This window comes from Lagenorhynchus albirostris, chromosome 8 (assembly GCF_949774975.1).
Source record: "Lagenorhynchus albirostris chromosome 8, mLagAlb1.1, whole genome shotgun sequence".
NCBI lineage: Eukaryota > Metazoa > Chordata > Mammalia > Artiodactyla > Delphinidae > Lagenorhynchus > Lagenorhynchus albirostris.
Genome location: NC_083102.1, coordinates 59,508,006 through 59,580,094, shown reverse-complemented (window position 1 = coordinate 59,580,094; position 72,089 = coordinate 59,508,006). Strand labels below are relative to the sequence as shown.

Below are 72,089 nucleotides of genomic sequence, written 5' to 3'. Positions count from 1 at the left end.
TCAAAAAGAGTCATGTAACACAATGTTCAGTGCAGCTCTATTTACAATAGCCAGGACATGGAAGCATCCTAAGTGTCCATCAACAAATGAATGCATAAAGAAGATGTGGCACATATATACAATGGAATATTACTCAGCCATAAAAAGAAACAAAATTGAGTTATTTGTAGTGAGGTGGATGGACCTAGAGACTGTCATACAGAGTGAAGTAAGTCAGAAAGAGAAAAACAAATACCATATGCTAACACATGTATATGGAATCTAAAAAAAAAAAAATGTTTCTGAAGAACCTAGGTACAGGACAGGAATAAAGATGCAGATGTAGAGAATGGACTTGAGGACACGGGGAGGAGAAAGGTAAGCTGGGACAAAGTGAGAGAGTGGCATGGACATATATACACCACAAAATTTTAAATAGATAGCTAGGGGAAAGCAGATGCATAGCGCAAGGAGATCAGCTCAGTGCTTTGTGTCCACCTACAGGGTTGGGAGAGGGAGGGTGGGAGGGTGATGCAAGAGGGAGGAGATATGGGAATATATGTATATGTATAGCTGATTGACTTTGTTATAAAGCAGAAACTAACACAACATTGTAAAGCAATTATACTCCAATGAAGTTTTTAAAAATAAATAAAACTAAAAAATAAAAGTTCTCTTTGTATATCAAAAAAAAAAAGGAATACATGCACCCCAATGTTCATTGCAGCGCTGTTTACCATAGACAAGACATGGAAGCAACCTAAATGTCCATTGACAAATGAATGGATAAAGAAGATGTGGTATATATATCCAATGGAATATTACTCAGCCATTAAAAAGAATGAAATAATGCAATTTGTGGCAACATGGATGGACTTGGAGATTATCATGCTAAGTGAAGCAAGTCAGACAGAGAAAGATAAATATCACATGGTATTTCTTATATGCAGAATCTATTTAAAAATGATACAAATGAACTTATTTACAAAGAGAAACAGACTCACAGACTTAGAGAAGCAATTTATGGTTACCAGGGAGGAAGGGTGGGGGGGGATAGACTGGGAGTTTTGATTGACATGTACACACTGCTATATTTAAAATAGATAACCAACAAGGACCTACTGTATAGCACAGGGAACTCTGCTCAATATTCTGTAATAACCTAAATGGGAAAAGAATTTAAAAAGAATAGATACATGTATGTATATGTATAACTGAATCACTTTGCTGTACACTTGAAACTAACACAGCATTGTTAATCAACTATGCTCCACAATAAAATTTTTAAACAAGACCTTACTAACCAATAAATGTCTAATCTGAATAGCTAAAAAAAGGGAAAAAAAGACAATTCAATTTAAAATTGGGCAAAGGATTTGAATTTATCCAAGGAAGATATTCAAATGGCTCATAAGCAGTTGAAAAATGAACAATATTATTAGTCATTAGGGAAATGCAAATCAAAAGCACAATGAGATACTACATCAAAACCATTAGAATGGCTATAATCAAAATGACAGAAGATGACAAGTGCTGCCAAGATTGTGAAGAAACTGGAACCCTCAAACATTGCTGATGGGAATGTAAAATGGTACCATGCCTTGGAAACAGTCTGATAGCTCCTCAAAAAGTTAAACATAGAGCTACTATATGAGTCAGCAATTCCACTCCTACCGAATCCACTCCTAGTTACATCCTAAGAGAAATGGAAACAAATCCACATAAATTTATAATACCCAAAAAGTAAAAAACCCAAATGGGCATCAACCAATGAATGGATAAACACAACGTATTGTGCCCACACAATTTTATATTTTTTGACCATAAAACAGTAAGAAATACTGATACATGCTATAACATGGATGAACCTTGAAAACATTATACTAAGGGAAAGAAGTCACACCAAAGACCATATATTATATGACTCCACTTGTATGAAATGTCTAAATTAGGCAAATCCATAGAGAAAGTAGATTAGTGGGTGCCAGGGCCTGGTGGAAGGGGAAATGGAGAGTGAATGCTAATGGGTATTGGGTTTCTTTTTGGAGTGATGTAAATGTTCTGGAATTAGTGATGATAGTTGCAAAACTGTGACTATACTAAAAACCTGTGAGTTGTACACTTTAAAATGGTAAATTTTATGGTATGTGAGGTAGGTATATGAAATCTCCACATTTATGGTAAAGAAACTATGGTTCAAAAAGGCTGAGAACTTTAAGACTGATTAAACCCGTAGGTCTCAAAATGTGGTTTGCAAATCACCAGCATCAACATCACCTGGAAATTTGTTAGAGACACACATTCTTAGGTTACACCCCAGATCAAAGGAGCAGACCTCTGGAGGTCAGGCTCAGGATTTTGTTTTAACAAGCCCTGAAGGTGATTCTGATAAACACTCAGGTTTGAAAGCCACTGGGTTAGTTACAACTTTAAAGCCTCATTGCTCTTCCACTCACTAGACTTGTAGTCTTTGGCAAGTTTCTTGACCTTTCTGTGCCTCAAATTATTCATCTGGAGAAATGATTCCTTACAAGGTTATTATAAGGATTAAATATTTAAATACAAGTAATGTGCTTGGAAGACAGCTTGCCACTTAATGAGTTGAGTATTCAATAAGAATCAGCTATTATTCTATCAATCAAATGCAGATCCCCTCATCTGGTGGAATTAAGCCACATATATGTTTAAATTTTCTAGCAGCCACATAAAAAAGTAAAAAGAAACAAAATTAACTAATAATAATATAATTTATTTAACACAGTGTATTAAAAATATTAGCATTTCAACATGCAATCAATATAAGAACTTTAAGATAGTTTACATTCTCTTTTCCAAACTGAGTCATCAAAATCCAGTGTACTTTATACTTAGAGCACATCTCAATTCGGACTAGTCACATTTCAACTGCTCAATAGTCACCTGTGGCTGGCGGCTATGATATTAGAGAACACAACTCTTACTCAAATGCTGTGCTCTTTTCCCTCTCTAAAGTTCCTGTGCCTTCAGCACGTAGTAATCTCTGCCTAAGGATTTTCAAAGAGTGGAGGGCCAAATGAAGAGAAGTCAAGAAGCATCCTTTCCTGACCATGTCCCATCTTAACAGGTGATGCTGGGTTGCAGATAGGCCTCCAACCCACATTCTCAACTACATACTGTTATACAAGAATGATCTGGTAAACTGCCTGAGGAGAATTTTAATGGAGTAACAGATCCCAGGCTTTCGTGTATTGTTCGCTCTGGTATCCACAGGGTCTAGAAAACTTGCCTGGCACAGAGCAGGCACTCAACACATTTTTTTCCAGTTAATGAATGAATATTAACAGTGCTTTTCTAACTTAACCTCTAATTTTATTACCATTTTTTCAAATATCTGAAAACATCTAATAATTCCTTTAATATTGCCTTTATTTCTTATAAGCAGATCCATTTTTGTCTTCCAAACTGATTTTTAAGCTCCTCCTTATCTTTATTTATCAAGCCCCTAGTAAAGATCAAGTTTCATAGAGCATGAGCCCATAATAGAATTGCTATTAGGGGTTTATTTTCTGTGACAGAATACATATTTCATATATGTACAAACATCATATAAAAGTCACAGATAAAATTTTGTTTGGATTTTTCTATTGCTGGTCTAAGAATAAATGGAAGCAAATATCTAGAGTTCCAATATTGATGAGCATTCCTCATTCTTAGTAAAACTCTAGGACATATTTATACATTAAGGGCCCACAATGCTGCATAATGCTGACATGATTAAAACTTATAGACTGAAGGAGCATGCAGAAACAGTGCTGATGTGTGGGTGGAGTGGTTTCCCAGGGAGGCTGACACCTGGTATGAATTAGTTTCTTCACTGAGTTCCTAGGATTCTTGAAGCAAGATAGCGTGTGTAGTTTACTCAGAGTAAGAGATGAGGTCCTAATAACAACCTCCAAGGCCTCCCAGACCTCACTGTAGTAGTCTTCCTTAAGCTTACTCCCCTCCAGCCACACTGGCCTCCTTCCTGCTACTCAGACACACGAAGTTTGCTCCAACCTTCCAGCTGTGCTTTAGGTTCTCTTGGACTAGAACGCTCTTCCCCCAATATCCACTTGGCTACCTCCTTTTACTTCCTTCAAGTCTTGCTCCGACGTGTTTCCTCCCTGAGTTCTACCCGGATTGCACATTAAATACAGTAAGCTTCCTGGATTCCATCCTTGCCCCTCATTTTCCTTACCCTGCTTTTTATCCTCCTTAGCACCTACCACCCTTTAATTTATATCATCCTATGTTGTTTATCGTTCCTCACACTAGAACGTAAAAGCCACAAGAGCAGAGATCTTGTCTGTTTTGTTCACTGATGTACCCTATCCTAGAGCACTGGCTGGCCTATAGTAGGCACTCATATCCTTGTACGATGAATAAATGAATTAGTTCACTCATAGACTAGGCACTTTTATAGATTTCTTTCCCTTTTCAATTTTTTAAAAATAAATTTATTTATTTTTGGCTGTGTTGGGTCCTTGCTGCTGCGCATGGGCTTTCTCTAGTTGTGGGGAGCAGGGGCTACTCTTCACTGCGTTATGCAGGCTTCATCATTGCAGTGGCTTCTCTTGTTGTGGAGCACGGGCTCTAGGCACGCAGGCTTCAGTAGTTGTGGCTCATGGGCTCTAGAGCGCAGGCTCAGTAGTTGTGGTACACGGGTTTTGTTACTCCGTGGCATGTGGGATCTTCCCAGCCCAGGGCTCAAACCCAGGTCCCCTGCACTGGCAGGCGGAGTCTTAACCACTGCACCACCAGGAAGCCCTCCCTTTTCAATTTACTAAATTTTTTCTAGTATTAAGGTCACCTGGGAGGTTTTGCAAGTCTGTCTGAGAAGTTGAACTCTCCCAACCTGTTGGTTGGTCTTGCTCACTGAAGGGTCCTGTCTCTGGAACTTATTCTGCTGGGCAAGTTGCCAAAGCCTAAATTTGTCCACCTTGGGGCATGATGCAAGATTTAGGTTCTTTTTTTTTGTCTCTTTGGAAGGGTGTGTTTCAATTTTGGCTGACTTCACTGTTTTGTCTGGGGCTTTATTCTTGTGTTGAGTTTTATTTTTTCCTGGGTTAATCAAGCAATTTAGCAACTATTCTTCCCAGAGCTATGGAATAGTAGAAATTAGAGCTGGAAAAGACCTCACAGTTGATCCAGTCCATCCCCCTTGCCATTGAAGTCTTGCTCTACACAATACAGTGTCCACGGCTTTGTTCAATGAGGTTTTAAATGTCCTCAGAGATTCCTTTGGGAGCCTACTCAACTAACCTAATACTCTTAACAATTAACAAAAATTCTCACTGTTTGTCTAAACTTTCCCTTTCATATTTTCATTTTATTTTCCCTATTGGTAGTCCAAGGTAGCAAGCCCTTTCTCTTTGGGGATTTTATACCTTTCAGAGAAGTGTGGACTTACATTTCTGCTCTGTCTGTTCCTAGCCAAACTATACATGTGTTCCTCCCTTAATCTTTCTATATTCTCTGTTTAATTTTATTTTTGCTTATTGAATTCCTTCAAACTCTTCATCTTGATTATTAGTATGTGTACTTTCACTAACCATCCATTGAACCACTGTAACATAATGCTTTTCCTTCTGAAACCTGAAGACAAAGCACTGCCGTCTACCATGTGACATTGCAAATATATCCGATTCACTGTCATAAACAACTAGAGTATTTTTATTCACCAGAATATTAAATAAGTTCTGTGCAATGCTCTTCACTTGAGTTTAAAATTTTGATGATAATTGTGTAATGTTGGATATCTCATTTAAGCCCTTTGCCCTTTTCTTTTTATATCTGCAAAAGGAGAGAATATCCGCTTCAGCCTCCTTTACTGTAATCTTAATGAAAGTAAATATATGGTTATAGGGCTAGAAAGAAATCTTTCAGGGATAAAAACCTTTCATTTCCCAGCTGTTTTTCAAACAGAATCACACAGGTTAAATTGTTTTCAATACTATGAAGTTCAAATGGCATTCTTTTTGTTTGTTTGTTTACAGTAATTTATGCTAGATCAATGCATCTCAAACTAATTGTAGTAAAGCGAAAATTTTTTAAATCACCAAATGCCATGGACTGAGTTTTGTAAAATACAAAATCACAGGGTTGGGTGAAGTAGTAATGTCAACTGCTCTAAGATTTTCAAATTTACACTCATTTTCTGTATTTATCTTGTCTCAGATGGGCACTGGTCCATGGACCTCATTTTGAGTAGCCTTGATGGACAATCATATTCCTTACCTTCAGATTCAGATACTTTTCAAGATAAATATTCTCTTCTGATGATTAACTTTTCAGCTTGTTTTCTGCTCCCCTTCAAAGTCAACTTTTAAAAAATATTGATAGAAGAGCCAATCAATTAATCATTTCCCCAAAACATCTAGTTATATGTTTCCCATTTATTTGTCTTCACTCTTTCAACATGTAGTAATCCTTAATTTATTTCATAAAATTAAATCTGAATGAAAAATACTTTTAAGAAAGAAAACAACAACTTCTTGGAGTTTATACCAAGTCAGTGAGTTATATGATGGTTTCCTGGTCACACATGCTGGTAGCTTCACTTCTGGAACTCTCACTAGTCTCTAGCAATCCTGACCAAGGCCACACTGATAGCAAGCAGAAATCCACCAATCCAGGAAAGATTAAAAAACACTCTCACTGGGGCTTCCCTGGTGGCACAGTGGGTGAGAGTCTGCCTGCCGATGCAGAGGACACGGGTTCGTGCCCCGGTCCGGGAAGATCTCACATGCCGCGGAGCGGCTGGGCCCGTGAGCCATGGCCGCTGAGCCTGCGCGTCCGGAGCCTGCGCGTCCGGAGCCTGTGCTCCACAACGGGAGAGGCCACAACAGTGAGAGGCCCGCGTACCGCAAAAAAAACCCAAAAAACAAAAAAACACTCTCACTTATTTCACCCTGTCTGGCATTCTGCCATCAACTTGTACTTTTGGATTCAAGACACAGATTATATGTCAACAATAACCAGAGTAGCTATTACATAAGCTGGTTATGGGATGCCATGTGCTTTCAACTGGTATCTTTTACAGTTTGGGTATAACAAAAATTTAGTTTTAGCACTCTCTTCTGAAATAAGCTTCTCTTATTTTTAGTGGCTTTTAATTACTTTGAGAGGGATTTAAATAAAAATATACTGAACTATCATTTCTCCAGGGAATTAAAAAAATAAAGTTTATGGGAAAACATGAAATGTGGGGAAATATTAAACACAGTAAACTGCACAAATGTAATACATAAGTTAGACATCGAGCTTTTTATGATCTAAGAATCTATTCCAAGAAAAAGAAAAATTGAAATTCGAAGACTTATGAGCTTGTTTCAAAAAATAGTAAAAATAAGTTCCAGCTGGTGTAAGAGCATAGTAAAGGTACAACACAGTACGAGGGTAGATAATAGCAGAGGATGGGTGAGGCATTGGTAATGGGAAACTTTAAACATAGAACATTTTACACTGCTTTTTAAAGGGATTTTTTCAAAGATAAGGAAAAAATATATACACACACATAATACACAGAAATAACAGAGAAAATGTATTACAACAATATATCAGATGAAGTTTTCTTTACACAATTTTCCAAGAGCAAGCATAAGGCTAATATGGATTAATCACTAATGAATTTAATAACGTGAACAGATTATTAGCTCCTAAAGCTAGTTATTTTGTTTTCAAATGTTTCAACGTGCCAGATGTTTCATAAAAACAGTTTTTATTATTTAAAATGATTTATGAAGCTAAATGCCCAACTTTTATTTCTGTGTTAAAATTTAAGAGTTAAAAACCATTTAACAGGTAAACAGAATTTGCAGTTCAGTTAGCAGTCACTGAATGTGAAAAGAGTTCTTAAAATGCTCCTCTTTAGAGCCATTCTCGTTCCCATAGAAACCAATGTGAGATCCAGGAAAACAAGGTAAGTTCTAAAATAATCACCATTATAAATACCCATTATATAAATGTAAATACAGGCAATTGAAATGATTTAGATGATTTTGAAATTGCATATCATTTCCCAAACCATAATAATTCCTTCAGAGTGGTTCTTGTCTGTCACATAAATACAGCATTTACTAAATTTTAAAAATTCTTATGATTTACTTGTGAGACCATAATTGCCTTCTCAAACAAGTCTTGGGCATGCAAATATTGATTTTTGAACATGTATTCTGGTGCAAGATGGGTCTTTTTTTTGGCTGGGCTTTTACTTTATGGTAGATTAAGTACTTATCATTATTAGCATTTGAATTTTACGTAACCATTTCTCTATTAATTATTAATTGCTTTACAATGCGATCTAGAGATTTTAGTTATTTTACAATTACAATTTTTCTCATTTTTATTTGTCCAAGCATTTTGTCATGATAAAAGATCCAAGAAATCTTTTATTGGGATTGTAATTCCTCTCAAAGTCCAGAACCAATCATTGAGTATACAGTACTCAGAATATTAATGAAGATGTGAATGTGAGTTGTTATAAATCCCTCTAAGAAAAGCTAAGCCTCCTAATGATTAAGGAGCAAGAACATTTCAGAGGAAAAGTTCCAACAATGAGAAGCAAACATTTGAATTTAGTATGGCTGTTGAAGGAGTTCTGGACATGCCACCCCAAAATATGCCGCTTTGTTATATTATTGTGAGCTGAACACATGAAAAATGGCAAGAGCTTTCTCCGAACTTCCCTTTACCTGCCTAAAGACAGATCCTCCAAAAGGAATTCAATTGTCATAAACCCCCTCCCAAGGATTGACTCTTATCACCTGGGAAGACACTAGATGTCAACTCCAAACCCAGATAAACTTTGTCACAGACTATCATCATATCTCCCATCTATTCTTCTAAGAGCCCATTTATCATTCTAAAAACTCATTTACTCTCCCCTAGGTTGCCTATGTCTCCCACCTTCCCCTATTAAGACAGTATATAAGCTCTCAGATCTCACTGCTGTTTGGGGTGTTCACTTTTTTTTTCTGTGATGCCCCAGTGTGTTATAATAAAAATTAATAAATTTGTTTACCTTTAATGCTATTAATCTGCCTGTCATAAATTTATTTTATAGACCTAGCTATTGAACCTAGGAGAGCAGACGGAAAGTTTTTTCTCTCCTACAATGTTAAAAGAACCACAACAAGTTATGGACTAGTCACACAGTTTTGTTGGCTGGATGAATTTTCAGAAACTCAGATATTTTCCCTTACATTTCACTGAAACCCTCGATTCTTAAAATGTGGTCTCCAGACCAGCAATGTTGATATCACCCAGGAGCTTGTTAAAAAAGTAGAATCTCAGGTCCTAGGCAGGCCAAATGAATAAGAATCTGCATTTCAACAAGCTTAACATAGATTTGAACGCACATTAAAGTCTGGAAACACAGTCAGTCCCAAATATTTGCTCCAGAAAAATTTAGAAGTTTTATTCTGGTGGACTGATGGAAACTAAAGAAGCTACCACCTAGGATGTAAATTCTAAATGGGGAAAGACCATGTCTGCAAGCAATTTTCCAGGACCCCTCAACTGGTAAGTAGCAGAGCCTGAGTTTGAACTCAGGTAGAGCCAAAGCTTTTTACATACCTTGAAAAGACATCATAGAGACTTCAGGTGTAGGTCGGCCTCCTCAGTTCTTCATGGCCGGCCAATTAGCTGTTCCTTCCTAAAGTCAAAAGGAAAGTGCCTTTGAAATCGGTCCTTCAGATATCAGCCATTTAACAATCCCTCACCTGGACATAGATATAGAAAGGTCAGTCTTATTGATCCATTCTGCCTAGTTACTGAATGGTCAACTCCACAGCAAACTTAAGGATTCAGGTATTTGTGATTTAACTTATAGCATGTGGATCCCGAATGGAACTTTTAGGTTTCATTTGCTTGAGGCAAATGGAATCACATACTATAAAATCTGCTTCTAACTTGATTTCCTGTGAAGCCAAATGTAATCAACTAATTATAGATATGACCTGATATGTAGGTAAAGGCATAGTTTTAACTACAATGCTTCTCACTAGAGTTGTGGAGGGTTTCCCCTCCAGAGAGCTAAGTCAATCCTAAGGTTGTTTTCTTCTTCATTCTATGGCTTTGCCCTCTGCATGTCTATCTACATTTATGTGTTTTTGCCATTTTCCTAGATGTGTGTATGTTTAGTAGTGTTAGAAAGAAATGATTCCAGGCGTTCTTGTGTCAACTGTCTGCCTCTTCACACGTTGATATGGTTTGTTTCTTATCCTTTAAGAGAGCCCTTAGGATCTAATAGCTCCACCACTTCTTAGCACTGTGATTCTGGCCACATCACAACTTCTCTGTGCCTCAATACCCATAAGTATAAAATGGATTTTTTGGTTCTCACTTAATAGGGCTGTTGTGAGGAAGATTCAATAAGTAAATACACAGAAAGGGCTTGGCACAGTACCTCATACAAAGTAAACACTAAATACATGTTACCTATTATTACTTTATTATTATTATCATTGTTGTTATTATTATCATTATTATTAACTTGTGGAGGGCCTGACTTCCTTGCAAAGTATCACCAAGATACCATCTAAGAAACAAAACCCACGTTTAGAGACTTTTAGGAGGGTTGGTATGCAGGATCTGAGATATTTAAAATGTACTTCAGAGAAATTAAGTGATTTGCCTAAACCCCTGTTTAGTAGGGATCTGGATTGAGTTTGGATTTATATGCTGGTCCATCAAATACATATTCTTATGTGCTTAATTTAACTAAGTAATAATGCTGCTTACACTTTAATAGCTACCATTTTCCAAAGTTTTTCCATGTGCCATGACCATTAAAATGAGAAGTTGTTCATTGTGCCATGTGTCATGATGATTAAAATGAGAAGTTATTTCAGTGGTTCCAGCTTTCTGGATTTAACGAATCAGTAAAATTTTTTAAATTGGGGATTTAACCTAAGGTTGTTTTTTAACAATTTATTGCCCAAAGACATATTAGTACGTATTTTGTTACCCGAATGTTACTGACCAGAGACGTATCAATACGTTTTCAGAGAGCGATACAATTAACATGACCCTGTGAAGTTGTTAGAGCTTAAAATTGGTCATGGGTTCATTATACAACTTATGTTGTTATCATTCATATTTTGCTCCGTTAGGTTTTTGTTCCAACCTTGTGTATATTATAAACACAAATTTATTACCATAAAATTTTCAAAAATGACCATCATAAAATTTTGAGTGAAGAATTTTTCAGTGTATTTTATGCAGATACTTTCTCTGATTGTCCGAGCGACATATATACTAGTGTCTCAGAAGATGACAGTTTTTCAGAATATAGTCCTGATTCAGATGATGTGAATATTAGACCCACAAAAAGACAAAATACCTCAGTGATTGATTTTGATATGGCAAGTGAAAATGAAACTCACAGTGCTGGAGAATACTCCTTTGCTTCTACAGAAGAGTGGATTGAAGACAACATTTCATGAAAATTAGAAGATCTTACAGGTGTGTCAGGTGTAACTACTGAATGTAATAACTCACAAGGTGTTAGTGAAATAACAGAATTAATTTTTGGTAATGACTTTTTCGAGTTGGTCACTTCTCAAACAAACTTGTGTCACCAACAGAATAAAAACATAATATAAAAAGTATGATAAGACTTTAAAATGGACTGATGTAACCAATAGTGACATGAAGAAGTTTCTTGGATTAATAATTTTGATGGGATAAATAAGAAAGTCACACTGGAAAGAATATTGGTCGACTGATCCCTTACTTTAAACACTTATCTTTCCAAAGATTATGATGAGGCGAAGGTTCAAATAAATAATGACATTGCTTCACTTTAACGATAACTCAGAAACTCCACTTCCTACAGACAGAATTTCAAATGTTAAACCTCTTCTGGATTATTTTCTACCAAAGTTTCAATCAATCTATATACCCAAACAAGAGCTATCACTTGAGGAGGCAATGATAAAGTGGAGAAGACGACTCAGATTCAAAACCTATAATCCTGGAAAACTTGAAAAATACGGAATTTTGGTCAGGATGGTTAGCGAAACTGCAAATATATATGCAACCTTGAGATTTACATGGGTGAAGGAAAGAAACTGCAAGAAACAGTATTATCAGTCCTACAACCTAATCTTGGTTCATGGCACCATATTAACCAGACAATCTTTACAACAGTGTGTCCACATCTGAAATATTGTTGAAAAATAAAACCAGAGTTTGTGGGACTATAAGAGAGAATTGTGGTCTACCAAACCAATTAAAGGAGAAATCTAAAAATCTACAGAGGGGAGAAATGACATTCTTACGGAAGGGAGAAGTGATTCTCATAAGGAAAGACAAGAGGCTAGTCTGCATGGTGACAACTATTCATGATGCCTCCATAGCATCTACAGGAAAGGAAGACAGGAGGACTGGCCATCAGATAACTAAGCCCACTTGCATATTAGAGTAAAATAAATTTATGAAAGGAGTTAATCGATCCAATCAATATCTGGCAAACTTCAATATCCTCCGGAAAACTCGAAAATGGTATAAGAAAGTGGTTTTCTATTTGAGTAATTGCAGTTTATTCAATGCATTTAAAATTTATTGTAGCCTTATTGCACAGAATAAAATGACTTACAAGCAATTTTTGTTAGCAATAAGCTAGAGAATGGGTAACTGACCATTCTGGTGAATGTAGTGATACTCCCGCACCTGGTCCTTCTTGTGGCATTTCTAAGAGTCCCCTGAAAAGATCCACCTTGTCGACTATCAAATAAAATAAAAGAACATATTCTAGAGGAAATAACACCCACAGGAGTAAAAAAAAAAAAAAAAATGCCACCAGAAAGTGTAGAGTCTGCTCTTCCAGGGGAAAGCGCAGTGAAACACAGTATATTTGTAATAGATATTCTGTTCCCCTGCACAGAGGTGCCTGCTATACTGCCTATGGCACTCTAACAAAATATTAGAATGCTTTAGTAAGACATGTTTAAAGTTTCAAATTAATACATTAAGTGCAAAAAAAGTTGTTGATATTTACTCAAACACGGGTGTTTCAATATTCACTTACATAACAAATTGCTGGCCACAGGCATTAGTCTCTACAAAAATCCCCGGGTCAGTAATATGTTAAAATTATTCCTTTAATTGAATATATTCAGTTTTAGGGGAAAATCATTATACTGCCACTGATTTTGTTCTTTTGCTAAGAGTTAATACAAACGTCATCACATATCAGATTATATAATAGGCCCAGAAACTAGAATTTGAAATTCTTGACGTCTTGGTCAAAAATTTTATAGCACTTCAAAAATTGAGATATACGTACTTCATGTAACATAAAATTAACCATTCTGAAGTGTACACTTCAGTGGTTTTTAGTATATTCACTATGTTTTGCAACCATCATCACTATCCAGTTCCAGAGGGTTTTTATCACTCCACAAAGAAATCTTCCACCTACTAGCAGTTAGCAAATCACCCCTTATCCATCTCCTAGTAGTCATTAATGTTTCTGTTTCTTCAGATATGTCCTTGGGAAAATCTTTTATCTCTGCACAAAATGGCTGTCTCAGATCTGTGATTTGTTTTTCATTCTTTGCTGCCTAATCAAACTGCCCAAAACTTTACCTTGGTGTGTGGGTTGTCAGCGGCATATGTAATATGTACAATAGAGGGCATAATAGAGAGTATGAAACTCTAAGAGATCTCACTGTCTACATTTACTTCCAGTTTTAGATCTTCCTCATCTTTTCTTTCATTAATTTGGTATTTACTTATATAACATGCCAAATTACACATACTTTGAACTTAATTTGAAGACAGCTAATGTTTTCAGTAATCAATACAAGTCAAAATAGTATTATAAGAACCATCTTATTTTTTAAAATTTACATCTAATTATAGGTTCCCAAATTCTGGTCCAAATTTGTGCTCTTATTTAGTTGCTCCATTCTCTGTATGCCCATACACTCTGTTCATTTCTCAGATAATTTTATTTTAAAATAGAGATTCAAATGTGTTACTATGTTTCATTGTGATTTATCCGTTTACATGTCTCTGAGTGGAATATGAACTCCTTGAAGGAAGGTCTTTGTCTCCATATGTTTGATTTTCAGCACAGTGCCTAGTACATGATATAAGTTAATGTTGTTGAATGAAGGAATGGGATTTAAATATACAAACATATGTATCAAAATTTACAATAATACCCAATTATGTATCTATATATTACACACTATTCCTCTATTATACTACATATACATATACCATGTCAAGTTTTATGTAGTTCACAGCTATATTCAAAATGACTTATTTTGAACACCATAAAATGTTACATATATCGAGTTTTACACAGTATTATAATAACCTCTAAACTAGTTATTACACACACACACACACACACACACGCAGCACAATGTTTAACAGGTTATTTACCACAGCTTAACCACAAGACAGAAGAACACTGAACAATGGAAAAGCTTGGAGATTAAAGTCAGGCAAACAAATCTGCTTTTGGGTTGTCTAGCAGTACCTCAGTGACGTAGGCTATTTCTTTCTGAGTGATGTGGAGACATTTAATACCATGTTTAGGGAACTGGTTTAAGGGTGGAGTTAATCTAATTTAAGGGCCTGGCACTTGGCAGGCTTTTAACGAACTTTAGCCGGTACTTCATCCCTCAGCCTAAACCAAGTAAAGGTGGGGTTTTTTTCCACACATTATGAGTCTTTTCCAGTCACGGAAACCTACCCTGTTCTCAGTTTGTCAAGTCAGAGGGTCCGCGTAAGACGGTAAACGCACAAAATAATCCACCTTGCTAACTGTGAAGGGCTGCTAAACCCGCGGGAAGCGCTGGGCGGACCTCCAGTATCCCAGCATCCCTCGCGCGCTCCGGTTGCTCTTCTCCCGCGTCTCTATGATAGAGCCGGCCTGGGAGGCTGCAACGGCGGTGGGGGCTGTGGTAAGGCGAAGTGAGAGGTCCAACTTTCTTACTGGACTGAGAGGTTTTGGCCGCGGAGGGTCGCGATGTCAGAGAAAAAACAGCCGGTAGACTTGGGTCTGCTGGAGGAGGACGACGAGTTCGAGGAGTTCCCTGCAGAAGGTAACCGGCTCGCCCGCGGCCTCTGGGCCGCGCGGACAGTGACTAAGGCCTCCGAGTGGAGGCGGCGCGGGTGGAAGGGCTCGGCCGGGAGGCACCCGCGGGAAGTCTGGACCCCCTCTACTGGCTCTCAAGGCTCTGCACGCGCGACCCTCCACGACCGACTTCGGGTCGAGGTGTCACGGTGGGACTCACCTCAGCGGTGAGGCTAAATGCCTTCTGCTTCCTCACTGGGAGGAGCCACGGGGACCCTGGTTGCCTACCCCGGTGTCCGGGATGGTGGGGCCTTTTCCTCTTCAGCCCGGTTACCGCCACCTCGTTCATGTCTACATAATCCCTTTTCCCATTATTTGTTATTGTTGTTATTATTATTATTTGTTTTAGCAGTCTTCCTTTGCCTTGAACCCTTCCAGAATTAAATTGTTGTTCCTAGTTAGGCCGATGCTGCCTACATTTAGGACTTAACATATGAAGCCTGTTAAGTAGAACGGGAGGATCAGGTGTTAGTGCTTAATTCCCGTTATTGCCTTCCTCTTGTTCCTCATTAATTTTTGATCACTTAACTTCAAACTAACATAAGTTTAAGGATTTATAAGACCCTAAAACGTCTACATTTTTATCAGCTTCATGGTTACCAAGAGGAACTTTAATTTTCTCATTGTAGGTAACAGCAAATAGCTAACATTGTTTGGGTGGTTGCTTGTCTGAGTATTTTGCTTCTATTAACTTAATTCATTTTCACAAGCCTAGTAAGTAGGAGCTGGTATTTACATTTTTCAGATAAAGAAACTGAAGCTTGAACAGTTAAGAAACTTGCCCAGTGTCACGTAACTGGCTAGAAATGATGGACACCTGGCCCAGTTGACACTAGCACTCTTAAACTCTTTAGCTGTACTGCTTCTGTTTGTTAGATCATTGTTGCCAATCAGGGTTTCAAAATTGTTGGTTTTATCAACTAATTGCTATGCGTAAGGTAAACATTTATCTTATAAGAAAAGGAGGTTACTATTGGGTGACCTTTCTGAAGGTGTAGGAAGAGAACTGTGGTTAATGGTTACAAATCTGTTACATTAGTTACTGCTTCACCAAAATGGTCCTGAGTTGTACTCCCTCATGATCCTACTGTGCAAAAAGCCACAAAGCTGTAACATTTGTTATTTTTATTTATAGTGTACTGGGTTGTTTAGTGGAAGAAGACCTTGGAGCACATACTACACAAACTCGTAAACTAACCCAAAGCACATCTATTTTCAGTTCTGGGATTCATTACGTATTGTGGGGATTGTTTTTTGTTTTGGTAGTGGATTTATCTGTGCAGACGTGTTTTCTTGATCTCACTTTCAAGTTGGTTCATAATCCTCCAACAGTGAGCTATGTAGTAAAAAACTGGCTTGAGATCAGGATCTGCTTCTAACGCAAACTTCATATTTGATATTGTTAGCGTTTATTGTTTATCATATACAAGATACCACGTTAGGCACTTTATCTACATTATATAGTCTAATTATCACATCTCTGAAGAAACTGAGGCTCAGAGATTTTAAAAGCTTGCCATTAAGTGGTCGTCAGGATCTGATAGGTCTTTCTGAGTCCCCAACCCAAGCAAACTTTAACCTGAATCCCTAACGTTTAGCAAAGTGCCTGGCACATGGTAGATGGTCAGTAAATGCTTGTCGAATGAGTGAACCTGTGTTTAAAATAAGTAGTAGAGAATTGACTGCTTCAAAAGGACCTAAAGATAACTGGGCCTGATGATACATATGATGTTTCAGCAACTTTCATTTCATCAGCTTTTGCAGAATATGTAATTCTTGTACTAAGTTTATGTTGGGAGCATCAATTTGTTCAAAATGTTGGTAGTTACTTAGTAAAAAAAAAAAATCTCATTAAAGTTAAAAGGAAAAGCAAAGAATATTTTTTCTGAAGACAGGCCTCCCACAACAGCCTGGTTTATTATCATAAGTAACTCACCATTTATTGGTCACCTTACAAAAAATCTGTCATCTTCAGGTTTGAATATGTAGAACCTCATTCATTCAGGAGATTTTCTATTTAGAATGAGCAGTAACATTTGAAATGCTTTTGCTTGTTTAGGTTTTTGTGTGTTTCTTCTCTGGTTTTTAATTCAGACAGGTAAAGTTGGAGAAGCAGTACTTTGAAACTGGCCTGTTTTGAATCTTTCAGTATTTGAGTTTTCAGATCAGTTATTAGTGCCCTGAATTACCAAGTCCTTTGCCTTCTTTGGAGATTCTTTTTCTTGTGATTGTCTTTATGGTGAATATGCCATTGACAAACTCACAAGTAGATACAACTTAAAATTGCCTATAATCATCTAATCCATCTAGAGGAGGTCTTACTTTCAGTGGCCCATTGGGTCTCTGTGTTTCAGAAAGTGAATGATGTCCATTGTCTAGGGTAGCTTGCAGTTAAGAGCCTGTTACATGAAAGCATTACTGAAATTATGTATCCCTGGTTTGACTACAGAATTGTATATTTTTTGAGAGTGTTGTTGCTACATCTTATTCCTGATAAGAACTTGTTTGGTAAGATGTCAATTCAGTCATTATAAGGAAGGGGAATTTCTGTTTTGAAAAGGAAACTAAGATAATGTGTTTTCATGGAGACTTCATTGTTTCTTCTGAATAGCTCTTCTTCAGTGTGAGGTGTGACGTGTGGGGTGATTTTCTGAGGGTGCAAAGAAACAAATGCTCCTTTTTTATCATTTGGACTGTGGATCTGTGTTACATTGGCAGTTCCTCACAATTCTAATTGGTGGGTGTGTGATCTGGTCATTAAGTAGGAACTGTTAAAAATCATGTTTAGGATCTTTGTGAATTCTGCAACTTCTTGACTGTTTAAACTCATTGACTATCAGATTTGTTGGAAGACATTCAACGTTTTGGGAATGGTTTAATATAATTTTGGAGGCTTGGCATGGTTAGAATTTTAGAACTGGAAAGCAACTTAAAAGTCTTGAGAAGCTAGAACTTGTCAAGATCATACAGCTAGGTTAATAGTAGTAAGGTGGGGCCTAAAACTGAAATACTCTATAATTTATTTGAAACTTCAAACAATTTTTCAAATCAGACATATATTGAAAAGGTATTAAAATATTTTCATTAATCTCATTTCTCTTACAATTAGAAGTGGATGAGAGTGAAAATGGGAAGAACAAGTGGGCCTTTAATTTCTTTTATTCTGTTCTTCCTATGCCAGAATTGAGAGATTTCTTTCCTTTTTTTGAGGGAAAGAATATTTAAAATGAACCTGAGTTTGCCTTCAGAAGCAATGGTGTTTACAAGAGAATACTATTACCAAGTAGTTTATAATTTTTCTATAATCACTGGAACTGCTGTGTTATCTGAAGCAGGCTGGTGGTTCCCTAATGCTGCTAGCATTCTGGAATAACTGAGGCACTCTCGCCTGTGCCTATCAAAGTAGGACATCTTATAGTGGTTCTTAACCAAGGAAGTATTTTGGGATATCACATTCACTTGTCAAGTAAGAAAGTAAAATAACTGCCAGCATATAGTGGGTAAAGGTCAAGGATTTTAAATACTTGCTATGCATAGACCAGTCCTGCACAAGGAAGAATTGTCCTGTGAAAAATGCCACTGAGAGATATTTATGTGCACATTGGATACCAACTGGACTAAATCCTCAACAAAAGAGTTCCTTAGAATCTTAAATGTAAAAGGTAGATACAGTTAATACTGACTATGTCAGATACTGTACTAGTCAGTTTACCTAGAGCCAAAAGGACTTTGGTATTTTCAGTTATTAAATGTAATATAGTGGACACATAAATAAATAATCATGTCACATATTTAAATTATGTGGTGGTAGCAAGAAATGAAGAATTCATGTTACTAAAATCTTTTAAGAAAAAAGATAAATATAATGAATGGTAAAGTGCCTATTTGATGTCCATTCATGGTAATCATATCCAAGAAGAAAATTTTTGAGCTCCAGGATGGAATAAGCATGATGAATCTAGGATCAGACCTAGGTTCAAAATCCACCATCCATCAACTTTGTTTTCCCTCAAAATTCACAATTTTATATGTTGTAGAGTATGAATACAACAGAGAAGTCATTACCACCAAAAAGGTAACAAACATATCCATCACCCCCAAAAGTTCACTGGTGTCCCTTTATAATAATCTCTCCCTGTCAGTCCTCTCCACATCCCTTCCCATCCCCAGAAAGTCACTGATCTCCTTTTGACATGATAGATTAATTTGCGTTTTCCAGAATTTTATATAAATGGAATCAGACAGTATCTTTTTCCTCAGGCATCTTACACCCAGAATCATTATTTGGAGATTTATCCATGTTGTTGCGTTTATCAATAGCTTGTTCCTTTCTCTTGCTGAGAAATATTCCACTACATGGATATACCACAATTTGTTTATTCTTTCACTTTCTGATGAACATTTAGGTCATTTCCTGTTTTTTTTCCAATTACCCTTTTTTTTTCCCTTACAAATAAAACTACTATGAATATTCATGTAGAAGTCTTTGTGTGAACATATGCTTTCATTTCTCTTGATTTAGCACCTTGTAGTGAAATGACTGAGCGGTACAGTAGGTTTATGTTCAACTTTAAGAAACTGCCAAGCTGTTTCCAGTGTAGTTACACATTTTACATTCCCACAAGCAGTGTATGAGGGTCTAGTTACTCTACGTCTTTGTCAACACATGGTCATTTTAATTTTAGACATTCTGATAGTAGTGGTATCTCATTGTGCATCAGTTTTTAACTTGTCGACTGGTACTAGTTACTTAAATCCTTTAAAATATTTTTGCAGCAAAATATGTAGGATAATTGTACAAGTAACTGCTTATTTAAAATTTAAACCTATGAAAAGTTATAAATTAAAAAGTGAAAGCACTGTTTCTCGCCAACTTTCCCCAAAAACATTTCTTATGCTCCAGTATAATCACTGTTAAACAGTTCTTTCAGTGTCCTTCCTGAATTTATATATATGTATACATATATATATTTATTTGTGTGTGTTTGTATATATCCTCACAAAGGACCATATTACATATACAGTTTTTCTTCTTTTTACATTATATATCTTAGATGTGTGTTCACATTAATATAAACATCTACCTCATGCTTTTTAATAGTTGTGTTCTACTAGTCTACTGTATACACAATAAATAATCTATAAATATCTATTGATATCTAGGTGGTTTTAGGTTTTTTGCTTATTTTTATGGTTTTTTTTCTGTTACAGAATATGTTGCAGCAAATATTCTTACGTCTTACATCTTTGTTTTTGTTCTTATTTATAAGATAAATTCTTAGGAAATTGCCAGATCAAATTGGCAGGTTCATTTTAATTTTTTTAATATAATTTTTATTTTGAAATAATTACAGACTTACAGAATAATTGAAAGTACAATACAAACAACCTTTTTTTCCATGAGCCAGCCTGATGTTCATCACCCCTAGATATTTTAATGTGTATTTCCTACAAAGACATAACCTCAGTACAACCATCAAAATTGGAAATTAACACACAGATATATTACTGTCATTTAATCCATAGGTCCTTTTCAGGTTTCTTAGTTGTCTTAATATGTCTTGATTAAGAATCATGGATTACATTCAGTTGTCATATCTCTAGTCTTCTTTAGTCTAGAGCAGGTCTCTGTTTTTGACTTTTGTGATTTTGACACTTTTGAAGATTACAGGCCAGTTATAGAATGTTTCTCAACTTGGATTTGGCTCACGTTTATATATGATTCGATTTAGGTTCTGCACCTTGGCGGGAATATCATAGTAGTGATGCTGTATTCCCATTGCATCCTGTCAGGTGGAACATGATTCTCATTTATTCCATTGCTGCTGATGGTAACTCTATTAAGGTAGTGTCTGTGAGACTTTTCCATTGTTAGATTACTGATTTTCCCTTTGTAATTAATAGATATTTTACTAGGAAGGACTTTGAAACTGTGTAACCACAGTTTTCCATTCATTATCAAACTTTCAGTTTATTCATTTGTGTATTTATATCAATATAGACTCATGAATTCTCATTTGATGGGTTATAATTTGTTGCTGTTATTTATTTTGATATTCAGATTGTCCCAATTTGTACATGGGGAGTCCCATCAAGCTGTCTTCCGTGACCTTTTGACAAGTCACCATTCTTTGTGCATTTCCTAGCATTCTGACACAAGTAGGTATTCCAAGCTAATCTTATACTTTTCCTGTTCCAGTCCTGGAATCAGCCATTCCTTTAAGGTGCATAGCTTTCAGTGGAGAATGATATTTGGAAAGTAAGATCTTACCTCCAGTTGTGCTGATGGCTTTTGGGATGCTGTCAATGGAAGGATCTAGGAAATAGACAAATGTATGTACATATATACATCTATTTATGTATGTGTTTGTATAAAACCATGAGTTCACATAGGTATCTCTAATTTACAGTTCAACACCACAGGGCTCATTCTAGTTTTTTCCCTTTCCACATTTATAACTTTCTTCCCCAGCAGTGAGAAGCCTGGCTCCCATTATTGTAAATATTGGGTCATTGTCTATTAGGTCATCCTCCTCCCTAACCAATGTTTGTTGTCCCCTACACCCACAGATCCCCTCCTTATCTCACTTTGGCTTCAACATTCTATGCTAGGCCACTGTCACTTCTCCTTACTCCAGCATTGGATGGTTTCTTGACTCTGTCCTGGCTATGACACACCAACCACACAACACTGCCCCTCCACAGGAATGCCTTCCTGGCTCTGCTTGGGCTCTGACACCTCATTCAGGACCAGGTGCATTTTGAATTTTGACATATTCTCAAATTACCTTTTACAAGGGTTACACAAATTTCCATCTACAGGTCACCTTTTACCTGTACTCCATATTAAACATTTTAGTCATTACAAACCTGAGGGATGAAAATGGAATCGCATCATTTTGATTTGGATTGATTTCTTTGAGCAAGATTGACCATTGCGTTTTTCCTTTAATTGTTACCTTCTTAATCCTCAGTTCCTTTATGTAATTTGTGGATAATAATCAGAGTCATGTAACAATTGTATGATTGTATTAGTCTGTTTGAGCTGCCATAACAAAATACCATAGACTGAGTGGCTTAAACAACAGAAATTTATTTTCTCACAATTTGTAGTTTGGGAAGTCTGAGATGAAGATGTTAGCCTGTTCAGTACCTGGTGAGGGTTCTCTTCCTGGCTTGCAGACTGTTGCCTCTCACCATGTCCTCACAAGGTAGAGAAAGAGAGCTCTCTGGATTCCCTTCCTATAACAACACTAATCTCATGAGGACTCTACCCTCATGACTTCATGCAACACTAATTGCCTTCCAAAGGCCCCATCTCCAAATACTATAACATTGAGGGTGGTTAGGACTTCCTCATATGAATTTCAGGATTGGGAGACACAAACATTCAGTCCATAAGAATGATATATGTGTAAAATGTGTAGCATAGAGTTTGGCACAAAGTTGGTATTCTGTGAACATTAGGCTCCTTTTTTTCTCCCTCCTAATCTACTTAGGGATTTGGATTTTGCATGATGTTTGGTATTTATTTAATTTGAACCATTTTCAACAAATATTTTGTAATTTTAGATGTATCCAAAATTAAGCTTGTTGAGCTTGAGGGTTATTTGATTATTTTTTTAATATTAAAAACTTATAAATTAAAAAATATTGTCAAAAGTTTTTCCAAAAGTACTTTAAAAAATAGTTTGATTATTCATATAAAATATAAAGATACATAACACAGTAGTATGTATTGTTTAAGGATGCATACAAATGTACAAGAGGTATAAAGAGACACAGTGGAATGAACCCCCCCCCAAATCAAGATATTAGTGCTTGCCAGGGGATTGTGAGTGGTGTGACTCAGGATATTAAACAGTAAAAACTACTTTGAAAAGCTATTTGATTAGTTATTTAACTGGTTCAATGGAATGAAGAAGCATTAAGCAATTGTGACTGGTGTTCATTGTTACGTAGTAATGTTGTTTTTAAGCATAACTCATTGAAAGACATGAACAGTGAAAACAATGAGGGGAAAATAAAAGTTTCCAAAACTATACTTACACTCTTCTGAAGTGTAAGTGTAAGTGTAAGTTCTGAAGTGTAAAAATTTACCAGATATCTTTTTTTCCAGTTTTGTGCTCTGTTATTGATGTAATGCTTGGTAGAAATGGTATCTTTATTCTGCAACCTGTTTCTCTTTTTACCTCCATCACCCCTTAAGTTTCCTTGGAGTGATTAGCCCATAATAAATGATTTATTCTTTCGATATATGTTTGTAGAGTGCTTCCTATACACCTGGCACTGAAAGGTGCAGAGCGAGAATGATTCTAGCTGCCGTTTATCGGTACAAAGTGCTTTAGGTACATTGTTTTATGTAATCCTCATAGCAGCCTTATGACAGCTTTATACTTGGGGCTCAGCAAAATAACTTACCAAGGACAAAGTTAACTAGAGGCTGCACAGAGGCAAATTTGACTCTTTAGATAGGTATTTGTCTTTGGACTTAGTGATATAAATGTCAATGGAGATTAGTAAGTTTTCATGCCAGACTTGAGCTTTTTAGTATTTTGCAAGTGCTTATGCTAGGAGGGGGCACTTCAAGCCTTTCTCTCCCCACACCCAAGTAAACCAGAACACCTTTGCTTTTGACTGTCTTTTTCTGTTGGGTTTCTGGGTAAGATTTCACTTGGTTTCCTTCCAGTGGAAGCAGGTGGTGGTGGTGGTGGTGGTGGTGTGGGGATTAAACCACTGATAGTAAAGTGCAACAGCAGCTGAAAAGAAGGGGAAATTATTTCCAGTCGTGTACCGCATGAGGCCGCAACATTTGAACAGAGCTTTCAAAAGGTAGAAGTGTAGGAAAGGGGTTTCCAGAAAAAGGGAAGAGGAGTAGATGCTTGGAGGTGGAAGATCAATGTGTATGTGTATTTTATTTGGCTGTGAAATAGTAGTTGTAATTACACAGGTAGTTTGGAGCCTAATCATGGAAAGCTTTAAGCCAGATGACCACTTTGGACTTGATCCTTAGGTAGATGAGACGTGGGGGGGGAGGTTGTTTGTTTGTTTGATATGTGTATGTTTCCTTTAGGCAGTAGGCAGTTTAGGAAAAATTAACCCAGCAGAATTTGAAAGGATAGAAAGTCAGGGAAGCTAATTAGCAAATTGTTGAAATAGCTTAGGTGAGGGCTAAGGGCCTGAAATAGGTTGTTATTAGGGAAGAGTGATGCAAGAATTACAAGGGAGCTTTGGCAGCTATTTTGATAGTAAGAAATCAGGGATTGTGATTTTGCACTTGCATAATTAATGGAAGACCGATGGTTGAGTTCACATTGGATACTTTTTTTTTTAAATTAATTTATTTTTGGCTGCGTTGGGTCTTGGTTGCTGTGCGCGGCCTTTCACTAGTTGCGGCAAGCGTGGGCTACTTTTCATTGCAGTGCGCGGGCTTCTCATTGCAGTGGCTTCTCTTGTTGCGGAGCACGGGCTCTAGGCACGCTGGCTTCGGTAGTTGTGGCACGCGGGCTTAATAGTTGTGGCTCGTGGGCTCTAGAGCGCAGGCTCAGTAGTTGTGGCTCATGGGCTTAGTTGCTCCGCGGCATGTGAGATCTTCCCAGACCAGGGCTTGAACCTATGTCCCCTGTATTGGCAGGCGGATTCTTAACCACTGTGCCACCAGGGAACTGTCCTATATTGGATACTCTTGCCTCAATAATATGGAGGATCAAAATGAGAGAATCGGTATGAGTGTAGGGCATGAGTGCTTGGAAAAGATTAGAATAACTAATGGCTTTGAGGAATTTTATAGAATTAAAGAGAAATAAAAGCACTAATCAACCAAGAGAACCAAAGTCAGCATGTTTGTAGTGGAATCATTCTGATATATAATATATGCACACACACACACGTGTGTGTGTGTGTGTGTATAAGTCGTTTTGGACCTCTGTTTCAGACTCAGAACCACAAACAACTGAAAGTTCACCAATAGTTTGGTAGCAACATCGTTTAACAGTTGCTTTTGGTTGTTTGCTCTGAAGTACCCCACTGACATGTTTGGTACTTGTTGGAGAAAATATAAGTATAGTACAATGGTGCTATGCTAGTAGTGATTTCTTAGCCACTGAATAGACATTAGATTTCTAGGGTATATAGATGTTTTTGTATCATGATAACTTACAGAAATGAAATTTTATAAAAAATTTTAATCTGTTTTATACAGCTTAAGCAGGAACATGTGTAAATTTATCTCAGAATGACTAGATTTAGTGTGGCTTTATTATCATATTTATCAGTGTAATGGTGCTATTTGCAGCTATTGCTGTTTCACCTATAGCGGTGAATGTACAATTTAGAACTTTTTAGAACTTTCCTTTGTTTGTTTTATATTTTTATTCATGTAATGTTCTGTATATACATGCACATTTTTTATTTGAAGCAACTTTGTTGGAGATTAGTTTATTTATATTCAGAGTAGCTTTACTGTTAAGGAATGAATGAGAGTTTGATTGATGCTCCTGAAAATCGCTTTAAAGTAGAACATTTGCAACCCTATTTGGTATAAATAGAATTTCCTCTTTAGTTTTCTCCACAGTGGTATACTTTATACTTTTTAGAAATTTCAGAAGGTATGTTGGAGGGTGGGGGAGAGTAAGTACTTTGAAAAACGTTGAGAGAGAACCATTTTTCACACTTAAATGTTAAGGTGATACTTAGATGAAGTATGTGGGATCTTTGGTAACTCAGATTTGTGAAATTTAAAGCTAGTCCAAGATGTAATTCTCACTGGCAGATGTGAACAAAGTCAAATTTGGGGGCAAAGTCTCAAATAATTTAGAATTGCTAGACACTTATGTATTAGGCATCTGTTATTGGTTATTTCCAATTCTGACTTCTTGAAATATGGTAATTTTTTTTACCAGTACACATCTGGAGGCCTGCACACTGAAGTAAACACAGCTGTGGTTATTTAAATGATTAATCACAATCCTGGCAATGCATTTAGTGTTGAAGATAAAGTGTGTACTTTATAGTCATCTACGTATTGAAGGAAGACATTAGACATAAATCAGGTATCCTTGTTTGATTTTATTATTTTGCCCTTTTAAAAAAAGCTGTTTCTGGGTTTAATGCTTTAAAAGTAAGTGATTAAATAAAATTGCATGGTTAACAGTGCAGTGTTATAATTGAAAAGTAAAACACAGTTCAGAGATGTTTTGCAAGAGAAGTCTGCCAAATCCAGAGATTACAACAGTCACATGTTTTTTATGTTCCCCTTCATTTAGTTGAGTTTAGGTATATTGTAGTTTATATATATTGTAACATGTATAATATGGAGGACTTATAAGTGTTGGAAATAAATTTGGGGATGTTATACCCTATCACTTAAACATTTTACGTAATATAGTTCAGTACATTCGTAGTTAATAAAGAAAATCTTTAAAGTTTCCACCTAAAATAAATCATAGATTCTGGTTTGTCTTTGTATGCTCAGTAGTGTCATAATTGTAAAATACTGTATAATAATACGAATGAAATACAGAGCTACTGTCATGAATCTTTTTGTGTGTGTGTTCTACCTAAAATCGTTTTTTTTTTTTAATTTATAAATCTATTTATTTATTTATTTTTGGCCGTGTTGGGTCTTCGTTGCTGCGCGCGGGCTTTCTCTAGTTGCGGCAAGTGTGGGCTACTTTTCGTTGCAGCTCGCGCGCGGGTTTCTCATTGCGGTGGCTTCTCTTGTTGCAGAGCATGGGCTCTAGGCACACTGGCTTCAGTAGTTGTGGCACGTGGGCTCAATAGTTATGGCTCGCGGGCCCTAGAGCACAGGCTCAGTAGTTGCGGCGCACAGGCTTAGTTGCTCCGCGGAATGTGGGATCTTCCCAGACTAGGGCTCAAACCCGTGTCCCAGGGAAGTCCTCTACCTAAAATCTTGCTCATAATACTGTTTTCCCTCCATTCATGAGCCAGTTAATTTTTCTTGGGACTTTATTTATACCTTCTTCCCTTTCCTTTCCTTGCCATTAAAGTAACATGAGATGGTTGTTACCAGAGGGAGAGATACTTGATGCTTATGCTAAATGATCATCAGAATTCAACTTGATAAACTAAAAATTGTACCAGTTTTAAAATTTTGAAAAAGATACTGTTCAGGGACTTACTTCCCTGGCAGTCCAGTGGTTAAGACTCCACGTTTCCTCTGCAGGGGACACCAGTTCAATCCCTGGTCGGGGAACTAAAATTCCCACATGCTGCTGCGAGGCCAAAAACAAAAAAAGACCGTGTTCAAACTCGTATTTCCCATATTACATAAAGAATTTGATTGTTTTTTTTCCCCTAGCCTCTATGGAGTTAAGGATTGGACCTCCTACAAAATAAGTTATTGAAGCTGTTATGTTTCTTGTTCTAGATTCTCTGAGACAGTAGGGTACAAATTAACAAGTATGTTTTTTTAGTCTCTTAAAGTTAAAAGAATTAAAGTCAACTTGAAGGTATTTGAATGACATCAGTATTAACAATATTGAAATCAACTTTTTTTTTTTTTTTTTTTTTTTGCCGTACCATGTGGCTTGTGGGATCCTAGTTCCCCAGCCAGGGTTTGAACCTGGGACCTCAACAGTGAAAGCACAGGGTCCTAACCACTGGACCACCAGGAAATTCCCTGAAATCAACATTTTGAATCAAGCCATAATTAGATTAAAAGTCCTGTGGGCCCTGTATTTTTATTTTTCTGGAAAGGGTAGGCTTACAAGATTAGCAGAGAAATGTGAAATAAATATTCTTGTTTTTTATATTTCTAACTTGAATCTTTTGACATTTTATTTCCTTAAAAATTTAGGAAACTGGTTAGTTAGAAGTGGTTCAGGCTGATATGAGGCTTGGTGTCTTAGAACTTTAAAGTTCAATTGTGACTTGAGTTATGTCACCTTCTTTACTCAAGAGCATATTATACAGTTGTAACGTATTCAAATTATTTTGTGGAACATTAAGCTCTGTTAGATATCTTTATAAAGATTCCTTAAAATATCAGTGAAACAAATATTTCGTTTGACAATTCTTATTTCTAGGCTCAACCCAAGTATATTTAAAGTCTAGGATTTGAGGTTGTGAAATAACGGTAGAAAAAAGTTAATAAATATTTTCTTGTAAGACAGTCTTCACTTTCTGTTTTTTTGGTAGTGGTAATGGTGGTGGTTTCAAAGCAAAGAGGGGTATGCTATACAGTGATCTCTAAGGCTTTCTCTGTTTCCAAAATTCTGTAATTTTAAATAATCTTCAGTCTTAGCCATTTTATAAAGACTTGAAGTATAAAGCCAAACTTTGCTGCATTGTTTTAATGAAATAGTTTTATGTGAATTTTTTATACTGGAATGTTTAGTGTCATTAAAACAAATCAAGAAACAAAAACTCCTAAGCTGTCCATTAATATTATTAGATAGCTCAGAACTGTAGGTTACAGGAAGACTGGAGGGAATGGGGAGGAATAGCATGATTCACTTGCTATAAAAGGAATAATGGATTGCATTTTTCCATTATAATAAGTTCAAGGTACAAGAATCTGAATGTCTATGATTTGAAGTGTTTTATTTAATTTTAATTTAAAGAATTAAAATCATGTAGTTGATTCTTGATGATTTAGTATTAGGGAAATATATCTACTTTTTGAGCCCCTTTTTAATTTAAAATCTGATCTTAGCCTGCAACCTGTACCATCTTTACATAATGTTCCTCTATGTATACTTAATGCTTCAGTTTCTGCCCCCTTTATTTTTGCCTTAAAGTAGTTCCCTTCTTTCTGAGATTTCTCTGCTCTTAGAAAAACAAAAAGAAAATTTGTATACAACAATGTACATATTAAACAGTTTATTATTGATTGCAATGGCAATATGAGAATAACAGTATTGTTTTAGCCCTATACCTAATGATTAACTCTTGACTTAACTAAGTCACTTTGCTCGTTTATAAAAGTTCAGAAATGTTGTTTTTATCTTTAGCTTTGGAAGTAGATATACTATCTTTATTTCTTTTTTTTAATTTCTTTTTTTTTGGCCACACCGGCTGGCATGCGGGACCTTAGTTCCCCGACCAGGGTTTGAACCCGTGCCCCCTGCATTGGGAATGTGGAGTCTTACTTACTGGACCACCAGGGAAGTCCCCAGATATACTATTTTTAAAAATTTGGTTGCATTAGCTTTCTCATCACTCTTCCGTAGACTATAGGAAATCCTAAATGTGATTTCCTTTACTTTAACTTCTTAATCTACTCTCATTAAAAACTATAGGTGGATTCATAAATAGAATAAAAGTTTTCAGTTTGAAAGGTACTTCTATAAGAAAGGAGAACATGTAAGGATATCTGTAGCCCAGTCAGCTTAATTTTGAGATGTAATTAATACTTAGTATTGTTAAGTATTACTGTTGAGGACCTCAGAGAATAGTATAGGATTTGAATTTAGATCATTACAATATTTCCTTTTTGAGAATAATAATATTACTGGGAGATATAAGAACATTTAGGCCAATAAAAATCAGTATTTTTGATTATTGAACGTTTTTATTAATGAATATACATTCACTACCCTATACCAATGATTAAAGTTGAGTATACATTTGACTGAGCTTCCTAGCAACCTGAAATAAATTGCCTAAGAGAAACTTTCATCTTTTCAGGCACTAATATCTTAAAGAAATTTCCCACATGATCTCTCTTCAGGGAGCATTCAAACAGATGATCGCAAGCCTCAAAAGTATTCTTAGAGTAAATACAGTTGAGAATTCTACACGACTCATTCATAATACAAGATATTGTTATTCTCTTCCATCTTGAAATATATACTCTTGACTTCACTGAAACCACACACTGCCCTCTGTTTTCTTGAGATTGACCACTCAGAGGAAGGGAACTTGAGAAACGTAGTTCCATTTACACAACATTTTTTTGAGTGTCTACTATGTGCCCAGTACTCAGCTATAGACATTAGAGTTGCAAATTTAATAAAATGTGCTTCCTACCTGAATGTTTTGCATAGTTACTTACAGGAATGGTGGTCATTTTGGGCATCAGTGGAAGAGGGTACAGACTGTAAGATTAGAGAGGAGGGGACAGAAAAAAGACCACAATAATAGGCCATGAAGGGAGTAATCCCTCCTAAATTAACATAGTGGCAGCAAGAATAGGGAGGAGGAGACTATAACTCTGTAGATTCTTAAGCTGAAATCAAAAGGATATAATGAATGGTTATGAGAGTTGAAGGAGAAAGGATAGCTAAGCTGCCTCCCAAATTTCTGGTTTGGGGGGACCAGGTAAATGGAGGTACTTTCTTATATTCTTAAATCATGATGTTGACATATGGCATTTAAAATTTTTTGTTAGATACATATGTAACAAATATAATACCCATATGAACCATTGTTGAATACCTTTAAATCTATATGTGCTTTATAAGAAAAGCCTAAATCATACCTTTTCTTATTGACTTCTTTTTTTTAAAAGATCGAAATGTTCTTAGCCATGTTTCTAATAAGTAATTACTAAGATGAAGCTACTAGGACACATTTAAGAGCATGTGTAACTCATGCTTACTGTTTTTGGAGGGGAGGGATCAAGCAAAAGTACACAAGGTCTGATTTAGAGTTCGTTGCATCTTTCACAACCAACTGTCGTGCATATGCACAACAGGTATTGTTGTGGCTTAAGAATACAAAGGTAAATAAAAGAGTTTTATTCTTAAGGAGCTCAGATACTAGTAATGGACATAGGCATATAAACTGATAAATATGATTGTACAGTATGTAGGTGCTGTGATAGATATACACAAAGGAGGGGACCTAATCTCTGAAGGAAAGGAAGAGAGGGAATCAGGAAAGCTTCCAAAGGTGATTTCCATACTGGTTTTTTAAAAACTAGTTTTCTCAGATTTTAATTTTGAAACTTAACCCTATAGAAGTTTTAAATAAAGGACAAATGGGGGGAGTGTAATGGGTGAAGGGATCAAAAGATACAGACTTGCAGTTACAAAAATAAGTCATAGAAATGTAACGTATAGCATGATGACTATAGTTATTAATACTCTATTGCATGTTTGAAAGTGGCTAAGAGAGTAGATCTTAAAAGTCCTGATCCAAAAAAAAAATTTGTAACTGTTGGTGACAGATATTAACTAGACTCATTGTGGAGATCATTTCTCAGTGTATACAAGTATCAAATTATGTTGTATACTTGGAACTAATATAATGTTATATGTCAGTTATACCTCAAAAAACAAGAAGGCAACAAACACCCATGTTTCATCAGTTGTTAACCTTTTGTCATATTTACTTTATTTCTATCATATATATGATAGACATGTATGATATAAAATATATTTCAGAAGCATTTACAAGTAAACTTGTCAACAAAATGACACATAATTCTTAAATATTTCAGCATGTGTGTCTTAAAGAATAAGGACATTCTCTAACACAGTTTTACAACCGTGTTTAAGAAAATATTTGGTTTACTTTTTGTTATCTGAGTATGAGTTATCTTTTTTTATGTTTAGCAGTTTTGAATTCCAGGCCGGTATCGTCCTGCTACTCAACTTACTTTTCTGTTATTGGTGCTGTGTTTTGAAAGATTGTGTAATAGACCTTATAAAAATTATCAGCAAAGTAAATATCCTCCTGAAGTTACAATAAATTTTCACAGCAGATAGAATTTTTTGTATTAACTACTGTTTTAGATCTGCAAATTCAAGAATTGAGAAAACAAGATAGCATCGAGATTTAAAGAGGAAGATTACCATTTCTCATAGATATGGTTTTAGATGTTTTGAAATGAGAGAGTTCAGTAGCAAGCTTTCTGAAGTTTTTGTATTTATGGAAATAATGTATGAGAAATATTTAGATGGCATCTGTTTCTGTTTTTAGACTGGGCTGGTTTAGATGAAGATGAAGATGCACATGTCTGGGAGGATAATTGGGATGATGACAATGTAGAGGATGACTTCTCCAATCAGTTACGGTCAGTTTTAAGCCAAATTTTTATATAGCTTAGTATTAATTGTAAGCATGGAATATGTAACTTATATATGACAATTGCCTTTGAAATAGATTTTCGAATTATGAAAAGTAAGATATATTGCCTCATCTCCTGTGTTTCTAAACATGAATACTTTGTGTAATTGCATAGAACTTTTGTTCTTTCTAGTCTCTTTATAAAAGTAGTTAACTAGAAGCATATTTGCTATTTTTTTAAATCCTTGTAGGTTTAATTCTGTCACTGTTAATTTTCTATCAATATTGAACAACTCAGCAGAAATTAGAATCATAGGGTGCTCAGACCCAATGTATTGGTGATTCTCAAACTGGAATGGAGAGTGAGGTGTTGGGAGTGTATTTTTCCATATTCATGTACAAATCTACCTAAAATGATTGATTGATTGATTATCAATCGATTGAAGTAAAATTTATATAATGTAAAAATCGTTTTAAAGTGTACAATTTAGTGGCATTTTGTATATTCATAATGTCATACAACTATCATCTGTATTTAATTCCAAAACATTTTCAGCACCCTAAAGGAAACACCATATCTATTAAGCAGTCACTCTGCATTCCTCTCCTCCTCCAGCCCCTGGCAACCGCTGATCTGCTTTCTGTCTGTGGATTTTCCTGTTCTGGATATTTCATATAAATGGTATCACATGAATGATCTGTATGTCTAGTTTCTTTCACTTAGTATAGTGTTTTTAAATTTCATCCATGTTGTAACATGTATCCGTATTTCATTCCTTTTTATGGCTAAATACTGTTTCCTTGTATACATAGGCCACAGTTTGTTTATCCATTCATCGGATGATGGACATTTGGGTTGTTTCCAGCTTTTGGCTGTTGTGAACAGTGTTACAGTGAACATTCATTTACACATTTTTGTTTGAATATCTCTTCAGTTTTGTTGGGATTTAGTGGAATTGCTGGATCATATTGCAATTCTGTTTAACTTTTTGAGGAATTGTCAAACTTTTCCACAGCAGCTGAATAATTTTACATTACTACCAGCAATATAGGAAGTTTCTAACCTCTCCACATCCTCGCCAAAACCTTTTTTTTTTTTTTTCATTTTAACCATCCTAGTGGTTGAATTGGTATCTCATTGTGGTTTTGATTTGTATTTCTTTAATGATACTGGTGAGCTTCTTTTCATGTGTTTGTTGTCCATTTGTATATCTTTTTTGGAGAACTATCTGTTCAAGTCCTTTGCCCATTTTCAAAGTTTGTCTTTTTGTTGTTGAGTTGTAAGAGTTCTTATTTATTCTGGCCCTTATGGGACATATTATGTACAGATATTTTGTCCCATTCTGTTAGGTTGTCTTTTCACTTTCTTCATAGTGTTCTTTGCACAAAAGTCCAATTTATCTACTCTTTTAAGAACTCATTGCCAAATTCATGGTAATGAAAATTTATCCCTATGTTTTCTTGTAACAGTTCCAGAATTTTAGCTATTACATTTAGGTCTTTGATCTATTTTGCATGAATTTTTGTATATGGTGTGAAATAGGAGTCCAACTTCATTCTTTTCCATGTGGATATCCAGTTATACCAGCACCATTTGTAGACAATTCTTTCCTCCCTAATTTTGTTTTGATTCAACCCATACATTATCTATCTTGGCCACAAAGATATCTGTGTAAACTATCATTTGCTTTGCTCAAACCATGATATAGAAGTTCTACTGCAATCTTTTAATTTCCTAGTCTCTAGTACATTTTTCTAAAAAGTAGTGAGATAATTTATACTAAATTTTTAAAATTTATTTTTAGTAGTGGTACAGTAGCTTTTGTTCTAAACTGCATTGTTTTATGGGCTCAAAAACCCTACATTCTAAAGACTTTTTAGTATTTTGCTGGAAACTAATAACAGTTTTACCCATCTCATTTCTCCCCTTTTTGGACATAGTACAGTTTGCCTTTCACAGTTATTCTGGTTCTTTTACAATTCTCCATGATTTCTCAAAATTGCTGACTCTCATTTTTTTCCTTCTTTCAGTTCTCTGAGATGTAATTATTCAGGCCTTGAAACTTTAAACTACTTTAATGTAGTTTGGAATTATCTCATCTGTCTTAATTTTCAATTTTGTCTTAATGATGTTGTTTTTCTTTTTGCAGTTTTATGGACAAGATAGAGCAGTAGCTGTTGAACAGTAATCTTGCTTTTTCTCTAAAATCTATTCTGAGCATTGAATCTCTCTCTTCTCATTCTTCTTTAGCCATATATGGCTTTCAGAAGCCCTTTTTGTTCTTTTTACAGATCTCATTCCATTCTGGGATTAAATTAATTCTATGTGTACAAGTTTTTGCCACTTTTTGTATTTATTTTAGGTTTATTTATTTTGCCACATCAGAGAAAACCTTGCTGCCTTTTTTTTTTTTAAATGCATCCCTTCTTTTCTTTCTTATTATAAACATATGCTGTTAGAATACTTATTTTCAGGCCTTACAACTCTGCTGATCCCTATTTTGTGTTTTGATTTTAATCATGTATCAGTTTTTTCTTTTTGTTATCTTCTTGAAATTTTTAAAGTTGAAGCCAAATGAGTTTTCTTCCTTCGCTATTCAGAAGAGTCAGATTCCTCCCAAGTGGGTTTTGGGGTGAGGGTGTTTTTCATTAGTCAGAAAATAGCACTTTTCTCTCAACAATTAAATCAAGACATTACTGAATACTTTGGTTTTATTAGGGGACTTTTAGTAGTAAATGTACTGATAATTGGATTTCTTGTCACTACTGCGTCTTGCCTTTTTATTGGTTTTGGAAATAGAACATTATCCTTGTATTCTTTGTGGCTTGTTGGTTTTATAATATACCTCCACAGTGCTCTTATGTTCTATGTTGTGTTTCTGCCTTTAGGTTTGTGGATTTTTGTAAGTGTATAAATCTTGATACCTCCATTAGTGAATGAGATTTTTCTTTTTATTTCCCTATTTGTGTTGTGAGTTTTTCTTTTTTAAACAAAGTTTTTGATGTATCATTAGTGCTGTCAAGTAGAACTTACTATAGTTATGGAAATGTTCTATAAGCTGCACTATCCAGTACAGAAGCCACTAGTCACATGTGGCTATTAAGCACATGAAATGTGGCCAGCACAGCTGCTAAACTGAATTTTTAATTTTATTTAATTTTAATAAATAGCCACATCTGATTACCATATTGGACAAGGCAGCCTCAGATAACATTTATATTCTTGCTTTTAAAAACTGTCTTGATTAACAAATCTCCTGCAAAGATGTTCTTTTCAGTCTTTGTAAAATGCATCGAGGCCCTTAATGTGGTATTATAAACCATGGTAAAGAACATGTTTTGTTTCGTTTTTTTGGCCGCGCCGCGCTCATCTTTCGGATCTTAGTTCCCCTACCAGGGATTGAACCCGGGCCCGGGCAGTGAAAGTGCTGAGTCCTAATCACTGGACTGCCAGGGAATTCCCCAAAAATGTTTTATTGTTTTCTCATATGATTGAGTCCTAATTCCATCTAAATTTAGAGAGGCAGTTTATACTCTAGAGTCAGTCAGATTCCCTGAGTTCCAGCCCCTATCTGCGTCTTATTTAGCTGCATGGCCTTGGCAAGGACTTAGCCTTAAACTTTCCATGTTTCTCTTTCAGTGTAATTTACCTTCAACAAGTAGAAGTACAAAGAAGGCCAGCAATGTTTCCATGTAACTAAAGATCATTCTGTTTTTACTGCTTTTGAAACATTTGTTTATATACGTATCAGTAGAAATAGGTAGGATTATGAGGTTTTTTGGACCTTTATCACATTTTACATAAAAATTCCAAAAAGCCAATAATTCCTGATTTACTATGTCAGATATAGCCAATGTCACATAGCAGAGTAATTTCTTGGGTAATAAGAGTTCTGAAACCTACTAGTGGCTGTTAGTCTTATTCTTGTTTTGTTGTAAAAGGAATGCTGCTGTTTTTGTTTCAAATAGTGTGTATTCACTATGTGTGCCCTATGATATCTTTCCAATTGTGCCGGATTTCTTTACTTTTTCATCTCTGTTGGATTTTTCCATTCAACAGGCTCATGATATTAGTGTTTTTGTGTTGTTTTGTACTTACTGGTGTTCATTTATTTTCCTTTTGGTTTCTTACAAGTCCTGAATTCTACCAAAGAACTTTCATCTTTTCTAAGAATTTAGCTAATTGAGAAATATCTCATACTCTCCTTTGTGTTTGTAAACAATTTATAAATGTTAATTGGTCACTACCTCCTGTCATGAAGACAAACAGAGACACAAACTCGGATGGATTTGGTGACTTATTACCTAAATCTTAGGTTGAATTTTAGGGGTTTTTTGTTGTAAAATAAGAGAAAATGAATAATCTACAATGATTTTGTTAAACGCAGCAGAAGTATTGTTTAAGAAAGTTTAAAATTATCTCCATTTTAAATAGGAAACATGAAAGACAGGTACTATAATCTTTAATTTCCTGGGGAGGAGAGGACAAAGGAAGCATTTTAGTTAAATTTAGCAAAGGAGGTGGTAGAGTCAGAAACTTGTGCTGATCTCTTGACTCCTAATCCAGTGTTTTACCACCAGCCCATACTGTCCTCTACACCTGAGCAGAAGACAAAGATGATTCATATGAATAAGCTCTGGCCTTAATATTATTCATGGACTTTAGGTCAGTATTTGTATTATAAATATCTAAAGATTTTAAGGAAGTGAAGGAGTTTGGGGAAATGAATAATAAATATTATACATTGTTCCTACCATGTATTTTTTGTATCACATTTACATTGGATAGTGTGATAGTGTCTAAGCGAAATTATGCTTGAGAACAAATGTCTTTTTATCTTACATGTAATGGTGTAATCATGCTTAACATTTGTACAATTTTATCATAGGTTGGTCCTCACATAATTTTATTGTGAACTTTTTATAAAATTTTGATTTTATAAAATCAGAATTGTGGCAGAAAAGTTGCTGGTGATATTTGGAATGGTAGTTTAAATAAGTGATATTGATTACAGGGCTAAACCTTTTTGTGCAAATGTTTATACAAGGCAGATCAACAATTGCAGTTGACATTTTCAAAGTATGACTGCAATTTCAGGTTGAAAAAATAAATTATAAAAAGTATCTTTTTAAAGTGTTTATGTTTATACCAATATACATTTTTGAGATTTTTATCCACATTTAAAGTTAGGAAAGTAAAGTCTTGTTTAATATTTTATAACTTATTTATTATATTTAGCCTATATATATTTAATACAGAATAATTTTCACACACCCTTACATTTGATTAATAATTTTTGATTTGTTTAGGGCAGTATATATGTCAGTATGAAAAGCGATCTGTTTATTGTTTATGTGTAAATAACAGTATTGTAATTATAAAATCTCTAAAAGTTTGATAGCAGTGTCTAGTGTTCTTAGCCATATGGTTAATGATTCTTAAAATTTATGTTTAAATATTATGAACAGAATAATTGTACAGTATTTGGAAAATATCAATAATTCCCTCACATTTCTTCCATAAATAGATCAGAAAAATAAGGAATATAAAACATAAGTTTACTAATGGGAAAACAAAATTTTATTAGCATTATGTGGATTCACATCCAGTTTCCTTCTTATATAGATTTCTTTTTGGGGACTAAAGTAAAGCTATTTGGTAGTATTTTAAATTGATGTTTAGGCTTATTAGCTCAATTATTTATTGTGTTATTTCTAAAAATCATCTGTTTCTTTAATTTATCATGAAGAATGTCTAGTGATGTTGTTCTTTTGTGTTTCTTTATAGAGCTGAACTAGAGAAACATGGTTATAAGATGGAGACATCATAGCATCCAGAAGTGCTGAAGCAACCTAAAGTTGAACTGTTTACTAAATTCTAGAGCAGAGAACCCAGGATGGGACACTTAAAAAATGTTTATTTCATTACCTCCTTGGATTTATTTTTGTTTTTGTAACACACAAAATAAATGTTTTGATCTAATATTGGTTTGGTTCAGAAGTCTTGATCTTTTGACTCTCGTCATTAATTTTCTCATACTATTTGTGATTTTTCCAGAGCTTTATTATAGACAGATAGCAAAATTTCCTATTAATGAATTTTTTTTTTTTAATGTTAACTGAGGCTCCGAGAGGTTAAATGATTTGAGGCCAGAATTCATCTGATTCCAAATTCAGTACTTTTCTTAAACTACATAGACTAAATGTTGGTCTTATTTATAAGGTACTCCTTTTTAAGTTACATTTAACCGTAATTTCATCTGTATTTTGAAAGCTTAGGCATTTACTGACATTTCTAAGGTGACCCTTCAAAACCTGTGTTTTTAAAATATTAATCATTTTAAATTGCTGTAATTAGTTCCTGAGCCATTAATAATATTAATAGTTGATAAAGTATTATTAGTTCTTAAAATCCAGAGTGGTTTGATCACACTTATAAGAATGATGTCTGTGTCAAAACTGGGTAAGTGGGCTCAAGATGCTTTGTTAACATGTGCATATTCTCAGATACTACAGAACAGATTCATTTAGTACAATTAAGTTTCTGCACAGTGATTACTGTTTCTACATATACTTTTGTGAAGGGGCAGATTTAATTTGATTGGTAAAGGATTCTTATAAGACTTAGAATGGGGCTAATATATACAGTTTTAATTTGGAATATTTTCAAACTTGAATGTGTTACTTATTTAGAAGTAGAATCATTGGTACTGTGGAGTAATTTTAAAATCTAAAAGTTATGTAACATGATGTAGTATTGACACCAGAATAGGAGTTGGGCACCTGAAATATAATTTAAGGTATGCCTCGAAATGATTTTGAACATAAATAAGTTTTCTCCTACTAAGACAAACATGAATCTGCCTTGCCTACCAGGTAGGACTACTGTATGATCAGATGGAATAAAAAATAAGAAAGAACTTTGGAAATTATTAAAAAAAAACTTATTGTTTTAATCATATAATGAAGCACAGGCAGCCATACTAATGTAGCATTTGAAGAAATATTCTGATGTATATTTTCTCAGTATTCTGGTAAGTGGTTTACAAGGACATTGTTAGACCCCATACCACCTTAACAATGTCAGATTAGTACCCAGAGGTATGGCCACTTCATATACTTTGAATTTAAATTGGTGAGGTACCATTCTGAAACCTCACAGGAATTGGGCAGAGGTTTTAATGGGTTACCTCTAGTTTTTCAGTGTTTTGTCCTTAATAAGTTTTCAAAATTTAGTTTAGGTGGCTTTCTCTGTTAAGGATTGAATACCTGAAAATTGATAGTTGGCATCAGGATGATGAAGCAGATCATTGGTAGGAAGTTAGACTAGCCAGGCAGCTGAAGAAAATTATTTTTATGGGATTTTGCAGTTAGTAGATATTCTTCAACTTTTGATCTTCACAGTGAACCTGTGAAGCAGGCAGGAAGGGCCTGTCTATTGTAGACATCTCATGAAATAGAAAGCTGGGTCTCACAGAAAATAAGTTAAGAAATGAAAGGGTCCAAGGTTGCATAGCCAACAGTTGTCAGATGTGGATTAGAACCCAGGTTTTTTCCTTTGTAATTTTCCATAATCACTTAATTCCATTTGAATCATTTTGAATTCAAATTGTAGATGTAATAATGGTCAGTATTTTTCATCAGGCCTTAGATTAAAATTGTTGCCGTTGGATGCCATGTCCCTTCATACTGTTCCCACTAAATATTTAATTTAGATAACTATGATAATGAGCCAACTCCCTTTTGAAAGATTGTATAGTGTATTAATAATGCTTTTTTTGTGGCATGTCAAGATCTGCCCTGTATTTTTTAAAGATATCCATATCTTTTTTCTCCCACACTTAACCTTAAGTTGAAAGAAGGAACATCTGCCACCCTTTGGCAGTGAGCTAATAATTTGCACTACTCTCAATCCACCCACATATATGACATTGAAGAGTTGGACTAGAGTTTTCTAGCTACCTTAATGACTCCTGTTTTACTCCACTTTTAAATCTTGGTATGGGTCCAGACTCTGCCCTAGGTCCACTTCTTGCTCTATCCATATACTTTCTCAGTAATCTCGCCTGGTCTCAGTTGCTTAAAACAAACAAACTCTGATTTGATTCTCTGTTCTCAGTCTTGGCCTCTCCCTGAAACCCCAAACTCATAATCAGCTAACAACTCCATCACCTCTCCAGTGTCTAATGAGTACCTTAAAGACCACTTGGTGAAAACAGAAACCTTAGTAATCTTTCTCAAACCTGATCTTTAGTCTGTTGCATTGCAGTGGGCGCCCCCTTTTCCCTAATGCTAAAACCAGTACTGTTAGAACTGTTCTTGAATCCTCTCTTCTCCCAGTATTCAATCCTTTGACAAGCCCTGTCAACTCCATCCCCAAAGAATATCCCATGTATTTGATATCGTTGCCTGCCTACTCAACGTCTATTTCCTCCTTCCTCTTTTCTAACAAATACTCATATTTCCCCCTCAGGTATCCATCCTTCATTCACATAGGCCATGTGACTCAAGGCAAGCCAACCCCATTCCCAGTTCATCTATACAAATGAATGAATGAGGGATGGACAGGCTTAATAAGTGTGGGCCAATGAAACAATGGGTTAGAGTCAAATGGCAGAGGGGAATTCTGGCTCTTGAAATAGCACATAAAGTGAGGCTCTCCCTCTGGATATGAATAAGGGAGCACCTAGTCTCAATTGCTAGTGGCAGTCGTCTAACAACCATTCCAGTTTGAGGGTCAAAATGATTAGAAAATCTGGAAGAACATGGTTCTTTGATGTCATTGAACCTACTCTAGCACTAGGCTTCCTGAAAATAAACTTTCGAATTTCGTTATTTAAGACATCTTAGGTTGGGTATTTGGTTTCTTAGCATATCCAGAATCTGTCTACTTCCACTTACTAGTGTCTTAGTCTAAACCACCACCATCGTTGACCAGGATTTTCTGCAATGTTCACCTAACTGGTCTCTGCTGCTATTTTCTCTGCCCTATAGTCTTTTGGGAAAAACAGAGGAATCTTGTTAAAATTTAGATCCTGTCACCCCTTAAATGCCATCAAGGTCTTCTTAAAGCAGCATAAAATCTGAAGAATAAGTAAAAAATCACCTAAGCAGAAAATGATTAAACTGCACGTAGTTGCTTGAACATGCCAGGAGCCTTTGTACCAGTTGTTGCCTGCAAGGCTTGCCTTCTTCATCCTCACAAGTCAGGCCTTCCTTATTCACTCAGTCTAAGGTATCCACCTAGTTGATCCGTAAGAGGTTACCAGGAAAAAAATGCTCTTCAATAATACTTGATTTTTCCATTAATGTTGCAATGCTAATGATAAGAAAAGTATGTTTTCAGAAAGTAATGGTGAATGATGACCAGAATATTGACTTGGTTTTACTCTGTCTGAAGTTGTCTTGGGAGGTTGATGGACTGCCAAAAAGGTTAATGCAGGATAAATTTCATTTTATGGTAGATATGGTTTGAATCCACTTGTCAGGTTGAATCACTATATTGTTATTCCTTTTGTTCCACAGATGTCATGGAATTAAATGAAGTTTATATTTCTGCCCTTTTTATTACCCTTTGGCTACCGTTTATTATTCAGCAACTATTAGAACAATATCAGTAATGGCAATAAGGTAGGATGACATTTTAGAGTAAGGTGACTATTAGATAGTCTTACAGTTTTTTCCCAATGAAGATAATATTTAGAGTTATAGGAAGGACCATTACTAACATTGTAGTCGTACACAGAAAATTTAAAACTATCTAGATTGTTATCTTCACCTGAGCCAGCATACCTTTATTTACAATGTAATATTGTATATTTTTCCTCTTGGTATCGTTTTTGTTCTTTGGTTAGTTTGTTTTGTTTATTATTGGTCTCCTGCTTTAGGTTGTGAATTCTTTAAAGGTAGAACCCCTTTTGTATTCATCTTAATACCTCCTTGTCTTAGTTTGGGTTCTCTTGGAGGCAGACCTAGAGATAAGGATTTGAATGTTTATTACAGAGTTCACAGGGGAATTGGGAGAGTGAGGCAAGAAATGGAGGGAAGCTAATAAAGAGTGTATATCAAGTAAGTTACAACCTTAATTCTACCTGGGAATTCTGGGAGGCCATTTATAACATACCTCAGTTACTTGAACCATGGGACTAGTGGGCCAGGGTATTTACCAACTCCAGTCAGTCATTGGTTGAGGGTGAGTCTGAGAGTGGAAAATTGTTAATTCTCCAGTAACTTATGGTTTGGCCCATGTGCATGGAGAGTTCATTTCTCGCTGCCAGGGAAAGACTTCAGGCAGAATCATAGCTGCTGACAGTTGGAAGTGAGGCTGTCCTCCTTGGAAATGGTAAGTGATGAATGAATAAGGGCAGGACACTGACAACATCTGTGCATCCCTAGGCTATACTTGATGTGTCATATTTACTATAAAGTAAATCTTGAAACCATTGATTAGGAGATCAGAAGAAGCATTGGCAGAATCAGCATAGACCAGGAAGTAGAGATATCTTTTAATAATGAGAGATGACTTTTGCCTTCCTTCTTGGTTATCAGACACAAATCCATATAAGTCATGTCATCTAATTGGTTGTACCAATTCAAAACTTGTATCCTGCTATAAGAGGTCATTAGGATCACCAATGACGATGAAATATACTTTTAATTGTTACCTGCAGGGAAAATGTCCTGCAGAAAAATTTTCATAACTTTTTGCTTTGACCAAAATAATGGCATCATTGAAGTTCAGTAACTATTCAATAAATTGATCACATGAATCTTGTTTATATTTTCAAGATTAATCTCAAGGTAAAATAATATGCTTTTATCTACATTAGTGTTAATAAGTAAATAAAGATGACCTTAATAAGGATGTTTGAATTTTGCAAACCTCATACTCAGAGACTCATGGTTGGCATTTTATGTGTAGAAACCTGTGGTCCAAGTTAATAGGAAGTATCTTAATGATGTTGATTATGATATTTCTAAGTAGAGGAATGGACAAAACACTGATTTTATGAGAAGAGAAATTGCTTTTCTTTGTTAAGGCTAAGAAGGTCACTATCATTAACCACAAAGTTGACAATTTATGTTTGTATCATTTAATATTTGTCAGTAGTTTCCCCTTTGGTGATTAAAAAAGGGCAGATGCTAAATTACGTTGGCTTGGGAGACATATGTATCTTTCCTCTGAAGCAGGACTGTAGGAAAAAATTATACAGGAGAAAGATGTCTTGCTGAAATTTATCAAAATTATAAGCAAAATTTTAAATGCTATTGATTTATATATTGGAGAGTTTTCATATTTTACAATTTAGCTTGTTAAATAAGTAGTAAAATGTTTTGGAAGCTGAATTTTCACTCTGACACAATAGTCTTCATCTGTATATTACTAGTTGTCAATGGTGTAGGGGATTAATTGCTGTTTGATTTTATTTTTCAAATTAAAATTACTTGTTGATAGACTAACAAATTGTCTAAGTCTTTTTAAAGCCACTGGAAGAGAGCGTGTATACTTTTCCTTTTCCGTGGGAAATTTTTTTTCTTAATCTTTCCTGTCTGAAATTGGTTATCTTGTTTTTAGAACTATCATAAGGTACAGAAAAATATAGGGATGTTCAGTCAGGAATTAGATGAGTGATGTCAAATGGTGTTCCCAGGAGCCTGTGCGAGAAGGTGTGAGGATGGTGATCCACACATCCGTCTTTGTTTCAGTTGTAGTTTTTTGACCTTTATTTGTTTTAGACATTGGGATTCAGTGTAAGATTTTACTTGAAAAATTGATTCCACTGCCTTTCTTTTAACGTTTGATAACAGAGATCTAGATTTTCTACAATATTGGCAATTTCTCCTAAATACTACCAAGTAAGTTAGGTTTTACTTTCTGTCCAGATTCAGGGTAGAGCCACTTCATACTGTGAAAATTATAAGTATTTTTTTCTAAGTTTGCTGAGTTTCTGTCATCTGTATATTTGTGACCATGATGTTAGGCTTATGGAATTGGACAGATTCTTAAAGCGCATGTACCTCTATCACTTCATTTTACAGATGAAGATATAAACCCAAAGCGGTTGTGACATGTCCCCAAGGTCACATTGGGCAGAAGCAAGAAAAGATTATATTCCATTATTCTTTCTACTGCATTAAACTTTCTCTTTTAGAAGTTCCGTTTCATCAAATCTTGAATAAGAAGTATTTGTTAAAAGTGGGAAATATTAATGGCATACAGGAAAGGATGAGAACAAATAACATTGCAGAAGTTAATCCATTCAAAATACATTTATTGAGGAGCTACCATGCCTCAGGTATTGTTACTTACTGAAACGAGGCTGTTAACTTACATGAAAAATCTACATGTGTTCTATGCAGTATGTGGTGTTAATGTAGGTTAAGCAGATGACTCCTGGCCTTGAGGGTTAAAATAATTTCCATTTTTAATACCATATTAGACATTGGTTTCATCTTGGCCACCTAGGATACCTTGCCCTTTGTGTTAATAACAACACCCAGATTTCCTTATGGGTAATTAACACCACCACCTCCCTATTCCAACCATCCCCCACCCCCGACTCCACCTTTGGAGGGCCAAAAATCAAGTTCATCCATCCAGCCCTAACCAAAGGGGTGGAAAGCATATGGCCAATTCTAGGCCAATTAAACTGTTTTTCCTGGGATCTTCTATCTCCGAGAGACACAAACATGGGGAAACTGTCAGAATTCATTCAGTCTTGACCAGTTCCCATTTCGGAGATCCTCTCCTTGCCAGAGCATCGTAGATTCCTTCTCAAGGCTAGCATTTCAGCCTCATCTTTGATTCTCATAACTCTCGTGTTCTTTCACTAAATTCCCTTAAGCTTATGTTAATTAAAGTTGGTTTCTCTCACTTACACTGATACCTTTCTGCAATTCTTTATTGGACATGAAACACAAACTGCTAGAGAAGAACAGGAACTATGAAGTTAGGTTCTTTGTCTCAAAGTCCAAAACCTGAGTCATTGTACCAAGAAATGACAACCCTAATATTCCGCCCCCCCCCACACACACACACCCCACCCCCCACAATAAACCTTTTAGCTCTTTGTTATATTAACAAGCTTGGTATCAGGAGACCTGTTGCACAATAAAGATAATTCCCTTCTCTAACTTATCTTCTCCCATTTAAAGGCTGATTCCTAAGGAGTGGTACTGGGCCTCTTAGGGCTGTGAAGCACTGTCATCCTTTTCCCAGTCTTCATTTTCATCTGTTTAAAGTACCATCACACCAGCCCTCTGCTGAGTGCTGTTGACCTTGTTCGCTGATTGCTTTTAGTGATTCCCTTCAATGATTGATGAGATGACTGGACAGTAATGAAAACAGAGCTGATTCACTTTGTTTTAGCAGGATTAAAGCCTGAAAACAAATTTAATTTTCTTTTATGGGGAGGGGAAATAGGGACAAAAGGAAGACAGGAGGACTTAATATGGTAAAAGGAAACTTTGTAAAGGAAAGGAAGCATAACTGTTAGATTCCTAACGGAAGGAGTGGCGGTTCTCTAATTTCCTTTTTAACAGTAAATGCCATTCACATGCTAGGCATGTATATATACTAGTTCACAGACCCTCCAGATAAATTTGTGATCTAAACTGAGAGAAAAAGACATGTGGGAGACATAAAACAGTCATGGAAAAATTGAAGAGATTATAATGGAGCTTTGGTCAGCATAATTTGAGATCTTTCCCTTTCCATGATCTCTCTCTATAAAATCGGGAAAATCTAGCTTGTAGAAAATTAAGATATGTAAAAAGTTCTTGAGTTCTTTGAGTTGTTTTTCTGCCAGTGATGATAATATAAAGGGTTAACTATTAAAAACTATATTGTAGCACAGAATGTTAGATATTTGTACATATTTTTAGTTAAAATTCTAATCCTTTTAATACTTGTATGCAAGTTACAGGTACCTGTGAGTATGGTAGGCTCTATCATAGAAGGATGGACTACTGCAAGAACACTCCTTCTCATTTCAAATTTTCCTTGCAGAATAAATAGGTGGTTCAATCTGTAGGTAGAGAAAAAAGCAGCAGAATAGCCCAATGCGATATCATTGCATTACTGTAATCACAGTTTACTTGTATGGCTTAATCTCTAGGCCTCTGTTTTATAACTGAAAAAGGTAGGTGTATCAGTCAGGGGAAGGGCCACTGCCTGTCTATACAGTGCCTCTGTGGAAATTGGAAAATGCCTCTCTTTCCTCCAGTAGAATGTAGCCCCTTGGCAAGTGGAGCACAGGCTGGATTTCAGCTCTCCTGGTTTCTTTTGCTGGGTTCTCTTATACAAAGTACTACCTACATAGCTATACATAGTAGCCCTGGTTTGACTTTTTGGTTGTGTGCAGCAGAGACTAACCCCAAATATTTTAAGCCAAAGGAGAATTTACTGACAGGATATTGGGGGCTGCAGAAATCTGAGAAAGTGACAAGAGCTAGGGCATCTCTGGTACCAGGAGTTAACCAAGATTTTCAACTCAGGAGCTTCCTGGTCCTTGGGTCCTGAGGGCTGCAATGGATTTGACATCTGCCTCTACCCTCTTCCTTTGTTTCACTCACTCAGGATTTACCATCCCAGGAGTGGTGTTTGATTGCCTGGCCCCTGGGTATTGCAGGGAGCTCGTGAAGGAGCAGGCTCCCCATTTCTGAAGTGGGAAATGGCAGTGAGAGGTGGCACTTAGTGACCTCCCACTGAGACTACACACCATTTGAATTATCCCCAAGGGGAGGCTGGTGTGCTATTAGGAAGGTGGGTATATGTGGAGAGAGTTGGGTGCTGGATAACTACAAAATGATAAATGTATGGTATAGGGCTTAGGTAATAATATCTGCTATTTTTACCTGGATAAGGTATTATTTAGTCCAAGCTCTGGTACAAAACCGCTGTAAAGACAGTGACATAAAAAGTGTAATAACTAAAGGCACTTATGTAACTAATTTTCCTGACCCAGTGTTGTAGTGCCTGTCCTTTTCTCTGTGTATGGAAGTGATGGCAGAAATGGATAACCCAGGAAAGAAGAATCTCAGGTGAAAATGTGTAGTGAAATACTCAGAAAGTAATGTTGTGAATTCATGATTCCTCTTGGTTCTTTGTAGTCTGCCCTATAGGGCAGAAGACAGTTTTCTTTGAGAAAGAAGGAAGGTCCCAAATTTTTATTATCTCCTTTCTTACAGATAGAAATGCATTTATTTTTTACCTTTTCTTTTCTTTCTCTTTCTTTTTCTTTTTTTCCTTCCTTTCTCCATCCCTTCCTCCCTCCGTCCTTTCTTCTTTCTTTCTTTCTTTCTCCCTTCATGTTCTTTCTTTTTTTTTTTTTTGCGGTACGCGGGCCTCTCACTGTTGTGGCCTCTCCCGTTGCGGAGCACAGGCTCCGGACGCGCAGGCTCAGCAGCCATGGCTCACAGGCCCAGCCGCTCCGCGGCATGTGGGATCTTCCCGGACCGGGGCATGAACCCGTGTCCCCTGCATTAGCAGGCGGACTCTCAATCACTGCGCCACCAGGGAAGCCCCATGTTCTTTCTTTTTTTTCTATTCTTTGTACCCTTTCTTCCCTTTCTTTCCACCCTTTCTTCCCTTTCTTTCCTTTCTTTCTGCCATACTCAGAGATAGCAAAGAAGTGCTTGTTATAATCAACAACGTGATCTGCTGGGGGTGGGGTGAGGTGCTGTGTCCCTAGGCTCTTATAAGATCCAGAGCCTTCCACATAACCCTTCCTGGCTCCTCCCTCCTGGTGCTTTTGGACAGGGTTACTAGAATGGGAGAGAGTATAACAACGATTCTGGTTTTTGGTTCTTGCCCCTGACGCTCTGCTGATTTTCCTCTTAGCTGTGAATTTTTTCATGCCCTTGAGTTTCTTCTGTGTACAAAACTTTTTTGTAGTCAAGTCTCTGTACAAATTTCTGGCCCAGCATGTAGTCCAGTGGAATTTGTCTTTCTTCCAATGCCATTGTCCATATTATGAAACAGCAAACTTCCTGCTACTTTATATATACTTCTTTTGATGGATAGATGTTAATTTATTTTTTTAAAAAAATACAATAAGTAAATAAATAAAAATTTAAAAAATACAAACACTGTTCTAAGACCTAATGATGTTCTAAGCCCTAGTTTATTTTTCTGTTTTATTGGAAAGTACAACCTAGATGTTCTTATAGATTTCTTGTGTATCTTATAGTCTAGTGGTGGAGACAAGGAAAAAACAAGTGGACAAATGTGTAATTAATTACAAATTATGAGGGAAATAATATTAAAGAAAAACAGCTCAATATTAAGAATAGTAAGGGTGGTACCTACTTAAGAAAGGATGACTATTAGGCTTCTCTGAGGAACAGATAAGTCATGATCTGAAGATTGACAAGGAACCTATTAGGTGGATGGGGAGGTGGGAGATGTAAGGTTGATGTGGGAGTGGGATGTAAGTGGTGTGTATTATTCAGGATGGGCCAGGCTTAAGCTAGGGTAGCAAATCATCGTAGCTTAACACTTAAAAGTTTATTTCTTGCTTACGTGGAGTATGTTCTGTGAGACAGCTATACACTTGGTGAGTCAGGTCTATCACATGGACTTTGATCTTGACACACGGGTGACACGACTTCACCAAAAGCGGGGAGGTTATGCGGTGCTTTTCTCCACTGTTAAAAGACCATTGACCCGATCTGAGTTCACAGCCCTACATAAGTGCAAAGAGCTGGTATGCTCAGGAAGGAGTAGAGAGCTGTGCATTGTTGAGCACGAGTCACATCCACCTCAGAGTCTGTGGGAGTGAGTCAGGAGCTAGAACATTATAGGCAGAGAGAGCAACCTGGAGGAAAGTTTTGAGGTAAGATTATGGTTAGTATACTGCAGTACTATTGAGTCATAAGAGATCATGCCACCTCCTGTAGTTATGTAGAAGATGCAGAGTTGAAGAGTGACACCATTGTTTCAGTTACCAGAGTTCAGTGCAACATCATGTCTTTAATAATATGGCTTCTAAATTTTAGAGTCCTAGATGAGAAAGAGATAACTACTAATAATTATTAATCTTATGCTGTGTGTGACAAATGTAGCATATGCATTTTCTCATTTAATTCTAAGTACTGTTATTCCATTCTACAGATGAGGAAACAGACGCAAAGAAGCTAAGTAATTTACTTAAGCTCATAGAGCTAGTAAGTGATGGAGCTGGTGTTCAAACCCAGGCAGTCTGACTCAGGGCCTATTTAACTACTAACTCTAATGCAGACTGAAAATGTTTTCTTGGTCTTGGCCAGAAAGGGCCTTGGTGACCAGGTGTTTGACCCTGTAGAAGAGAAAGTGTTATTGCGTCTCTCAGACACAGGACGGAGGACAGGAGAAAGGAATGAGTGTAAGGTGCTAATGAAGTTGTATTACCTTTTGGAGTTAGTGTTTATCCTAAGAAATGAATTTTGGATAGTGAGAAGCCATTACATTTTTAGCTTAACTAGATACTGTCCTTCTACTGTTGTTGTTGTTGTTCTTTCATACTGAGTGTTTTCGGAAACTTCATCCTGTTGTAGTTGGAGAGCCAAAGGTACCCTGTACTGCTCTAGTGCCCAAGTCATAGAGGCACCACCCAGGGGGTGGTAGTACCGATCATCAAAGCATAGAAATGAGGGGGACAAAAATTCAATGGGAGGAAGCTGGAAGTTCTTGAACAACTGCCTTTTCCCACCTAGAGTGTCTCCCCTCAAGGCTAAAACCTAGGTGGGTCTGAGGTTCTCTTAATAATGGAGGTTTTCCCCTCCAAACCTTTGAGTAATTGCCTGACAAATTCCATAACTTGGCACCCAATTGTGACCTTGAGGCAGAGAGGGTACCATTCTTGGTTTCCTGCCCACCATTTTTCTTTCCTTATAGCAAGTGACTCTGGGATAGAAGTGCAAAGTACTGCCTAGAAGCCCTGGGAAGAAACGCCAGTGTGCAGGATATTCAGTAAATAATTTTCAGGGAATTATACTTGAGAAGCCATTGGGTTTCTATTTGTCTTACCTGGAGTCACAGCAAGCTTTCACTCAATGAGGGCACTGACCTGAGAACTGGTGTGAGCTGTGTAACCAACCAGGAGACAAACGGAGTATTTTGGTTTTCTAAACATAAATCCATTTTTATAGAGGATAGCTCTAGGACCAAATTCTCCCTCCTGATATGGGCATCATATAGTAACAATAAGTTTCCGAGTTACAGTGCACACTGAATTTAAAGCTTTTAACATTATTCTCCAGATAGTTAATTTTTTCCATTTAGGAAGGCATGAATTACAATTTTCAGGTTAATTCTGCTCTGTATCCCCATAGCATGTTTTGCCAGCATATTCTATGATATTTCCTGCCTCTTGGCTTTACTCATGCAGTTTCCCAAGCTGGGATGCCCTTCCTCCTTTCTTCAGTTGGATAAATCCTCATTACCATTTTAGGATTCATTTTAGGGCACTATCCCCTCTTGGAAGCCTTCTTTGGACCCCCACGTTGGGCTCAGTGCCCCTCCTCCAGCTTCCCATTGCACTCAATACCTTTATCTTATTTTTTAGCTTCATATAATTGAAATTATCTGCTTTGAGGGTTTTTTCCCCTCCCTTCATTAGAATCTCAAGTCCTCATGGGTGGGGTCTGTCTGTATTCAGCCTTTTCACCTTTAAATCTAGTAAAGTCCTTAATAATGTCAGTTGAGCCAAACTAAATGGGCAAAAGCTGGTCATAAGATGTAGTGAGAGTTCCATAATTCATTCATTTCAGCTTTGGAAGTGAGAACTGATTCTATATAGCCACCATTGAAACAAGGGAACCAAAATTAAGCTCCAGCCATCCCAGAGAAGGTAAATAGAAGACACTGAAGCTAGACTTGAATCGTATTGCTGACTTCTAATTCTAACTTGTTTTGAAGCAAGTTGTTTATTCCATGTGTCTTAATTTGCACAACTGCAAAATGACTATATTATATTCACTGAAATCTGTGAGGCCTGCTATTCTTATTGAACCTTTGGATGTCAACCATTATGAATGCAGCTCATTATGCCAAAAACATAGCACGTGCAGTTTAATCAATGCAGAAGTGAAGACCAAGAGTCTTGGAACAGTTGTACTGATTTGACATTTTCCTGGAATCGACAAGGAGATATACTTCCATGTGGCAAGCTACTGGATCCCCCCCAACCTCCTCCTTTTTCAAGTTATAAACACTTTCCTCATTGACATTTATTAGAAAGTAACACAAAGCAGATTGCTGGGTTTGCATTCTGTGGACGTTTCATATTGGGCATATTGTAAGCTCTCTGTGTGCCAGGCATGATGGCATTCTTGGAGGTTAAGCTTTTAAATCCTGTTCTACCACTTAATAATTTCATTGACTTAACCTTTATATAGATGAAGTGTATAATTTCCTCAAAGAATACTTTGGTGCCCCATGCTTGCCAAAAGAATACTTCAGGTTGGAAATTCGGTCTGTGATCTGTCAGGTGATGAAACAAAAGGTTTAACTTAAACACAAACGCTAGGTCACAAAGGGACCTAGGTCACAAAGGATCCAGATGATTTTGTATTTGGTTACAACATCCTCCATCTCCCTGGCATCTCTATCCTTTTGTCTCTTTTCTGCCATCTGTCAATATACTTGAATGAGGAACTTAATCACATATGCTATCAACAGGTTGGTTTGGGTTTTTTCCCACCTTCTTTTTGATGAGGTGGTAATAAAAGAGTATATCATAAAACAGTATCCAGTTTTATATTGTTTTCAATTTTTTTTCCAGAGCTAAATAGTTTAAGACTAAGGCTGGACCCATTAGTAATTCCAGTATTTGAGTCAAAGAAATCAAATGTTATATTTGATCTAACTTAAAGAGGAAAATAAAATATAATTTTCTTCCATTTTTTTGTTCTTTCTGTTCTATCCATTCTTTCCATTCTATGGTGAATTGTATATTTGATTATTAATTCGTTCTTATTTATTATTAATAAAATTGTAGGTTTTGTTATTAATTATAATAATACAATTAATTATAGTAAATTACCACATTTGGAAATTGAACATTTGAAATTAACCAGTATAAGAAATTAACAACAGTATATAAAGTGGCTTTATTTATGAACCTTGGAGTCAGAATCACCTGTTTTATTCTGGGCTCAGTTAAGTACTAGCTGTGTGGCCTCAGGTGCATTGCTTAATCTTTCTAAGCCTCATCTGTAAAGGGGATATAGGCCTATGTAACTTGTGGGGTTATTGTATGATTAATGAGATAATTGTATACAGCATTTAGCAGAGAGCTTGACACTGTAAGTGCTCAATAAATGATAATAGTTTTCATTTTTAATATTTATTCTATTTAACTTTGACCACTAAAGAGATAAAGTAATGAAATGCAGTTTTTAAAAAACCTACTACTCCATTTTTAAATGTGATTCTCAGATGGTTTTATAAAAACTATTTTTATTATACATAGAGAGATATAGCTCCATGAATACAATTATTATTATCTGCAGAAAGTCATCCACTGCTTAGCTTATGTGTCTTGGGTAAAGGCTGCATATTGCTCTTCTATCATGCTTTCTACCAAGTCCATTGTACTAATGTCAACAACTTGGAACAGGATTCAGCAAACTGCAGCCTGCAGACCAAATCCAGTCCCCTGTCTGTTTTTGTGTGGTCTGAGAGCTAAGAATGGTTTGTACATTTTTAAATGGTAGGGGAAAAAATTTTTTAAAGAATAATGTTTTATGACTTAGGAAAATTATATGAAATTCAAATTTCAGTGACTATAAATAAAGTTTTATTGGAACACAGCCACTCGCATTTATTTACATATTGTCTACGACAGCTTTCCATCAGCAGACTTGAGTGCTTGTTATAGAGACTGCATGACCTGCAAGGCCTAAAATATTTATTATCTGGCCCTTCACAGAAAAAAGTATGTTGACCTCTGACTTCAAATGATAAAAATATATTTATGGATAAGTCTTTCAGAATCCAGTCTTCTCAATTTAAAGATTGTATTTTCGTTTGCTAAGGCTGCCATAACAAAGTACCACAAACTGGGTGGCTCAAACAATAGAAATTTATTGTCTCATAGTTCTGGAGACTAGAAGTCTCAAATCAAGATGTGGGTAGGCCATGCTCTCTCTGAAACCTGTAGGGGAATATTTCCTTGCCTCTTTCTAGCTTCTAATGGTTTGCTCACAGTTTGGTGTTCCTTGGCTTGCAACTACATAAATCCAGTCTCTGCCTTTGTTGTTGCATGACGTTCTCCCTGTGCGTCTGTCTTCAGTGACTGTCTTCTAATAAGGACACCAGTCATATCGGATCATACCCTACTCCAGTATGACTTCTGGAGTCATACTTCTTAACTAATCTCATTTGCAAGGGCCCTATTTCCAAATAAGTTCACATTCTGAGGTACTGCAGGTTAGGATTTCAAAACATCTTTTTATTGGTTGGTTGGGGAGACACAATTCAACCCATAACTGTCAGGAAACTAGATTCCAAAAATATAAAGGGATTCCCTCAAAGTCACAAGGAGAGTTAGTGGCAGAACAAAGAAGAGACTTTGAAGTCATACAGACTTGAAGCAGAACCTGGAAAGCTGAAATTCTAATTAATGAATAATCTTTCCACTACACTATATGGGTTCAAAGTGAATTAATCTCCCATACCTAATGTATATGCAATATAGAACTTTTTTGAGTCCTTTTTAAGACATATACATGTCTTATATATATATAAGCATTAATAATGAAACATACTATTTAAATTTCTGGACTATTATTGGCTCAAATTCCCAGTACTATAATTAATTTGTGTTTATTAACACTAAGAGAGAATGAATGTGATGAGTTTTTTCTTTCTATTTCATATGTCAGTTAACCATTCCAGAAAACAGAGTAAACTGTATTCATAATCTACATTATGTAGTGATGCTTCAATATTCTGCTAAACTGTCAAAGTTTACATTTTTATTCAGAAGCGACATGCATACAAGACAATATTAAAGAGAAAAATCAGTAATTAAATAATAATTTAAGTTCTTTTAAAAATAACATATATAATTTTTTTCCTTTCCGAATGGCTATCACTTTTATCAACCACAAAAACTCAAGCTTAAAGTTATTTCTCTCTCAAAGACACTCTAAAAGTAGTATCTGTAGGTAGGTTCTCACCTCCAGAGGTCTGTTAGTGGTTGTATGCAAGGGGCTAATAGAATTTCTCAGTGTTAAAATATCGTTAAAATATGGATTATGGGAAAAAGGATCCCTTTAGAACTAAAAGTAATAGAAACATGGCAAATAAAAGAAATATGTTGGTGTCACACAAGGGCAGGAAGCAGAGTTGGGAAACTTCGCCAGACCTTGTTTGCCTGTGAATACCAACTATTCTACAGAGTATTTTTCAAACAGTATCAGATGCTTATGTTATGGGGAAGCCAGGGCACTTGAGGTTAAAGAAAGCCACCTGTGTGATTTAGCAATGCTGTCCCCTTGAGCTAAATCCAGGCTTTTTGGTTTAATGTTTTAGAACATGATTCTGCCTCCATCAGCCAGTATTAGGGCAATGGGGTACATGGCTCAGTAACCCTAGATATTAATGCCTCCAAATGAGCCTCCAGGTGTAACACTTGGACACTCAAAACATACAGTATTTTAGGATTAAATTACTAGACTTGGAAGGAAAAAGCTGACAGTAGCTTCATTACTGCACGGAAAGTTCCAGGTTTAGTGGGCCATGGGGTAATTAATTGTCATAACCTTTGCCTTTGAAGTAGTTGGAAGAAAGAAAAAGTTACCCCATTTAACTGACAGAAAAACTGAGACAAGGGCAACTAACTTGCTTGTGGTTACCCAGGGAATAGTTGGCTGAGACTCCAGGATTCCTGACTCCACATTCATTGCTGTAACCACCAGACTGAAACCATCTGCCAAAAGCTGTAATTTGGTCTTGAGGCCGTGGCCATAGTTTAGTACCACAGTTGTGAGGGAAACACACTTAAAGGAGAAACTTGAAAATCTTTCAAGGGAATTATGCCTCTTTATCTATGTTGCTTATGCAGTGATTGGAATAAATGCGGGTTTGGGCCCCACCACATTTGTGGTTTGGGGTTAGGCTAGGGTCCCTTTCAGGAAACTGGGAAGGTTTGCCTCACCCTCGGGCCCAAGTTTTTAAACCAATTGTGTTGAGTATATGATGCACAAATCAATGTGTTAACATTATGCTTTTTATTTGGCAGAAGTCATAACATGGGTTGCCATGGATGTAACAAGATGGGCCAGAGAGGAGAGGATTGGAGACGTGGAAACTGAGAGAGCACACTTCTTGGGACCACACGGCGGTCTGGAACGGCCCTGAGGTGGGTGATTTGCAGGGAACTGAATGGGCATAGACTTTGCATTGAGAAAACCTTCAGTGTTTCCAGGAGAAGCAGCAGAAGTAGGTTCTGACCGTGGGTACCAGGCTGAAGTTCTGGAAGGCAAGCCTCAAGCATCATGGAGGTTGGGCTGTTCATCTTTGAGGTTGAGGCTCAAAGAGTGGGTTTCAATGTCAACATTCAAGTTATTTTTGAAAGAATAAAGCAACACACTCCACTGGAATGGTATACCAGGTAATAATAATCATCACAGTAATATTAATAATAACTATATGACATCTACTCTTTATTGAGCTTCTATAGGATGGGTATTATGCTACTAGCTTTTTATATTTTTTATCTTGTTCATTCCTAACTATGGCCCTGCAATATAGGTTTTATTTTTTATATTCTGTAAATGTGGAATTGAGACTCAGCAGGGTTAACTGACTTGTCCAAAGTCACAAGGATACAGTAAGACAGAGAAGGGATTTGAACCCAAGACTCCAATACCACTGTGCATGCTTTATGCTCCTCCTTACTGGAGTAGGGGACATGTCAGTACTTCAGTCCATAGGCATAAGGTGAGAGCCTAGTTATCAGATCTAGGAGGCAAGCCTGATGGATACAGTTGGCAAACTCTTAATGTGTCTTTTAAGAACAAGATTGATTCTAGAGATTAGGCCTTGGCGTGTTCATTCAAGTAGGAATGAAATGGCTCTAGAGTAGGAAATTGAAGTTGCTAAGCAGGTCCTTATCCATATGTAAGTGCCTTTCCCCATAATGACAGCTTTCCCTCACTTATTAATGGTTATGTGCATGGACTTTGAAGTCATACAGATTTAATTTCAAATCTTGTTTCAGACCCTTACTGGCTGTGTGGTCATGGGTAATTTACTTAACTTCTCTGAGCCCTAGTTTCCTCACCTGCAGGGCTGGCAGTTCACAGGGTTGTGAAGAGTCAATAAAGTCTTGTATACACGTTTAGCCTTTGACAGGTTGTCAGCAGTCCTCAACATTACATTACATTTATTATATTAATTACTTTAGAATCACCCATAGGGCTGTGAAACCCCTGATGGCTGGGCACATTCCAGATCACTTTTTTTTATGCTTTCATTTTATTTATTTTTTTTAAATAGCAGCTTCTTATTAGCCATCAATTTTATACACATCAAATTGTGTGTATGTGTGTACATACACATGTGTATACATGTCAATCCCAATCTCCCAATTCATCACAACGCCACCCTCACCCAACCTGCCGCTTCCCCCCTTGGTGTCCATACATTTGTTCTCTACATCTGTGTCTCATCTTCTGCCCTGCAAACCAGTGTACCATTTTCCTAGGTTCCACATACATGCGTCAATATACAATATGTGTTTTTCTCTTTCTGACTTACTTCACTCTGTATGACAGTCTCTAGATCCATCCATGTCTCAACAAATGACCCAATTTCGCTCCTTTTTATGGCTGAGTAATATTCCATTGTATATATGTACCACATCTTCTTTATCCATTCATCTGTCGATGGGCCTTTAGGTGGCTTCCATGACCTGGCTATTATCAATAGTGCTACAATGAACATTGAGGTGCATGTGTCTTTTTGAATTATGGTTTTCTCTGGGTATATGCCCAGTTGTGGGATTGCTGGATCTTATGGTAATTCTGTTCTTAGTTTTTTAAGGAACCTCCATACTGTTCTCCATAGTGGCTGTATCAATTTACATTCCCACCAACAGTGCAAGAGAGTTCCCTTTTCTCCACACCCTCTCCAGCATTTGTTGTTTGTAGATTTTCTGATGATGCCCATTCTAATGGGGGTGAGGTGATACCTCACTGTAGTTTTGATTTGCATTTCTCTAATAATTAGTGATGTTGAGCACTTTTCATGTGCTTCTTGGCCATCTGTATGTCTTCTTTGGAGAAATGTCTATTTAGGTCTTCTGCCCATTTTTGGATTGGGTTGTTTGTTTTTTTTTAATATTGAGCTGCATGAGCTGTTTATATATTTTGAAGATTAATCCTTTGTCTGTTGATTCATTTGCAAATATTTTCTTCCATTCTGCAGGTTGTCTTTTGGTCTTGTTTATGGTTTCCTTTGCTGTGCAAAAGCTTTGAAGTTTCATTAGGTCCCACTTGTTTATTTTTGTTTTTATTTCCATTACTCTAGGAGGTGGGTCAAAAAAGATCTTGCTGTGATTTATGTCAAAGAGTGTTCTTCCTTTGTTTTCCTCTAAGAATTTTATAGTGTCTGGTCTTACATTTAGGTCTTTAATCCATTTTGAGTTTATTTTTGTGCATGGTGTTAGGGAGTGTTCTAATTTTATTCTTTTACATGTAGCTGTCCAGTTTTCCCAGCACCACTTATTGAAGAGGCTGTCTTTTCTCCATTGTATATTCTTGCCTCCTTTATCAAAGATAAGGTGACCATATGTGTGTGGGTTTATCTCTGGGCTTTCTGTCCTGTTCCAGTGATCTCTATTTCTGTTTTTGTGGCAGTACCATATTGTCTTGATTATTGTAGCTTTGTAGTATAGTCTGAAGTCAGGGAGCCTGATTCCTCCAGCTCCGTTTTTTTCCCTCAAGATTGCTCTGGTTACTTGGGGGTCTTTTGTGTCTCCATACAAATTTTAAGATTTTTTGTTCTAGTTCTATAAAAATTGCCATTGGTAATTTGATAGGGGTTGCATTGAATCTCTAGATTGCTTTGGGTAGTATAGTCATTTTCACAGTGTTGATTCTTCCAATCCAAGTCAATGGTATATCTCTCCATCTGTTGGTATCATCTTTAATTTCTTTCATCAGTGTCTTGTAGTTTTCTGCATACAGGTCTTTTGTCTCCTTAGGTAGGTTTATTCCTAGATATTTTATTCTTTTTGTTGCAATGGTAAATGGGAGTGTTTCCTTAATTTCTCTTTCAGATTTTTCATCATTAGTGTATAGGAATGCAAGAGATTTCTGTGCATTAATTTTGTATACTGCTACTTTATCAAATTCACTGATTATCTCTAGTAGTTTTCTGGTAGCATCTTTAGGATTCTCTATGTATAGTATCATGTCATCTGCAAACAGTGACAGCTTTACTTCTTTTCCAATTTGTATTCCTTTTGTGTCTTTTTCTTCTCTGATTGCTGTGGCTAGAGCTTCCAAAACTATGTTGAATAATGGTGGTGAGAGTGGACATCCATATCTCGTTCCTGATCTTAGAGGAAATGCTTTCAGTTTTTCACCATTGAGAATGAGGTTTGCTGTGGGTTTGTCATATATGGCCTTTATTATGTTGAGGTAGGTTCCCTCTATGCCCACTTTCTGGAACGTTTTTATCATAAACGGTGTTGAATTTTGTCAAAAGCCTTTTCTGCATCTACTGAGATGATCATATGGTTTTTATTCTTCAGTTTGTTAATATGGTGTAACACATTGATTGATTTGCATATACTGAAGAAATCCTTGCATCCCTGGGATAAATCCTACTTGATCATGGTGTATGATCCTTTTAATGTGTTGTTGGATTCTCTTTGCGAGTATTTTGTTGAGCATTTTTGCATCTATGTTCATCAATGATATTGGTCTGTAACTTTTTTTTTTTGTAGTATCTTTGTCTGGTTTTGGTATCAGGGTGATGGTGGCCTCATAGAATGAGTTTGGGAGTGTTCCTTCCTCTGCAATTTTTTAGAAGAGTTTGAGAAGGATGGGTGTTAGCTCTTCTCTAAATGTTTGATAGAATTCACCTGTGAAGCCATCTGGTTCTGGACTTTTGTTTGTTGGAAGATTTTTAATCAGTTTCAATTTCATTACTTGTGATTGGTCTGTTCATATTTTCTATTTCTTCCTGGTTCAGTCTTGGAGAGTTATACCTTTTTAAGAATTTGTCCATTTCTTCCAGGTTGTCCATTTTATTGGCATAGAGTTGCTTATAGTAGTCTCTTAGGATACTTTGTATTTCTGTAGTGTCTGTTGTAACTTCTCCTTTTTCATTTCTAATTTTATTGATTTGAGTCCTCTCCCTCTTTTTCTTGATGAGTCTGGCTAATGGTTTATCAATTTTGTTTATCTTCTCAAAGAACCATCCTTTAGTTTTATTGATCTTTGCTATTTTTTTCTTTGTTTCTATTTCATTTATTTCTGCTCTGATCTTTATGATATTTTTCCTCCTACTAACTTTGGGTTTTGTTTGTTCTTCTTTCTCTAGTTCCTTTAGGTGTAAGTTTAGATTGTTTATTTGAGATTTTTCTTGTTTCTTGAGGTAGACTTGTATAGCTGTAAACTTCCCTCTTAGAACTGCTTTTGCTACATCCCATAGGTTTTGGATCATCCTGTTTTCATTGTCATTTGTCTCTAGGTATTTTTTGATTTCCTCTTTGATTTCTTCAATGATCTCTTGGTTACTTAGTAACGTATTGTTTAGCCTCCATGTATTTGTGCTTTTTATGTTTTTCTCCCTGTAATTGATTTCTAATCTTATAGCGTTGTGGTCAGAACAGATGCTTGATATGATTTCAGTTTTCTTAAATATACTGAGGCTTGATTTGTGACCCAAGATGTGGTCTATCCTGGAGAGTGCTCCCTGCGCAGTTGAGAGGAAAGTGTAATCTGCTGTTTTTGGATGGAATGTCCTATAAATGTCAATTAAATCTATCTGGTCTACTGTGTCATTTAAAGCTTCTGTTTCCTTATTTATTTTCGTTTTGGATGATCTGTCCATTGGTGTAAGTTACTGTCCACTATTGTTGTGTTACTGTCAGTTTCCTCTTTTATAGCTGTTAGCACTAGCCTTATGTATTGAGGTGCTTCTATGTTGGGTGCATATATATTTATAATTGTTATATCTTCTTCTTGGATTGATCCCTTGATCATTATGTAGTGTCCTTCTTTGTCTCTTGTAACATTCTTTATTTTAAAGTCTATTTTATCTGATATGAGTATTGCTACTCCAGCTTTCTTTTGATTTCCATTTGCATGGAATATCTTTTTCCATCCCCTCAATTTCAATCTATATGTGTCCCTAGGTCTGAAGTAGGTCTCTTGTAGACAGCATATATATGGGTCTTGATTTTGTATCCATTCAGCAAGCCTGTGTCTTTTGGTTGTAGCATTTAATCCATTCACATTTAAGGTAATTATCGATATGTATGTTCCTATTACCATTTTCTTAATTGTTTTGGGTTTGTTTTTGTAGGTCCTTTTCTTCTCTTGTGTTTCGCACTTAGAGAAGCTCCTTTAGCATTTGTTGTAGAGTTGGTTTGGTGGTGCTGAATTCTCTTAGCTTTTGCTTGTCTTTAAAGCTTTTGATATTTCTGTCAAGTCTGAATGAGACCCTTGCTGGGTAGAGTAATCTGGGTTGTAGGTTCTTCCCTTTCATCACTTTAAGCATATCATGCCACTCCCTTCTGGCTTGTAGAGTTTCTGCAAAATCAGCTGTTATCCTTATAGGAGTTCCCTTCTATGTTATTTGTCATTTTTCCCTTGCTGCTTTCAATAATTTTTCTTTGTCTTTAATTTTTGCCAGTTTGATTACTATGTGTCTCAGCGTGTTTCTCCTTGTGTTTATCCTGTATGGGACTCTCTGTGCTTCTGGAACCTCGGTGGCTATTTCCTTTCCCGTGTTAGGGAAGTTTTCGACTATAATCTCTTCAAATATTTTCTCTGGTCCTTTCTCTCTCTCTTCTCCTTCTAGGACCCCTATAATGCGAATGTTTTTGTGTTTAATGTTGTCCCAGAGGTCTCTTAGGCTGTCTTCATTTCTTTTCATTCTTTTTTCTTTATTCTCTTCTGTGGCAGTGAATTCCACCATTCTGTCTTCCAGGTCACTTATCCAGTCTTCTGCCTCAGTTATTCTGCTATTGATTCCTTCTAGTGTATTTTTCATTCCAGTTATTGTATTGTTCATCTCTGTTTGTTTGTTCTTTAATTGTTTTAGGTCTTTGTTGAACATTTCTTGCATCTTCTTGATCTTTGCCTCCATTGTTTTTCTGAGGCCCTGGATCATCTTCACTATCATTATTCTGAATTCTTTTTCTGGAAGATTGCCTATCTCCACTTCATTCAGTTTTTTTCCTGGGTTTTATCTTGTTCCTTCATCTGGTACGTAGCCCTCTGCCTTTTCATCTTGTCTATCTTTCTGTGAATGTGGTTTTTGTTCCACAGGCTGCAGGATTGTAGTTCTTCTTGCTTCTGCTCTCTGCCCTCTGACATTCCAGATCACTTAAATCAGAATCTCTAGGCATGGGATCCAGACATCAGTTTGTTTATTGTTTTTTTTCAAAACTCCCTATGTGATTGCATTGTACAGCCAAGGTCGGGCACCAACGTGTAAATGCTGAATAATATTTTTCTCTTGTTTAGGTGAAAAGTAGTTTTCTTCCTTAGTCTAGCAAAAAGCATTGGAGGAATTCCTTAGTAAAAATAACTATGGCTAAGCTAAATATTAAACATAAAAAGAGTGCTTTCCCTCTCATTCTCAAAGGTGTCCTGATTTGGCGAAAAGAAATTGTATGGCCGCCTATTTATAATTAGAGGAGTAACTTTTCATATTTACCTCTCAGGAGTTCAAAGTTTCTACGTTTCCTTTATTTTATTAGGTTTCCTGTTTAGCTATTAATTTGAACAGTGAACAAGAATGAGAAACCAGGGGCATGTTTTTAAGGATGCGTATCTTTCTCTAAAACAGATCATCAAGCATTGCTCCCCTGCCCAGAAACCCCACCAACATATGTTTTTCCCACTTTGGGAGCTCCTCGTGTTGAGGATTGGCAGTGTCTGTGACCAAGTTGTATCTGAAACCCACCCCTGGGTTCTGGTAGGCCAGAGGGCAGTCCAACCAGAGGCCTGGGTCTGGGACTGGCTCCCAGTGATGGGTGGGTGGAGAATAGTGTAGAGAGCTGCCTTTCTGGGGTAGAGAATTGTGGAGACAGCCAGTGGGAAGTTTTGAGGCCATCGCCTACAGGGGCACTGAGAGTTTCAGAATTGAGAGCCCACATGCAAATGCTGAGTCCACTAAGCAGGTGTGGGATTGTAAATGAGGGAAAAGTGAATGGAAACTGGGTTGAATCAGGAGCAGACTGGAAACCAGTAAAGAGGTTCCCTAATGATTGTCTCAAATATCACTGTGTATCCTATCCACTGCTCAAACTGTGAGTGTCAAGCTGGTTTATTGGTCAAGGTGGGCTTGTAAAAAGATGTATGTCATGATCCTTAAGTCACTCTATGACCAATAGTTTTTTTAAAAGTATTGGTTGGCTTAGAAATAGTTGGCGTAACTGATAGAACAAACTAGTTGTTAAAAGAGCAAAGAATAGAGTGAAAGTAGGGTGTCTATCCTGGTTTGACAGGTATAACTTAATTATAAATAGGGCTCCCTCTCATTCTCAAAGGTGTCCTGATTTGGCCAAAAAAATTGTATGCCCCCCTCTGTAAAAGAGTCTTGGTGTTCCATATTCTTCTAAATTGGAACTGACCACACTAATTATATCAATAGACTTAAATAGAATTGGAAAATTAGTGTCTGTGACCACCTGTGAGGATAAAAGTAAAAATGATTTACCAAATTCATTCCTTAATATGAGGGAGCAGTTGTTCCACAGGTTGAAAGCTCTTTATAGCCAGGTGGTAGAAGCAAGGTTTAGCAGAAATTAAGTTCACTTTGGTCAAATTTATCTATTTCTATGCCAGCCCCATACCACTCTAATTAATAAACTATACAGAAAGTCTTTATATCTGGTGGGGCAAGTCATCTCATCTTACTCTTCTTCTCTAGGAATATCTTAGCATTATTGACTGTTTGTTCTTTTCATATGAATTTTAGCATCACTTTGTTGAATTCCTAGAAACAACTTCTTGAGATTTTGATTGAAATTACATTAAATTTAGGGAACAATTTTGAGGGCAAATTGATATCTTAATGATTTGGGGGTCTTTCTAATCAGAAATGTGGTATATACTTTGACTTATTAGGTCTGAATATCTTTCAATAAAACTTTATGGATTTACCCAGAAAGATCGTGCATGTCTTTTGAGAAGCAGTAAAGAATAGAGCCGTAGTGTTTAGAATCTGGCACCAGACTGCCTGGATTTGAATTCTGCCATTTACCAGCTGTGTAATGCAAACTTATATAACCTCACTGTGCCTTAGTTTCTTCATCTTTAAAATGGGGATATAATTATGCTCACTTCAAAGGGCTATTATAAATAGTAAATGAATTAATATGCAAAACATATAGGAAGAGGTCTGGGAAATAATAAAAACATATAAGTATTTGCTTCTAGTATTCCTAGGTTCCTTTTTTTGTACTTACATTTTCCTACATAAACATATAATTGACTTTTATATAATATTATTTTAAACTTAATTATGTTGTGGTCAGATACCATTTATTAGATATTTCTTGAGAATTACTCTATGGCCTACTCTTGGTCAATTTTCATAAATATTCCATGCGTTCTTCAGAAGAATGTGTAATCTTAAATTGTTGGGTACAGATTTGTCTATATGTTAATTAAACTGAATTTATGAATTATGTTGTTCAAATCTTCTATGTTAATACATTGAAAGTGTGTGGGTTTCACTAGATTAGTGGATGAAATTGAGTTAGTAATGTAGAAGATCTCTAAACAATTTAAAATTTTCACAATGCCTACTGGAAATTATACATACAACAATCATGAGGCTTCTCAGCTTAAATAAAGCATAAGGTTCCTTTGCTTTTTACTGGGATTAGATTGAGGCCTTATCTTCAGAGTAGCAGTTATTTCTATTTCTGATTTTTAAAAATAAAATTATTGTACAACAAAATGCCACTATATTTCTACTCGTGTTTTGTTTTCTTAGTCTCTTTGACCTATTCATAATTGAAGGAGGTGTGTTGAAATCTCCCACTATGAGAAAGGACTTGTCCATTTCTCTCTATGCTTCTGTCAACTTTTGATTTATATCATTTGAAACTATTTGTTATATGCAATTTTAGAATTGTTATATCTTCCTGGGGAGTTGAAACTTTTGTTGTTATATTGGGACATTCTCTATCCATAGGAATGGTTTTTTGTCTCAAAGTCTATCTCATCTGTATTATTATAGCTAGCCCAACTCTATTTTGATTAGTATTTGCATGGCTAGTTTTTCCTGTCCTTATTTTCCACTATTTCATGTCCTTAGGTATGTTTTTGGTATACTACTTGTAAACAATATATAGTTGAATTTTACCTTTCATCCAGTCTGATACTTCTATTTTTAACTGGCAAGTGTAAGACAATTATGCTTACTGTGATTACTGATATATTGGGGCTTTTTTTTTTTTTAACCATCATACTTTGTTTCTTCTATTTGATTCACATTTTCTTTGCTTCCTCCAATTATCTTCCTGCCTTTTGGGGGTTGATGTAATATTTTGTTTTTTCTTTCCTCTATTTTTTTGAAAGTTTTTCATTGTAATTCTGTTGTTTTAGTGATCACCCTTGAAATTTGGAAATAAGCTTAAAGAAGTCAGTAATCAGTGCCTTAGTCTCTCTCTTGAAGAATACATATATCCTTAATATATTTTAATTCTGATCACTCTCTCACCATCTTTAGTGTTTCTGTCTTCTTTTAAGCCACCAAATTTGAATTATTACTATTTTATACAAATAATTTTACTTTTCTTCTTGTGGCTCCCATATTTTCTTTCTTGGGATCATTTTCCCTCTTCCTGATAATCGCCTTTGGAAATTCCTTTAGTAAAGATGTTTTACTGATGACTTCAATTTTTTTTTTGGCAAGTTTCAGGATATAAGTAGGTTTATTTTTATTATTTTTTAAAATATTTTAGTTTTATAGGGATATAGTTGATTTAAAATGTGTTAGTTTCAGGGAATATAGTTGATTTAAAATTTTGATTTCAACTTTTGTTTGCCAAAAATGTCTTTGTTTTGCCTTTATGCTTGAAAGACAATTGTTCTGAGGATATAAGTTGGCAGTTATTTTCTGTCAGCACTTTGAAAATATTATTTCACTGTTTGCTGGCTTTCCTCATTGTGCTGGAGAATCTACCTGTAATTTGTGGATCGTTTTTTCCTGTTGCTTTTAAGGTTTTCCCTTTGTCTTTGGTGTTGTGTAGTTTCACTAAAATGTATTCAGATAGGGATTTCTTTTTATTTATTTATTTTTTGGCACATGTCGTGCTTCCTGTGTCTGTGAACGCATATTTCCTCAATTCTGGAAAATTCTGGGACTCTATTTTAGATATTGACTTTCTATAAGTCTCTTTTATCTCTTTCTGGGGTTTGGTGCAATACAACTCTGCAGGTACGGACATCTACCAAGACTTTCACAAGACTTTCAATGAAGTTGCTGTATTGTTAGAAGTAGTTTAGAGACAACCACAATAATGCAACTAAGCACGTCTACAGGACCTCAGCTGGGTGGGTTAGTGCCTTAGTGCAAATTAGAAAAAAGTGCCCCCTTTAGGCAGGGGTAGGGCATTTGGTTTAGTGAGCAGAGAGCATGGCCTGGGGAGTAAGGCTCAGGGTAGGTTTTGGTCACTTGTTGCGTCCTTAGCTGGGTGTCTTTAAACCAGGGGTCCCCAGCCCCTGGGTCATGGACTGATAGTGATCCGTGGCCTGTTAGAAACCGAGCCGCACAGCAGGAGGTGAGCAGCGGGCGAGCGAGAGAAGCTTCATTTGTATTTACAGCCGCTCCCCATCACTCGCATTACCACCTGAGCTTTGCCTCCTGTCAGCATTATGGTGAGTTGTGTAATTATTTCATTATATATTACAATGTAATAATAATAGAAATAAAGTGCACAATAAATGTAATGTGCTTGAACCATCCCAAAACCATCCCCCCACCAAGATCTGTGGAAAAATTGTCTTCCACGAAACCTGTCCCTGGTGCCAAAAAGTTTGGGGACCACTGCTTTAACCAATCGCAGCACCCCTGAAATGGTAAGACCTGTGGTGGCTAGGTGCAGGGTTAGGGTCAGAGGCACAGGGAAGGAGCCCAAAAGGGCTACAGAACAACAGGGAAATCTTCATGTTGTGCATAGAGGAAGATGGCTTGATGACAGGCCAGTCTCTTCAGCAACACTTACACACAGAGACTCTGCCACCTTTTGTGGCTCACCTTCTAACATGGGGATAAGTTATGGGCCCTGTCTCCTAGGAATTGCATAGTTCCTGTGTATGGATTTAACCTTTGTTTCTTTTTACCTACACACTTTATTAAGGGGGGCATGTGTTCATATAAAAACAAATTATTTGGACATTTTTACTAATGAAAAACATCCATGTGATTTAAGCATTTAATCAGTAAAGAAATGAAAACACTGTACATTAGAGATGTTCAGCATACTTTCATTATGTAAAATATGTACACCAAGCATTCCTGATCACCAGAGTGGGTGCTTAGATACTGACCAAATTCAGAGAAAAGAGAGGCATGAAGATTTACACTCAGCCATTTTTTGTTGGGCACTAATACTGTGCCCAGGACTGGGCTGGCACCAAGCTTTGCACTACAAGGGTACAAAGGGAATATTTTAGCAAAATACTAACATGGTAACCCTTGAGCCCTGAAGCTAGGAGACATGCAGGCCATTGAACCACACGTCCCATCCTCTGATTTCACTTGGGATTCATCAGCCTAAATAACCTAATTGAGTGTCATAATTGATTTGGGAGACTAATTTCCTTCCCTGGAAATCATTAAAGGTGGCCACGGCTTGCTTGAAGCAACACTTTCTCTAATGGAATCCCCTGGACTCCTTCATGAGGAAGAAAGGCCCTGTCAGCAGGTGGCTGCTCAGCCCTGCTGGCCCAAGGCCTGCCCAGACCTGCCCTCTCCACAAAGGCTACCAGTAGCTCCTCAGGCCTCCCCACTGGGCGCCTTTCAGAGTGGACAAAAAGGGCATATTGCCAATGGAGGCAGCCACCCTGGGCAAAGGGCTGGCTACTAGCATCCTCTTGGCCATCACCCCAATTAGTGAGACACACTCCTTACTACTAAAGAATTTTCAGCAGGAAACTCTTTTGTGAGTGGTTCGACTTCTCCCCTGTGTGAAATACTTAGAGATTGTGACTTCTTTTTCGAAGCCAATGTTAAATTCCTAATTAAATCCTTACCTTTGAGGTTTTCCAGCCAACTGAGAAAACCCACTAGAGGTGGCCCTAAAGAATTTGCAATTCCTTCTGTTTGATTTCATCAGTGAGAGGTGAAGCTGGGAGCAGCCACCCTGCTCAGAATACCTTTGGAGTCACAAGAGGTGGTTCTCCTTTTCCTAGATTTTAATCCTCTTCTATTTAGGGTGGAAATAGCCTAAACCAAAAATCTGAAAGAGTGGCATCAAGTCCTGATAAAGATGCTGAATTTTAGAGTCACAAATTGAAAGATGTCCAGGATTTAGTTTTATGACGTTCATTCATCTCTGTAGGTACTCTCTTCTTAATCATGCATCTCTGTCTGCAGTGGAAATTTCCATTTGAAATACTCCCCCTACAGGTGTAAGCCATCTCCAATTTAGAATCACCTCCATAGTGCTAAGATAGCCTCAAGTCTATAAATGGCATTTCTAAAATCATCTAAGAAAAAATGTCCATGTCATTGGTAAGATAGAAAGGCTGCCCTAACTTGCTCCTTGGTTTAACCATTCTCACTGTTTTTGCATGTTCTCCCACGCATCCAACTTAAATTTTCTTGCTGCTGTTTAAATTTCTTGTCTCTGTGGAGATGAATAACAGATGTTTCATAGTTTTCAGGGCTTAAAGACAACATTTCTGTTGTAATCACAATTTAATATTGTAGATTGCATATTTTTATAGTAACAGCTACTGCCCAATTTATAAATTGGCTCAAATTATAAATAAGGCCAACTTATATATATTTTTAAAATTTCTTTTTGTATTTTATATATTTTTAACATGTGCGCTCTTCAGTTGGGCTACATCAGCCCCAGTAGTTGAAGAGCACACATGTTAAAAGTGCTAGAGTGTCGCATTCTTATTCAACCCTTTCTCACTTACAGATTTTATGGGACTCAGATGTTATTTTTCCCACTTGATCTTGCATTACTAACTAAATAAATATAGATGATTTTTGATGTGCAAGGTAGATTTCTTAACACTGATCCTGCATTTAGATGAAAGAATCTTACTTTTATTTTACTAGGTCTACACTGACTCTTAAGGACTAAAGAAAAAAAAGTATAATTTATAATGGAAGCTGCTTAAATGCAAAATTAATTAGGCCAGGGGAGGATGGACATGGGGATTAAACTGTCATGCTGGGATTTGATGGTTGGTGACAGATCAGGTGGGCCAGGGAGGCCACGATGTGGTGGGGGTTGATGTGTTTGGTATATCAGAGGCTGCAGGACAGAATTCAGCGAAGCAGTGATGATCAGACAAGAGAGTCGAACTTGGGGAGATGAGCCAAGCTGCAAGGGAAGAATGCTAAGGAATAGGGGACTAAGAATGCTAAGGCTGTAGGAATGGGGGACTCTGGCTAAGAGATTGGGGACGAGTGGGTTTGGGCAACCTAAGACCAGAACTGAGACCAGAGAAATTAGGCTGCATCTTGTATGTGTAGCAGATGCTAACACCACCAGCAAGAATGGAATTTGATTTTGAGCTCTGAATTTGGGTGGAGGGAGACTTTATATGCTTCTATCCAAGGCCAGACCTTGTCTCTGAGAGAGGTCTAATCTGAGCCTAAGGAAGAAAGGAGACTTGAGATAGGGAGCAAAAGGACAGGGAGCTGGAAGTACCCTGCATAACAAGTTTCCTTACTGAATGAGTCCATTAAAGTCTGTGTAGAATCAGTGTGGGAATCTGGCCCAAAGTTTCTGTCATTAAGATTAATGGCTAATTAATATATAGCCAGTTCCATTTTTACTTTCCACTAGTATTATAATAACAGTTGTATCTCTAGTCCTTTGTTTTATAATCACTATCCCTCAAAATATTCTGGTTTTGAAGGTAGCTTTATATTTATTAAGGAGATGATAAAATGGAAGCTGAATAACTTAATCAAAGCCACATGCACCTAAGTAATAAAACAAAAAGGGGGGAAGGACCAAATCTGTTGAGATGAAGGATGGACTGGATTACCAAGCGTCCTGGGAACACTTCTGAGGGGCATGGACTTGTTCATTATCCAGTATTAGTTTCATAGGTGTGGACATATGTCAAACCCTTTTAGATTATACAGTTTAAATATTGGCAGTTGATTATGTGTCAAATATTGTTCTATAAAGCTGTTCAAAACATGAAATAAAATAACAAATGGTACCAACAGTTGATGAATGTAATATAAGCTGCAGTTTTTGTACAACCACATGACAATGAAAATGGGAGTCTATTGGTATTAGATACCTCTCTATTTTTTCTGTCAACAAGACTGAGGGAGAAATTTGAATAAAAGGTAAGGGCTAACTTGTCCAGGATTGACCCCCTGCTGGCTGGCCTCCCTGAAAAGGAGTTGGCCTCCTGAAAAGCTCCATGGAGAGAGACTAGGCCTCTAGTGCTTAGAGCAATGAATCATCTCTGGTCAACTCCGAGACATGGAGCCTAGCCTCTCCCTGTCCTGCCGGGGGAAGGCATGGTGCTTCATAACCATAACACTGACATGGTGAATGCTCCACATAACTTGCCACTTGTATCACTGTAACTCAAAGTGCACACCTCAACCTCTGATCATACCAGGGAAGAAGCCAGTGACCCTCAGTCATGAACCCTGACCTGACAGTACAGGCTTATGCCAAGATTCCATTATACTATTTAGGTTTTGTATCCTTGCCCTTCATTATGCCAAGGGAGGGATGATGCTTTCTAATGAAGTAGCTTAAAAGCCTCACAGCCCGAAGTTCAGATCCCTCTCCTCGAATTTGAAACCTGGCCTGGCTAGGTCTCTCTATGATGCTGTAGAATTAAATGTGAGATGGGGACCTATTTCTCCTGTCTCCATGAATTTTCCTCAGTGAACACTGGTATGAGTGCTTCTTGGCAGTTGCCATTGTTTGCACAATACTGAGTGACGATACTGATGTGTTCAATTACAAATGCAGGGCTTTCTTCATCAACTTCACTCTCATGGTTCTCTGTAAACCACTTACTCTTCTCTAGTCAGCTCCTAGCTAGATGTGAAGGTTTACAATTCTCTTCAAGTCTCCCACCCAATCATACTCCCTCATTTGGGGCAACTTTGTAGAGAAACAGACAACATTATGTGTAATTTCTCCCCACAAACATATCCTCTGTCTTTTCCCACTACTCCTTCATTCTTTCCTATTTCAGAAGAGAAAGAGGAGACTATATTGTATAACGGGTAGGAGGAAGGAGGAAGGTGGCCTGGGTTCCTGTCTTGTCTGGTATGTTGACCTCGGAAAGGTTATGTAACCTGTCTCAGTGTCCTCATCTGTAATGCAGAAGTAATAATGCTATTGATTTTATAAGTTATGGGGAGGAATAAATGAGAAAGTGAATGCTTAGCACAGTACCTGGCCCATAACACGTACTCAGTCCATACGGGCTGGTATCAACACTATGATGACTCCTTTCTAAGGTGAACTCTGCATTCCCTCCTGACGCCATTCTTGTTCCCATTTCTAGTTCCTGGTTACAATAGTCACTGCCCTTCTACATCTCCTCCCATGTTTAACTGAAATGTCACCTCCTCTGTGAAGCTGTCCTCCCTGGCAAAATAAATTACATTTATTTGTTTGTGTGTCTGTCTCCTCTGTTACAATCTGAACTCAGGGGCCAGATAATCATTTCTGTAGACCCTCATACTTAGGTGCTTACTTTGTTAAGTAAGTCAGATTTAGAAAGCAGTCAAAATTCCTCCTTTTTTTCTATTAGGAATCTGCCTCCTGTGTTAAAAAGCCAAACATGATCATAATTCCCTTTATTGTTTTGTTCTGTGTTTTGAGAGGCAGTGTGTTTAAATGGTCAGCACATGGGTCTGGAGCCATTGAGCCCTGCATGGGAATCATGGCCCTGCCATTTACAAGCCACGTGACTTTGGTCAAATGGCTCTTTAAGCCTCTGGTGCCTTCATTTGTTCATGTGTAAAGTGGAGCTAATCACAGTACCCACCACCACAGAGTTGTTGTATTAAGTCAGATAAGGCACAGAAAGCATGTAGCCCAATGCTTGGCACACTAGCCATTTCTATCATTACTGTTATTAGAATTGAGGTATCTCCAAAACCATGGTACTCTAGCTGCTAGAAAATCCACCTGGATCATGCTTGTAGGTCAACACTAATGGTACTGTCAAAACTACGGAAAGAGTGGAAATAAAAAGAGAAAAGGAGAAAAGTATTTGTTCTTTTCTCTTTTCAATGAATGCTTAAATGGTCATCTGTATGAGTATGTGTGTATTCATACAGTTAGGTTTTTATTTCACCTCTCAAACAATTGGAGTACAAAGAGGAAAAAAACGACACTTTCCTCTTTTGGGAAATACAACTGAAGATGAAAAAGAAAGTTTTTCTAAGGTAGTTTAAATTTCACTGGGAAAATCTTTATGCTTACAACGTGTTAAAAAAATGGTATTTGATTACCGTGAAAATTGAAATAGCCCAAACAATGGATTGGATTGTTTATGCAGCATATACCTTGAAATGGTTAATTAAATATAAAATCTTCCCTCTTCTTTTTGTGTTGGTGATTATTTTTTTGTGATTTTCCTCCATTTTTAGCAA

The 72,089-nt window shown here is 36.6% G+C and overlaps 1 protein-coding gene across 4 annotated transcripts; it reads left to right on the top strand.

Moving 5' to 3' along the window:
* The first annotated feature begins 14,859 nt into the window (after positions 1-14,859).
* Positions 14,860-38,051, top strand: SEM1 (SEM1 26S proteasome subunit). Of its 4 annotated transcripts, none has more exons than XM_060156101.1 (4): positions 14,860-15,062; positions 31,982-32,075; positions 32,685-32,750; positions 37,857-38,051. In XM_060156101.1, coding segments are annotated over exons 1-4 (237 nt in total). In that variant the 5' UTR covers positions 14,860-14,986; the 3' UTR covers positions 37,858-38,051. The 4 variants fall into 4 exon arrangements, 3 of the variants coding, with proteins under 3 accessions (XP_060012084.1, XP_060012086.1, XP_060012085.1); XR_009541831.1 differs by lacking the exon at positions 32,685-32,750 and adding an exon at positions 36,636-36,734 and having other exon boundaries at positions 14,862-15,062; XM_060156103.1 differs by lacking the exon at positions 32,685-32,750 and adding an exon at positions 36,650-36,734 and having other exon boundaries at positions 14,862-15,062.
* Positions 38,052-72,089: the final 34,038 nt, after the last annotated feature.

Coding starts and splice junctions, on each gene's coding strand:
- SEM1 (XM_060156101.1), top strand. CDS start 14,987: ATGTCAGAGAAAAAACAGCCGGTAGACTTGGGTCTGCTGGAGGAGGAC. Junction 15,063..31,981: donor CGAGGAGTTCCCTGCAGAAG/GTAACCGGCTCG, acceptor TTCTGTTTTTAG/ACTGGGCTGGTTTAGATGAA. Junction 32,076..32,684: donor GACTTCTCCAATCAGTTACG/GTCAGTTTTAAG, acceptor CTCCTCCTCCAG/CCCCTGGCAACCGCTGATCT.